This window comes from Ranitomeya imitator, chromosome 2, assembly GCF_032444005.1.
Source record: "Ranitomeya imitator isolate aRanImi1 chromosome 2, aRanImi1.pri, whole genome shotgun sequence".
Classification (NCBI taxonomy): Eukaryota; Metazoa; Chordata; class Amphibia; order Anura; family Dendrobatidae; genus Ranitomeya; species Ranitomeya imitator.
The window spans coordinates 378,709,010-378,781,098 of NC_091283.1; the positions used below are offsets into that span (position 1 = coordinate 378,709,010).

The 72,089-nt window shown below is 45.5% G+C and overlaps 1 protein-coding gene across 1 annotated transcript; it reads left to right on the forward strand.

Moving 5' to 3' along the window:
- The first annotated feature begins 9,903 nt into the window (after nucleotides 1–9,903).
- LOC138664038 (zinc finger protein 1 homolog) lies at nucleotides 9,904–54,313 on the forward strand. Its single transcript, XM_069750451.1, has 7 exons — nucleotides 9,904–9,954; nucleotides 30,675–30,818; nucleotides 30,948–31,127; nucleotides 31,210–31,333; nucleotides 31,417–31,505; nucleotides 31,679–31,769; nucleotides 52,848–54,313. The coding sequence occupies exons 1-7, from the start codon at nucleotides 9,928–9,930 to the stop codon at nucleotides 53,678–53,680; spliced, it is 1,488 nt and encodes a 495-aa protein (XP_069606552.1). The 5' UTR covers nucleotides 9,904–9,927; the 3' UTR covers nucleotides 53,681–54,313.
- The last annotated feature ends 17,776 nt before the right edge of the window (nucleotides 54,314–72,089 follow it).

The following is a 72,089-nucleotide window of genomic DNA, read 5'->3' on the forward strand; positions in this document are numbered from 1 at the left end:
CGTAGTATATAACAGCCATGTAGTATACAGTACTGTCCACGTAGCATATAGCAGCCATGTAGCCAACGCAGTATTTAGCAGTGTGGGCACATATCCCTGTTAAAAAAAAGAATTAAAATAAAAAAGTTACATACTCACCCCTGGGATCCAACGGCGCTGTGGAGATGGGCACGCGGCTGCCACCATCTTCCGATCCCAGGATGCATTGCGAAAGTACCCAGAAGACTTAGCGGTCTCGCGAGACCGCTAAGTCTTCTGGGTAATTTCGCAATGCATCGCCGGGAACGGAAGATGGCGGCAGGCGCGAGCGGCTCGGCGGACTACGGAGGGTGAGTATAGCAGGTTTTTTGTTTTTTTTATTATTTTTAACATTACATTTTTTTACTATTGATGCCGCATAGGCAGCATCAATAGTAAAAAGTTGGGGACACACAGGGTTAATAGCAGCGGTTACGGAGTGCGGTACCCGCGGCATAACGCGGTCCGTTACTGCCGGCATTAACAGTGTGTTAGCGGTGGCTGGACGGGAGTATGCGGGCGACGGGCAGTGACTGTGGGGAGTAAGGAGCGGCCATTTTCTTCCGGACTGTGCCCGTCACTGATTGGTCTTGGCTGTTTTGACGCGACCAATCAGCGACTTGGATTTCCTTGACAGACAGAGGCCGCGACCAATGAATATCCGTGACAGAAAGAAGGAAAGCCAGAAAGACGGAAGTGACCCTTAGACAATTATATAGTAGATACACAGGGCATATAGACATGTGTCCAGGAGAGAATGGAATGGTAAATGGGTGAGGCACATACGCGGCCCCTCTCCGCGCACACGCTGTACACACTCCTCTCCACGGTCACATAGCTCCGTGCCATACACACATTGTACATGTGGGACTCCGCATGAGGCTGAAGTTGGATTCTTATTCGTCTGTTTCTTATTCGGCAATTTTTTCTTTTCTGTTTTTTATAGGTTTAACAACAAAAAATAATCATCACAATGATAACATACAATGCAGTGAGGTGCCCTAATGTGAATACACTTAACAACAGCTACAAAAACAATAAAACTGGCAGAAAAATGGGCATCAAAGTGGGCACCAAAGAGCATTGAAAAAAGGGTTAAATGACTTTGGGCCACTGATCTAACACTAAGAATAGACAGATAGTGATGCCCCACATCAAAACCAGGTATCTCCAGCCTGGCTCAAATGGGTTGTGGGTATCAGAACTGGCATCAAAGTGGGCAAACAGCCGATTTTGGCCATTTGAATAAGTGATGTTTTTAAGGGGTTAAATGCCTTTGGGCCATGGATACCACAGTGCATACATACAGAACAGGGAGCCCCACATCAAAACCAGGTCACTCCAGCCTGGCCCAAATGGGTTCTGGGCACCAGAATTGGTATCAAAGTGGGCAGACATTCGATTTTGGCCATTTGAATAAGTAACTGATGTTTTTAAGAGGTTAAATGACTTTGGGCCACTGATGTCACACTAAAAATACACAGATAATGATCCCCTGCATCAAAACCAGGTCACTCCAGCCTGGCCCAAATGGGTTCTGGGCATCAGAATTGGCATCAAAGTGGGCAAACAGCCAATTTTCTCAGATTTGAATAAGTAACTGATGTTTTTAAGGGGTTAAATGACTTTGGGCCACTGATCTCACACTAAGAATACACAGATAATGATCCCCTGCATCAAGACCAGATGTGTATTCTTTGTGAGATCAGTGGCTCAAAGTCATTTAACCCCTTAAAAACATCAGTTACTTATTCAAATGGCCAAAATCAGCTGTTTGCCCACTTTGATGCCAGTTCTGATGCCCAGAACCAGGGCTGCCACTAGGAATTTCAGGGCCCCATACTGGCAAAATTTTCAGGGCCCCTTAAGACTCCGCCCAGGCTCCACCCCAGCCCCGCCTCCACCCCTCGAACTGTCAACAGCCCCACCGCTGTCTCTTGCCAAAACTCCACTTCTCACAAATCACACATTAACAGTTCCCATTACCAGATCAAACACATACAGGTCCTTCTCAAAAAATTAGCATATAGTGTTAAATTTCATTATTTACCATAATGTAATGATTACAATTAAACTTTCATATATTATAGATTCATTATCCACCAACTGAAATTTGTCAGGTCTTTTATTGTTTTAATACTGATGATTTTGGCATACAACTCCTGATAACCCAAAAAACCTGTCTCAATAAATTAGCATATCAAGAAAAGGTTCTCTAAACGACCTATTACCCTAATCTTCTGAATCAACTAATTAACTCTATACACATGCAAAAGATACCTGAGGCTTATATAAACTCCCTGCAGGGTTCATTACTCAAAACCCCCATCATGGGTAAGACTAGCGACCTGACAGATGTCAAGAAGGCCATCATTGACACCCTCAAGCAAGAGGGTAAGACCCAGAAAGAAATTTCTCAACAAATAGGCTGTTCCCAGAGTGCTGTATCAAGGCACCTCAATGGTAAGTCTGTTGGAAGGAAACAATGTGGCAGAAAACGCTGTACAACGAGAAGAGGAGACCGGACCCTGAGGAAGATTGTGGAGAAGGACCGATTCCAGACCTTGGGGAACCTGAGGAAGCAGTGGACTGAGTCTGGTGTGGAAACATCCAGAGCCACCGTGCACAGGCGTGTGCAGGAAATGGGCTACAGGTGCCGCATTCCCCAGGTAAAGCCACTTTTGAACCATAAACAGCGGCAGAAGCGCCTGACCTGGGCTACAGAGAAGCAGCACTGGACTGTTGCTAAGTGGTCCCAAGTACTTTTTTCTGATGAAAGCAAATTTTGCATGTCATTCGGAAATCAAGGTGCCAGAGTCTGGAGGAAGACTGGGGAGAAGGAAATGCCAAAATGCCTGAAGTCCAGTGTCAAGTACACACAGTCAGTGATGGTGTGGGGTGCCATGTCAGCTGCTGGTGTTGGTCCACTGTGTTTCTTCAAGGGCAGGGTCAATGCTTTATGGTGATGAAGATTTCATTTTTTCAGCACGACCTGGCACCTGCTCACAGTGCCAAAACCACTGGTAAATGGTTTACTGACCATGGTATTACTGTGCTCAATTGGCCTGCCAACTCTCCTGACCTGAACCCCATAGAAAATCTGTGGGATATTGTGAAGAGAAAGTTGAGAGACGCAAGACCCAACACTCTGGTTGAGCTTAAGGCCGCTATTGAAGCATCCTGGGCCTCCATAACATCTCAGCAGTGTCACAGGCTGATTGCCTCCATGCCACGCCGCATTGAAGCAGTCATTTCTGCCAAAGGATTCCCGACCAAGTATTGAGTGCATAACTGAACATTATTATTTGATGGTTTTTTTGTTTGTTATTAAAAAACACTTTTATTTGATTGGATGGGTGAAATATGCTAATTTATTGAGACAGGTTTTTTGGGTTATCAGGAGTTGTATGCCAAAATCATCAGTATTAAAACAATAAAAGACCTGACAAATTTCAGTTGGTGGATAATGAATCTATAATATATGAAAGTTTAATTGTAATCATTACATTATGGTAAATAATGAAATTTAACACTATATGCTAATTTTTTGAGAAGGACCTGTAGCCAGCAGCTTTTGTTTTGGCCAAAAGGTTTTTTTAAATTTGAGACGACAACAAGGTAGACTCTTTTGGCCGAGCCCTACTCTACTCTAATCTATTAAACATTTGTTAAAATATGCAATACAATTTAGGTGTATTTTTATTTATTTTTCAATTGACCAATAATACCACATACAAGGGACAAATACCACAACACCATGACCAGACACCATATTATCACCACATAGTGACCTATAATACTATCTACAAGGAACAAATACCGCCACACCATGTGCAGACCACATATTACCACCACAGTGACTGAACAATATCACATACAAGGGACAAATACCACCGCAGCATGTCCAGACCACATATTACCATCACATGGTGACCAACTACATACAAGGAACAAATACCAACACAACATGAACAGACCACATATTACCACCACACAGTGACCGAATAATAGCACATACAAGGAACAAATACCGCTACACCATGGCCGGACAACATATTACCACCACATTGTGACTGAATAGTACAATACTGATCATTAATAAAAAAAAAAATACTATCACCATAAGTGCCATTATACACAGGAGATCTGTACTTAGTATGCAGTGTGTGTACAGGTAATACAGTGGTCGCCGATGCTATTATACACAGGAGCTCTTCATATAGTGTCAGTGTACATGTAATACAGCGATCACTAGTGACATTATACACAAGAGCTCTGTATATAGTGTATAGTGTACATGTAATACAGCGATCACTAGTGACATTATACACAGGAGCTCTGTATATAGTGTATAGTGTACAGATAATATAGTGATCACTAGTGACATTATACACAGGAGCTCTGTATATAGGGTACAGTGTACATGTAATACAGCAATCACTAGTGACATTATACAAAGGAGCTCTGTATATAGTGTATAGTGTACAGATAGTATAGTGATCACCAGTGACATTATACACAGGAGCACTGTATACAGTATACAGTGTATGGTGTCAGTGTACAGGTAACATACTCACCAGTGACGTCTCTAGCTAAAGTCCTTCATCTTTGCGTTTCTTTTTAATCCAGCGCAGACCGCTATCACTTCTTTCTGCCAGGACTCGTCTCATCTGCATAAAATAACACAGTTATCTAGAGCACCGCTTCCAGAGCACATTCCCCATTTTTTCCCTTTCTTCTACACTACACATCTGACTACAGACGTTCACCCACCATTAATATATAATTGGTTATTATGCAACCCACCATTCCAAATATAAATTATAATCCGCCACTGTGCCCCCACTATCTGTATATAGCCACTTTCCTCATTTAATATATAAATTAATTAGCACCTGTATTCTTCCAATTTATTACCAGTTACTTTATCCTCAACGAACCCACTATGTACCTCCCGCTCTAACCCTTACCCCAATTCATAATAGTTACATGCCCCTTCTGCCTCAATTCATTGCCACGTCTTCTCTCTCTCCCACCCTCTATTCATTATCAATTGATCTTCCCCACCCTCAAAATTCATTATTTGCTCTCCCCACCTTCAATACATCATTTGCTCTTCCCACCCCCAAGTTCAATTCAATTGCTGTCCACGTCCCTCACACTCACTTCATGTGCAGTCCCCATCACCCCCACTTCATCATTTAGTCCCCTATCATCATTTAGTCCCCTATCCCCCCGTCACTTCATCTGCAGTCCCCCTTACTTCATCATTTGCAGCCCCCTATCATTTCATCATGTGCAGAACCCCCTCAAACACACTTCATCATCTGCAGTCCCTATCACTCCCACATCATTACCTATCCCCATCCCCCCCACATCATTTGCAATTCCCATCACCCCCACATCATTTGCAGTCCCCATCTCCCACATCATCATTTGCAGTCCCCATCACCCCCACATCATTTGCAGTCCCCATCACCCCCACATCATCATTTGCAGTCCCCCCACATCATTTGCAGTCCCCATCACCCCCCATCATCATCTGCAGTCCCCATCACCCCCACATCGTTTGCAGTCCCCCAACATCATTTGCAGTCCCCATCACCCCCACATCATCATTTGCAGTCCCCCAACATCATTTGCAGTCCCCATCACCCCCACATCATCATTTGCAGTCTCCATCACCCCCACATCATTTGCAGTCTCCATCACCCCCACATCATTTGCAGTTCCCATCACCCCCACATCATTTGCAGTCCCCATCACCCCCACATCATCATTTGCAGTCCCCCCACATCATTTGCAGTTGCCATCACCCCCACATCATCATTTGCAGTCCCCATCACCCCCACATCATCATTTGCAGTCCCCATCACCCCCACATCATCATTTGCAGTCCCCCAACATCATTTGCAGTCCCCATCACCCCCACATCATCATTTGCAGTCCCCCAACATCATTTGCAGTCCCCATCACCCCCACATCATCATTTGCAGTCTCCATCACCCCCACATCATTTGCAGTCTCCATCACCCCCACATCATTTGCAGTCCCCATCACCCCACATCATCATTTGCAGTTCCCATCACCCCCACATCATTTGCAGTCCCCATCACCCCACATCATCATTTGCAGTCCCCCAACATCATTTGCAGTCCCCATCCCCCCCACATCATCATTTGCAGTCCCCATAACCCCCACATCATTTGCAGTCCCCCCACATCATTTGCAGTCCCCATCACCCCCACATCATCATTTGCAGTCCCCATAACCCCCACATCATTTGCAGTCCCCCCACATCATTTGCAGTCCCCATCACCCCCACATCATCATTTGCAGTCCCCTATCCCCCCTTCACTTCATCTGCAGTCCCCCTTACTTCATTTGCAGCCCCAATCATTTCATGTGTAGTACCCCCTCAAATACACTTTATCATTTGCAGCCCCCTATTATTTCATCATGTACAGTACTCCCTAAAACACACTCCATCATCTGCAGTCTCACTCCCCTCACCTCACCTATTAAAAAAACAAAAATGTTTTTTATACTTACCTCAGTCGTTCCCGGGGCGTCTAGTGTTTCCAGCAGTGAAGCAGCAGCTAGAATGTATGGGCTGCTGAGAGGACCTGACAGGAGCCCCTACATTCTAGCACATTCACTACTGAGATTGCTAGAATGTATGGGCTGTAGTCAGGACCTGCAGGGAGCCCATACATTGTAGCTACAGCCGAGCAGGAGCTGTGCAGCCGACTAGGTGAGACGGCCGTGCACAGCTCCAAGAAGGCTCCCGGGCCCCAGCGCCGCAGTGCACAGTATTTTACTACGTGATGGGGCCCGATCAGTAGAAGCACAACAGTGGGGCCCCGGATCTGCGGGCCCCTCTGTGTACTGCTGCTGACCGGGCCCCATACAGCAGTAATGGCTGTAATGCCCTGATGGCGGCCCTGCCCAGAACCCATTTGGACCAGTGTGAAGATACCTGGTTTTGATGTGGGGCGCCCTGTTCTATATGTCTGCAGTGTGGTGTCAGTGGCCCAAACTTATTTAACCCTTTGATTAACGCCCTTCGGTGCCCACTTTGATGCCCATTTTTTGTGCCAGTTTTATTGTTTTTGTAGCAGTTTTTAAGTGTATTCACATCAGGGCATCTCGCTGCATTGTATGTTATTATTGTGATGATTATTTTTTGTTGTTTTACCTATAAAAAACAGAAAATAAAAAATTGCCGAATAAGAAACCAACTTCAGCCTCCTGTACTCCTCTCCATACACTGAGGCCCCAGATCATGTGACTCCTCCCCTCCTGTGACCTCATCACAGGTCCTGTGCGCACAGAACAGCCATATATGTGGTGTGCGGCTCTGCAGGTGGAGGTAGGTGCTGGAGATTCCCCATTACTGGCCGCAGTAACCCCCTCAGTGCTGGCACAAAGTAGGTGTATCTCCATTTGTACATGTGCAGCTCTGCTCCGTACTCCCACCGTACATGCGCGGCTATTCATCAAACATGTGTGAGCAGGTAGCAGGATGCAGTGATGGACAGGAGGCAGAGCAAGGGTTAACAATATTTAATGAACAGGGAATACTCCACGCAAGGAGGTAATGGGTTAAACAGGGGAATAAACAGTGTAACTGCAAAAGGACATGCAGAGTTCAAGAATGAAGGATCAGGTAACGGCAGTTCTGGTGAATACGGTTAGAAAGTCAGCAGTTCCTCAGACTCTGAAGTCAATAGCGCCGACAACGGCGGGTGCGGTGTATTTTCCAAAAGGGGTCCTGTGGGCATCAATGCCTGGTCTTCTGGCGGCAGCAGTCGGTCTCTGGTACCTTCCGCTACCCCTAGTCCATATGCTGAATGCAGCAAATAAACTGGCAGGACTCAGGCGCGAGTGTCAGTCCCGGTCCCTCTTATGTGGCACGTGTGCTGTACTCACGGACACGGAGCGTACGGCGTCCTTCCCTCTGGCAGTCACTGGCACACAGCACCTCTGTCTCTAATCCCCGCTGTCAGGACAGGGCGCTCCTCACCCTGAGCGCAGCGGTTCCTCTCTCACCCGGCTTCTCTTCGGGCAGCGATCCCCCTGCAGCCGGTGGGGCCCTGTTGCAGCGCCGGTACTCTATAGGGAGGGGACGTGGTGCTCGCCAGTCACCTGACTGCGCACTGCCCTCTGATCATGCCAAATTGTGCTGCTGTGAACGCTTTTCCCTTTTACGTCCCCGCCCCCTTGGTCAGGAGGAAGGTCCCGCTCACTAAAGCTTCCCCCACGGAACAGGGGATGCATCCTTATGAGTTCTGGACCCGGCACCCAGGTACCTGCGGTACAGTTGTCCCCCCTTACACATGCACAGCTCTCTGCACGCACGTCATACATGTGTAGCTCCTCTTCGCACATACGCCATGCACCCCCAAATGTTCTCAGTACACCCCATTCACACACGCACAGCTCCGCTCCTTACACCTCTTAGGGTATGTGTCCACGTTCAGGATTGCATCAGGATTTGGTCAGGATTTTCCATCAGTATTTGTAAGCCAAAACCAGGAGTGGAACAATTAGAGGAAAAGTATAATAGAAACATATGCACCACTTCTGCATTTATCACCCACTCCTGGTTTTGGCTTACAAATACTGATGGAAAATCCTGACCAAATCCTGATGCAATCCTGAACGTGGACACATACCCTAAGACACACAGCTCGGCTCCATATACCATGTACACAAACACACCTCCGCTCGCACACACACGGCTCCGCTCCATACACCTCGCACACACGGCTCCTCTCCGTACACCTCGTACACACACGGCTCCGCTCCGTACACCTCGTACACACACGGCTCCGCTCCGTACACCTCGTATACATACACACGGCTCTGCTCCGTACACCTCGTACACACACGGCTCTGCTCCGTACACCTCGTATACATACACACGGCTCTGCTCCGTACACCTCGTACACACACGGCTCTGCTCCGTACACCTCGTACACACACGGCTCTGCTCCGTACACCTTGTATACACACGGCTCTGCTCCGTACACCTCGTACACACACGGCTCCGCTCCGTACACCTCGTACACACACGGCTCTGCTCCGTACACCTCGTATACATACACACGGCTCTGCTCCGTACACCTCGTACACACACGGCTCTGCTCCGTACACCTCGTACACACACGGCTCTGCTCCGTACACCTTGTATACACACGGCTCTGCTCCGTACACCTCGTACACACACGGCTCTGCTCCGTACACCTCGTACACACACGGCTCCGCTCCGTACACCTCGTATACATACACACGGCTCTGCTCCGTACACCTCGTACACACACGGCTCTGCTCCGTACACCTCGTACACACGCGGCTCTGCTCCGTACACCTCGTATACACACAGCTCTGCTCCGTACACCTCGTACACACACGGCTCTGCTCCGTACACCTCGTACACACACGGCTCTGCTCCGTACACCTCGTATACATACACACGGCTCTGCTCCGTACACCTCGTACACACACGGCTCTGCTCCGTACACCTCGTACACACGCGGCTCTGCTCCGTACACCTCGTACACACACGGCTCTGCTCCGTACACCTCGTATACATACACACGGCTCTGCTCCGTACACCTCGTACACACACGGCTCTGCTCCGTACACCTCGTACACACACGGCTCTGCTCCGTACACCTCGTACACACACGGCTCTGCTCTGTACACCTCGTATACATACACACGGCTCTGCTACATTCACCCTGTAAACCCCTCCTGACCCCACACATAAACTTCCCCTCATCCCGCACCATGACAACCAGCACAGCAGAGTCCTGCATACACTGAGGCCCCTGATCATGTGACCCCTGACTCCTCCCCTCCTGTGACCTCATCACAGGTCCTGTGCGCACAGAACAGCCATATATGTGGTGTGCGGCTCTGCAGGTGGAGGTAGGTGCTGGAGATTCCCCATTACTGGCTGCAGGGGACATTAACCCCTTCAGTATTGTGTCTATACAGCAGAGATGAGCTGATTTCCTGAAATTCGCAGTTTTGCGCCAGTTAGAATATTTTCTCAGTTTGCAATAAGCAGAACTTGCCATCACTGAAGCGGTAATAAAAATTCCTTAAAACATTCTCTCTCTCTCTCTTTCTTTCTTTTTATTCTGGCATTTGGCAAATATTAATAATTATGATAATTCTAATTGACCTAAAACAGGAAAGATTTATTCTGATTGTCATGTCTGATATTGAGGAAAAACATGCATATTTGTCTTTTTATATAGTGTATGTAAAATTTTGGTTCCATGGCTTCTACTATGTATGTGTAATGTATATATACACAAACACACACAGTTGAGACCAGAAGCACACACACACACATATATATACAGAGGGTATGGAAAGTATTCAGACCCCTTCACATTTTTCGCTCTTTGTTTAAAAGCAGCAATTTGGTAAATTAAAGAAAAAGTTCATTTTTCCCCATTAATGTACACTCTGCACTCCATCTGCACCCAAATGTAGAAATTTTTGCAAATTTATTAAAAAAGAAAAACTGAAATATCATATGGTTATAAGTATTCAGACCCTTTGCTCAGACATTCATATTTAAGTCACATGCTGTCCATTTCCTTGTGATCCTCCTTGAGATTGTTCTACTCCTTCATTGGAGTCCAGCTGTGTTTAATTAAACTGACAGGACTTGATTTGGAAAGGCACACACCTGTCTATATAAGACCTCACAGCTCACAGTGCGTGTCAGACTAAATGAGATTCATGATGTCAAAGAAACTGGCCAAGGAGCTCAGAGACAGAATTGTGGCAAGGCACAGATCTGGCCAAGGTTACAACAGAATATCTGCAGTACTCAAGGTTCCTAAGAGCACAATGGCCTCCATAATCCTTAAATGGAAGAAGTTTGGGACAACCAGAAGTCTTCCTAGACCTGGCCGTCCAGCCAAACGAAGCAATCGTGGGAGAAGAACTTTGGTGAGAGAGGTAAAGAGGAACCCCAAGATCACTGTGACTGAGCTCCAGAGATGCAGTAGGGAGATGGGAGAAAGTTCCACAAAGTTGACTACCACTGCAGCCTTTATGGCAGAGTGGCCTGACGGACGCCTCTCCTCAGTGCAAGATATATGAAAGCCCGCATAGAGTTTGCTAAAAACACATGAAGGACTCCCAGACTATGAGAAATAAGATTCTCTGGTCTGATGAGACAAATATAGACCTTTTGGTGATAATTCTAAGCGGTATGTGTGGAGAAAACCAGGCACCGCTCATCACCTGCCCAATACAATCCCAACAGTGAAACATGGTAGTGGCAGTATCATGCTATGTGGGTGTTTTTCAGCTGCAGGGACCGGACGACTGGTTGTCATTGAAGGAAACATGAATGCGGCCAAGTACAGAGATATCCTGGATGAAAACCTCTTCCAGAGTGCAATGGACCTCAGACTTAGCTGAAGGTTCACCTTCCAACAAGACAATGACCCTAAGCACACAGCTAAAATAACAAAGGAGCGGCTTCAGAACAGCTCTGTGACCATTCTTGACTGGCCCAGCCTGAGCCCTGACCCCAATTGAGCATCTCTGGAGAGACCTGAAATGGCTGCCCACCAACGTTCACCATCTAACCTGACAGAACTGGAGAGGATTTGCAAGGAAGAATGGCAGAGGATCCCCAAAGCCAGGTGTGAAAATCTTCTTGCATCATTCCTAAGAAGACTCATGGCTATACTAGCTCAAAAGGTGCTTCTATTGAATACTTATGACCATGTGATATTTCAGTTTTTCTTTTTTAATAAAATTGCAAAAATTTCTATATTTCTGGGGGGGGTTAAGTCAAGATGGGGTGCAGAGTGTACATTAACCTCTTAGCCCCCTGAGCTTTTTTTGGTTTTCCGTTTTCATTTTTTGCTCTCCTTCTTCTCAGAGCCATAACTTTTTTTTATTTTTCCGTCAATATGGCCGTGTGAGAGCTTGTTTTTTGCTGGACGAGTTGCAACTTTGAACGATACCATTGGTTTTACCATGTCATGTACTAGAACACGGAAAAAACATTCCAAGTTTCGTGAAATTGCAAAAAAGTGCAATCCCACACTTTTTTGTTTGGCTTTTTTTTACCAGGTACACTAAATGCTAAAACTAATCTGCCATTATGATTCTCCAGGTCGTTGTTGGTTCATAGACACAAAACATGATTAGGTTCTTTTGTATCTTAGTGGTGAAAAAAAATTCCAAACTTTGTTTATGAAAAAAAATTGTGACATTTTCCGATACCCGTAGCATCTCCACTTTTCGTGATCTGAGGTCGGGTGAGGGCTTATTTTTTGCTTGCCGAGCTGATGTTTTTAATTATGCCATTTTGGTGTAGATACGTTCTTTTGATCGCCCGTTATTGCATTTTAATGCAATGCCACGGTGAACAATAAAAGTAATTTGGGCATTTTTACTTTTTTTCTCGTTACGCCGTTTAGCGATTAGGCTAATCCTTTTTTTATTGATAGATCGGGCGATTCTGAACCCGGCGATACCAAACATGTGTAGGTCTGATTTTATTTTTATTGCTTTATTTTGAATGTGGTGAAAGGGGGGTGATTTGAACTTTTATATTTTTTCATATTTTTAAAAACTTTTCTTTTACTTTTGGCATGCTTCAATAGTCTCCATGGGAGACTAGAAGTTGCCATAGCCCAATCGGCTCTGCTACATAGAGGCGATGGTCAGATCGCCTCTATGTAGTAGAATTGCTGACTTGCTATGAGAGCCGCTCACTGGGTGGCGCTCACAGCAATCCGATGCTGACAACCATAGAGATCTCCAGGAAACCTCAGGTTGTCATGCCGACACACTGGTGACCTGCGATAACGCAGGTCACTGGTGTGTGTATTTCCGGCGCGATTGCCGGAAGCGCCATTTAAATGCCGCTCTCAGCATTTGACAGCGGCATTTAACTCGTTTTAATAGCCGTAGGTGGATCGCGATTCCACCCGTGGCTATTGTGGGCACATGTCAGCTGTTCAAAACAGCTGACATGTACTGGGAAAGATGTGGGCGCCAACATCAAAAGGAGGGATACTGACATCGGTGTACTATTATCCCCGATGTCTGTAAGGGGTTAATGAGAAAAACAGCTGCCAGAATACACACTGCTCTCCAAGGCCAGGATTATGGGCGTGCGGAACAGTGAATATTAATTTTCTTTAATAAGGGGCACAGTGTTAGTTGCAGCCACCAGGCGATCATGTGTTCCCGCTATAAAGCAGAATGAATATTCACTGCTCTCTATGCCCGTAGGAGTGGATAGCACTGAATATTCATTCTGTTTAATAGTGGGCACATGTGATTGCTCGGTGGCTGTAGCTAACATTGTGCCCACTATTAAGGGAAATTAATCTTTACTGCTCGCTGTGTTTTCAAAACGATGATAGTCTTACTATTGAAGTTTTAGTGCATGGTGAGATATGGAGCTTGAAAATCAACAGTTCAAAACTTTGTCACTCTTTTGCTTGTCAGTGTACATTATATAGGAAACTGACTGCTATATATACTTCACATAGGAGACTGCGACTGCTGTATATACATCCCATAGGGGACTGCAACGCGTCCTTGGTCGGGCACAGAGGAGCCAATTTCATTTACCTACCGAGGAAAGGACAGTAAAGTGCAAACTTTGCCCACAGGAAAATGTTCTGACCCTGGTACTGGCCAGCATCGGACAGTAACAGGCCTGTGTGCATGCGGCAGCATACCAAGTGCATGTGCGTTTGCTTGCACACAATGTCAGTATGTAGAAGATTTAAAGGGCCAGCTGCCTGCAAACTGAGGGCTGTAACTGGCATTCTGGGTTAGCACTGCAGCCCACTGAGCATATGTCTGGTTTGGCAGATTGCCAATCCGGCCCTGCACTGTACTACTGTAGTGCAGTGCACTATCCCTGCCGATCAGTGTCCATTTTGACAGCCAGTCTATAAGACGCCACCTCTGGGCGTCACAGACTTTGAGACTATTACACATTGCAGACTTAGAGGCCATTGTCAGGAGTGCAGCAGCACCTCACAATCATCTGGTTGCAGTGGGAGAGCAGACAAAGGATCCCATCCCACTGTCAACCTTAGATGAAGTGGTCACTTTTGACAGGGACAAGTGTCGGAATTGGAGTTGGCGCTATGCCATGCTTGGGACAAACATGCCCATTGTAGTGCTCAAAGGGGTAAATGTCTGTAAAAAGGGACGCTGTGTGTCATGTTTTTTTATGTTGAGTTGTTTGTGCTAAATTTATTTTGTGGCAACTGCTATACTCACCATGTGTAGACACCATTCCATCGATGTCTCAATTCTTCCGTGTGTTAGTTTTTGCCAAAAGAAGTTAGAGAAGTGGCTGCTGATTGGTTGCAGAGCTCACATAGCATAACAACAGAACCCAGAAGGGTTTGTGGACTTGCTCGCGCTCCTGATCATTGGAGACGTCTAATTCAGAAGATAATTTAAAGATAATTAAATATATGGTTTTATTCGACATCTTGAAATACAACACACTCTTTCCTGAGGAAGAACTATATTGTACTTCAAAACGCGTCAATTAAAACCAATTATTTAAATAATTTTCTGATTTTGCCATCTTCAATAATTAGCTGCGCAAGCAAGTCCACAAAATCCCTTCTGGTTTCTATTGAAAGTGGTCTGATGGCCCTTGGATCCGCAGCAGCTGCATAACATTTTAAAACACACAATTTTGTGGATCAAGTGAGCAAAATCTGCTATTTTTAATTCTTAATTTTTAGCGGATAAGACCCTATTGCTCTATTTTTTTTCTCCAGCCTATCTATTTCTATGACGTAATAACATCACGTTTAAAGGGAACCTGTCAGCACAGAATGACTGTTCAAACCAAGTACAGGCTGTTGGTGCATCATGGCGGGGTCAAACATTTAATTGCACCTTCCCACAACTTTGTTTCCATTGATCTTGTTACAGATCCGCAACTCAGGACTAGGGTAGAAGGGGGAAAAACTGACCGTGTACTAGTACTATGCTGAAACCCTACAATGGAGTGGGCGACCTATTCCTTGTGAATAGACCCACTGACGTTTCCTAGTCTAAACTCAAATAAAGACCTACAGGTAGGGGGGAAGGGTACCCCGAAGGATCTAGGGATTGGGACCCAAAACAGGTAACCTCCAAGTAGGAAAATAGAGGAAGCTGCAGAAACGAATGGAAAACCAAAAACAAAACTGGCAGAACTAGAGATCCCAGAATTGCACAATATCATGCACAGAGAGATAACAAGGCACCAAGCCAGAACACTAGTGGATTAACACTATTGTCCAGCAAGGACTGGGAGGCAGGTGTTGGGTAATAAAGGGTGATACAATCACCTGACCTAGGACAAACCCAGCACTAGAGGAAAAAGACCAGCAGCCTAAAAACCACAACAAGATGGTGGATGGTCACAACAAAATAGATTATAACAGTACCTCCCTTTTTATGAGAATCCTGGCCGAGACTTATTCGGAAATCTCCTGTGAAAAGCCTTAATCAGCCTTGAGGCTGAGGCGTCCTCCGCTTTCACCCAGGAATTATCCTCGGGACCGAAACCCTTCCAGGACACGAGATACTGCAACCTTCCCCTGTGTCACCTGGAATCAAGAATGAGTGAAATCTCAAACTCGCCGTCCTAATCAATTGGAGGAACAATCAGTATTGTCTCTTTATCTGGCGTGTCAACTCTCTTCAGTAAAGATACATGAAAAAATGAATTAATTCTCCAGGAAGAGGGGATATCCAATCTCACCGCTGCCGAGTTGACAACCTGAACCACTTTGAAGGGTCCTACAAACTTGGGCCCCAGTATTTTAGAAGGGTTCTTCAAATGCAGATTCCTAGAGGACAACCAGACCATGTCCCCAACTGCAAACAACGTCTCCCTTCTTTTTTTGTCAAAATATTTCTTTGCCCTCCTATTCGCCTCTTTCAAATTATGGTGTACCCTGGTCCAAACCCTTTCCAAATTTCTAGAAAAACTCCCCTCCTCAGACACCGCCACCCCAATCTTAGAAAATAGTCCGAAAGATGGATGTCTCCCTGTACAGCAAAAAAAGGAGAACACCCAACCGAGGAAGACGTATTATTATTAAGAGCAAACTCAGCTAGTGGTAGATATTCTGACCACATCTCCTGATTAAGTAGTAGAAAAGACAGTGCCTCAAATGTTGGTGAAAAAAGAATCACATTTTATACTGCCTCCTGTGGCAACTTTTCGATCCAAAAGATCTTTCTCAAGATCTTTTGGATCAAAATGTTGGCACAGGAGGCGGAATAAATTTGATTCTTTTTGCACCAACTTTTGAGGCGCTGTCTTTTCTACTAGTTGGACTTTTTTCCAGGATGAACTCCATGGTTGTGACGTGCATCTTAAATAGTGTCCTGTAGGACTCTGGCTACATGAGGTGTGGTTTAATTTATAATCTTTGATTCACATCTCCTGATTGTCTGCTACAAAACATCTCAAAAACTGCTCGACGTCCTGGTTCTTCCTTTCTGTCTCTCCATTGGACTCAGGATGATAATCTGATGAAAATGACAAACTTTTAATCTGTCGCAAAAAGCATGCCAAAATCGAGCCACAAACTGTGGTCCCCTATCGGAAACAATGTCCGTTGGAACTGACACTCTTTCACAAATGCCTTAGCTAGAGTCTTGGCGCAGGGTAATTTATTGATCGGAAGCAGATGACACATCTTACTAAACCGATCCACAACAACCCAGATGACAGGAAAACCCTCAGAGGCCTGCAGATCGGTGATAAAATCCATAGCAAGATGCGTCCATGGTAAACTAGGAACCTCCAAAGGGTAAAGCAACCCTGCAGCCGGGGCATGTGAGGCCTTTGACCAAGCGCACACAGTACACTGATGCACCCACCTGATGATTTCTCTTTGCCACCCTGGCCACCAGAATCTTCGACCGATCGACTTGCTAGTTTCCGAAATCCCTGGATGACCCTCCACCGAGACTCATGACATTCAGCAAACAAAGCTCTCATCAAGGCTCTAGGCACAAATAATTTACCATACGGAGTGTTTGATGGTGCAGCATTCTGGGCTTCTAGGGTGCTATTCTCCAACTAAGAACATAATGCTGCCACCACCACCCCTTTTTGCAAAATACATTCCTCCTTCTCAGTATTAACAGCTGGAGAGAAACTACGAGACAAAGCATCCGCTTTGACATTCTTTGTTCCAGAGATATAAGTTACAGAGAAATGGAAGCAGGCAAAAACAGTGCCCACCTAGCTTGACGGGCATTCAAACGTTTAGCAGCATCCAGATATATCAGATTATTAGGATCAGTAAAAATCTGTATCGGATGTCTAGCCCCCTCCAAAAAGTGTTGCCAATGCTCAAACGCAAGTTTAGTAGCCAGCGACTCTCGGTTCCCAACATCATAGTTGAGCTCAGTCTCTAAAAAAATTTTTAGAAAAGAAAGTACAGGGATGTACCCCATCCTCTCCCTCCTGGGACAGAACTGCCCCCACCCCTACTGATGAGGCATCAACCTCTACCAGAAATGACTTAGTCTCATCTGTCTGGATCAAAACAGGAGCAGAGCTAAACCTCTCCTTCAGATGCTCAAAAGCCTTAACAGCCTCAATAGACCATTGGACAGTATTAGAACCCTTCTTGGTGAGGTCAGTTATAGGTTTAGCAATAACAGAAAAATTCTTTATGAATTTTCTATAATAGTTAGCAAACCCTAAAACTCTTTGTACATACTTTAAACATTCAGGCCTAGACCACTCCAAAACTGCCTGAACCTTCACCAGGTCCATGTCAAACCCATCATTGGAGACAAAGTACCCCAAAAAACTAATTTTCTTTACTGCAAACTCACACTTCTCCAATTTAGCAAAGAGTGAGTTTTCGCTCAAAATCTGTAGAACTTTGCGTACTCTCTGCCAATGTGACTACAGATCAGGTGAGTAAATCATAATGTCATCCAAATAAGCAATAATACTTCTACCAATCAACGGCCTCAGAATGTCTTTAATGAAATTTTGAAAAAATGCAGGCGCATTAGTAAGGCCAAAAGGCATCACAAGACGCTCAAAATGACCTTCCGGGGTATTAAAGGCTATCTTCCATTCATCGCCCTCCTTCACCCACAGCAAATTATATGTCCCACGAAGGTCGATTTGGCTAGTTGGTTAAACAAATCCGGAATTAGCAGCAACAGGTAAGGATTGCGCACAGTGATCTTATTAATCTCCCGAAAATCCAGACACGGCCTAAGACCCCCATCCTTTTTTTGACAAAAAAAGTCCTACCACAATACAATCATAGACCCTCAGAGAACCTCCTCTCCCTCTCTTGGGAACGAGAAAAACAGGTAACCTCCTAGTAGGAAAATACAGGAAGCTGTAGAAACAAATAGAAAACCAAAAACAAAACTGGCAGAACGAGAGATCCCAGAACTGCACAATATCATACACAGAAAGCTAACAAGGCACCAAGCCAGAACCCTAGCGGATGAACACTGTTGTCCAGCAAGGACTGAGAGGCAGGTGCTGGGTAATAAAGGGTGATACATTCACCTGACCTAGGACAAACCCAGCACCAGAGAAAAAAGACCTGCAGCCTGAACCACAACAAGATGGCAGATGGTCAAAAAGAAATAGATTCTAACAGATCTCATCTTTTCTTTTGCTCTATGAAGCTATAGCTGTCAATCAAAGAAGGGGGATAAGGATGGAGATAGAAAGAAAAAAGCATGTGGGAAGGTGCACTTAAATGTTTAGCCCTGCCATGATGCACCGAATGTCTGTGCTTGGTTTGAGCAGTCATTCTCTGCTGACAAGAGTCCCTTTAACCTCGCAAGGATTGAGTCATTTTTTGTTTTTGTGCTTTCGTTTCTCCCTCCCCTTTAGCGCAAATCCGTAACTTTTTTATTTTCCCGCTTACAAAGCCAAGTGAGGGCTTGTTTTTTTGTGGAAATAGTTCTACTTTTGAACTATACCATTCTTTTTATCATATGATTTACTGTAAATTTGGAAAATAAATTCCAAGTGAATTGAAGTAAAAGCTAATTCAGGCATTTTGATTTTTCTTCTCTTTAGAGTTTTTACAGATCGGGTTACCGTATATACTCGAGTATAAGCCGACATTTTCAGCCCATTTTTTTGGGCTGAAAGTCCCCCTCTCTGCTTATACTCGAGTCATACCCGGGGGTCGGTGTTGTGAATTCTGCTCCTGGGCTCCCTCCGGTGGTTATGAGTGGTAGTGCTGCGGTAGTTATCAGGTGTATTTATCAGGTGTATCTATTTTTTGCAATTTGGGCTGGGCTATTTAAGTCCTGCTTTATCCTTTAGTCAGTGCCAGTTGTCCATTGTTTTTGGAGGATTCACTTCCCTTCTGGTCTCTCCTGTCTGCTGTGCTTTTCTACAAAGATAAGTCCTGGCTTTGTTTTTGCTGTCCACCTGCTGTGGACCTTATAGTTCTGTGCATTTTCATGTTTGTCTTGTCCAGCTTTGTCTGTGAAGGATTTTTTGCAGCCAAGCTGTGTCTCTGGAGATGCAGATATACCCTCCATGTCTTTAGTCAGATGTGGTGATTTGTATTTTCTGTGGTGGATATTTTCTAGTGTTTTTTACTGACCGCATAGTACTCTGTCCTATTCTTCCTTTTTAGCTAGTATGGCCTCCTATGCTAAATTCTGATTTCATGTCTGCGTATGTTATTTCCCTTTCCTCTCACCGTCAATATTTGTGGGGGGCTATCTATCCTTTGGGGATTTTCTCTGAGGCAAGATAGGTTTCCTGTTTCTGTCTTTAGGGGAAGTTAGTTCTGAGGCTGTGTCGAGGGGTCTAGGGAGTGTTAGGTACCCCCCACGGCTACTTCTAGTTGCGCTGCTAGGTTCAGGGTTTGCGGTCAGTACAGGGACCACCTTCTCCAGAGTCCGTCTCATGCTGCTCCTAGGCCACCAGATCATAACAGTACAACTGGCCAACAATGAGTTAATTGCATCTCAGAAGAAGGGAGGTAAGGTTTTGAGCCATTTTTTTTTCCTTAGCCTGTTTGGTATTTTCCTCCCTCTTAATCTCTGGGTGGCTACGGAATCTAGTAATAACATGAATGTTCAGGAGTTAGTTTCTCGGGTGGATCAGCTTGCTGCTAGGGTACAGGGTATTTCAGATTATATTGTTCAGACTCCTGCCTTAAGGCCCCTTCACATTAAGCGACGCTGCAGCGATACCGACAACGATCCGGATCGCTGCAGCGTCGCTGTTTGGTCGCTGGAGAGCACAGACAGCTCTCCAGCGACCAACGATCCCGAAGTCCCCGGGTAACCAGGGTAAACATCGGGTTACTAAGCACAGGGCCGCGCTCAGTAACCCGATGTTTACCCTGGTTACCAGCGTAAAAGTAAAAAAAAAACAAACACTACATACTTACCTACCGCTGTCTGTCCCCGGCGCTCTGCTTCTCTGCACTCCTCCTGTACTGGCTGTGAGCACAGCGGCCGGAAAGCAGAGCGGTGACGTCACCGCTCTGCTTTCCGGCTGACCGACGCTCACAGCTAGTACAGGAGGAGTGCAGAGCACAGCGCCGAGGACAGACAGCGGTAGGTAAGTATGTAGTGTTTGTTTTTTTTTACTTTTACGCTGGTAACCAGGGTAAACATCGGGTTACTAAGCGCGGCCCTGCGCTTAGTTACCCGATGTTTACCCTGGTTACCAGTGAAGACATCGCTGGATCGGTGTCACACACGCCGATCCAGCGATGTCCACGGGAGATCCAGCGACGAAATAAAGTTCTGGACTTTGTTCAGCGACCAACGATCTCCCAGCAGGGGCCTGATCGTTGGTCGCTGTCACACATAACGATTTCCTTAACGATATCGTTGCTACGTCACAAAAAGCAACGATATCGTTAACGATATCGTTATGTGTGAAGGTACCTTTAGAACCTAAGATTCCCACTCCTGATTTATTCTTTGGTGACAGATCCAAATTTTTGAGTTTCAAAAATAACTGTAAACTGTTTTTTGCATTGAGACCCCGGTCTTCTGGTGATCCTATTCAGCAGGTTAAAATCATCATATCTCTGCTGCGTGGTGACCCACAGGATTGGGCATTTTCCCTGGAAACTGGCAATCCTGCTTTGCTTAATGTTGATTCTTTCTTTCAGGCATTGGGGTTGTTGTATGATGAGCCTAATTCTGTGGATCACGCTGAGAAAATCTTGTTGGCCCTGTGAGGTCAAGAAGCGGCAGAATTGTATTGCAAGAAATTTAGAAAATGGTCTGTACTGACTAAATGGAATGAGGATGCCTTGGCGGCAATTTTCAGAAAGGGTCTTTCTGAATCCGTTAAAGATGTTATGGTGGGGTTCCCCACGCCTGCTGGTCTGAGTGATTCTATGTCTCTGGCCATTCAGATTGATCGGCGCTTGCGCGAGCGCAGAGTTGTGCACACTGTGGCATTGTCCTCTGAGCGGAGCCCTGAGCCTATGCAGTGTGATAGGATTTTGTCTAGAGCTGAACGTCAAAGATTCAGGCGTCAGAATAGGTTGTGTTTTTACTGCGGCGATTCTGCTCATGTTATTTCTGATTGCCCTAAACGTACAAAGAGAATCGCTAGTTCTGTTACCATCAGTACTATACTACCTAAATTTCTGTTATCTGTGACCTTGATCTGCTCATTATCATCATTTTCTGTCATGGCATTTGTGGATTCAGGCGCCGTTCTGAACTTAATGGACTTAGAATTTGCCAGACGTTGTGGTTTCCCCTTGCAGCCTTTGCAGAACCCTATTCCGTTAAGGGGCATTGATGCTACACCCTTGGCTAAAAATAAACCTCAGTTTTGGACACAGCTGACCATGCGCATGGCGCCAGCCTATCAGGAAGATTGTCGTTTTCTGGTGTTGCATAATTTGCATGATGATATTGTGCTGGGTTTTCCATGGTTACAGGTACATAATCCAGTGTTAGATTGGAGATCTATGTCTGTGACTAGTTTGGATTGTCAGGGGGTTCATGGTCACGTTCCTTTGATGTCAATTTCCTCTTCCCCCTCTTCTGAAATTCCTGAGTTTTTGTCTGATTTCCAGGATGTATTCGATGAGCCCAAGTCCAGTTCCCTTCCACCGCATAGGGACTGTGATTGTGCTATTGACTTGATTCCAGGTTGTAATTTCCCTAAGGGCCGACTTTTCAACCTGTCTGTGCCAGAACATGCTGCCATGCGGAGCTATAATAAGGAGTCTTTGGAGAACGGGCATATTTGGCCATCTTCTTCACCATTGGGAGCAGGTTTTTTTTTTGTTGCCAAGAAGGATGGCTCCTTGAGACCCTGTATTGATTATCGCCTCTTGAATAAGATCACGGTCAAATTTCAATACCTTTTGCCTTTGCTTACTGATTTGTTTGCTAGGATTAAGGGGGCTAGCTGGTTTACTAAGATTGACCTTCGAGGGGCATATAATCTTGTTCGTATTAAGCAGGGTGACGAATGGAAAACTGCATTTAATACGCCCGAAGGCCATTTTGAATACCTTGTGATGCCATTCGGACTCTCTAATGCCCCATCTGTGTTCCAATCCTTCATGCACGATATCTTTCGGAGTTATCTTGATAAATTAATGGTATATTTGGATGATATTTTGATTTTTTCCAATGATTGGGAGTCTCATGTGAAACAGGTCAGGATGGTGTTTCAGATCCTCCGTAATAATGCTTTATTTGTGAAGGGGTCAAAGTGCCTCTTTGGAGTGCAGAAGGTTTCTTTTTTGAGCTTCATTTTTTCTGGTACTCTTGTGCGTTCTGCTCTTGGGCTCCCTCCGGTGGTTATGAGTGGTAGTGCTGCGGTAGTTGGATCGCAGCATTTATCAGGTGTATCTATTTTTTGCAATTTGGGCTGGGCTATTTAAGTCCTGCTTTATCCTTTAGTCAGTGCCAGTTGTCCATTGTTTTTGGAGGATTCACTTCCCTTCTGGTCTCTCCTGTTTGCTGTGCTTTTCTACAAAGATAAGTCCTGGCTTTGTTTTTGCTGTCCACCTGCTGTGGACCTTATGTCTGTGAAGGATTTTTTGCAGCCAAGCTGTGTCTCTGGAGATGCAGATATACCCTCCATGTCTTTAGTCAGATGTGGTGATTTGTATTTTCTGTGGTGGATATTTTCTAGTGTTTTTTACTGACCGCATAGTACTCTGTCCTATTCTTCCTTTTTAGCTAGTATGGCCTCCTATGCTAAATTCTGATTTCATGTCTGCGTATGTTATTTCCCTCTCCTCTCACCGTCATTATTTGTGGGGGGCTATCTATCCTTTGGGGATTTTCTCTGAGGCAAGATAGGTTTCCTGTTTCTGTCTTTAGGGGAAGTTAGTTCTGAGGCTGTGTCGAGGGGTCTAGGGAGTGTTAGGTACCTCCCACGGCTACTTCTAGTTGCGCTGCTAGGTTCAGGGTTTGCGGTCAGTACAGGGACCACCTTCTCCAGAGTCCGTCTCATGCTGCTCCTAGGCCACCAGATCATAACAGGTCGGCAGGGGAGGGGGAGCGGGGGCTGTCTAGTTATACTTACCTACTGCTGGCGCGGTCCCTGTGCGTCCCTGCTTCTTCCAGCGCTGCATTATCTTCCTGTACTGAGCGGTCACATGGTACTGCTCATTACAGTAATGAATATGCGGCTCCACCTCCCATAGAGGTGGAGCCGCATATTCATTTACTGTAATGATCTGTAACTGTGACCGCTCAATACAGGAAGAAGATGCAGCGGTGGAAGAAGCAGGGACGCGCAGGGACCGCGCCAGGAGCAGGTAAGTATACGGGGAGGGGAGTGCTGCTCGATATTTACCTGCTCCTCGTTCCGGTGCAGCTCCGTCTCCAGCGTCCTCTGGCTGTGACGCTCAGGTCAGAGGGCACGGTGACATAGTCAGTGCGCGCCCTCTGCTGATCGTCGGTGCTGGAGACGGAGCCGCACGAGGAGCAGCTAAGTATTGAAAGCGCCGGCGTCCTGAGCGAAGAGAGGTGAGTATGTGACTTTTTTTCTTATTGCAGCAGCAGCATTATATATGGCACAGCTTTATATGGAGCATCTATGGGGCCATAATGAACGGTGCAGAGCATTATATATGGGGCACAGCTTTATATGGAGCATCTATGGGGCCATAATGAACTGTGCAGAGCATTATATATGGGGCACAGCTTTATATGGAGCATCTATGGGGCCATAATGAACGGTGCAGAGCATTATATATGGCACAGCTTTATATGGAGCATCTATGGGGCAATAATGAACAGTATAGAGCATTATATGTGGCACAGCTTTATATGGGGCCATAATGAACGGTGCAAAGCATTATATGTGGCACAGCTTTATATGGAGCATATTATGGGGCAATAATGAACGGTATGGAGCATCTATTTTTATTTTTGAAATTTACGGGTAGCTGCTGCATTTCCCACCCTAGGCTTATACTCGAGTCAATAAGTTTTCCCAGTTTTTTGTGGCAAAATTAAGGGGGTCGGCTTAATCTCGGGTCGGCTTATACTTGAGTATATACGGGTAATTCATTTATATTTTCATAAAACTGATTTGTCTAAAGACATTGATACCAAATATGTTTATTTTGTTTGTTTTTTTACATATCTTTATTGCTAACTGGGGTTGTCCTAAAGAAGGAGTCAGATCGACTTTGAAACACGTTGACAAGAAAACACTTTTCTCTAATCTTGGTCTTGGATCCTGATTTTGGAATTCCAGTAGTGCGGAATAGATCCACTTCCTTTGGTATCCTATAGAAAAGTTAGTGGATAATGAAGGTGTCATCCTTGTTACATTGTACAGTAGTTTCCTGCTAATGCAGATTCCAGTATCGGCGAGTGAGACTTGAATTATCGTTATGGAAGAAGATTGAAACTGTTAAATTGTAAAGCGCTGCGGAATATGTTGACGCTATATAAGTAAAGATTATTATTATTATTATTATTAAGATTGTGATCATGGAGGAGCTGGCATTGTAAACTATTCCACTCATGTTCTAGTCCATATGAGCAAAAAGAATTCAGCTTCTAAATGTTATTTCTCATTTTCTTTTTTTTTTTTTTAAATCATGTTTTTGTTATTAAAGCATATGACATACTATTAACACAGTCCGATACAATTTTCAGACAAATGCATTAGATACATGACCTGATAATATATTTTCATTTTACTAAACATTACCCTTACCCCCTAACCAACCCCCCTCTCCCTCCCCCAATCTCTTGCCCGTTATCCAATACAACGATCTGACAACATCACCTTTTGAGAAAGGATAGCAAGCTTTACAAAAACACACCTGTACATGTAGGAGTGCCCCCAGAATCAACTAAACGACCCCCATTCTACTTTGCAGTAACTCAGCAGACGCCACACCTGGGTAATCCATCCATCCGCCCCACACATTTTCAAATTTTGTATTCTGACCTCTCTTAGGCCATGTGCACACGTACAGTATTTTTTGCGTTTTTTTCGCGTTGTTTCGCTATAAAAACGAGATTAAAAATGTGAAAAAAATGCTTACATATGCCTCCTATTATTTACAATGTATTCTGCATTTTTTGTGCAAATGTTGCATTTTTTTCCGCGAAAAAATTGCATCGCGGAAAAAAAAGCAATATGTTCATTAAATTTGTGGAATTGCGGTGACTCCGCACACCTAGGAATGCATTGATCTGCTTACTTTCCGCATGGGGCTGTGCACACCATGCGGGAAGTAAGCAGATTATGTGCGGTTGGTACCCAGGGTGGAGGAAAGGAGACTTTCCTCCACGGACTAGGCACCATATAATTGGTAAAAAAAAAAAAAAAAGAATTAAAATAAAAAACAGTGATATACTCACCCTCGATGTCTTCCCGCCTCTCAGCGGTGCACGCTGCCGGTTCCGTTCCTATAGATGCTCTGTGTGAAGGACCTGCGATGACGTCGCGGTCCTGTGATTGGTCGCGCGACCGCTCATGTGACCGCGACGTCATCGAAGGTCCTGTGCGCACCATCTATAGGAACGGACGCCGCTGAGGACATCGGCTGTCTGCAGAGGGTGAGTATAACCATTTTTTAATTATTTTTAACATGATATCCTTTACTATTGATGCTGCTTAGGCAGCATCTATAGTAAAAAGTTTGTCACACTTGTCAAACACTATGTTTGACAAGTGTGACCAACCTGTCAGTCAGTTTTCCAAGCGATGCTAAAGATCGCTTGGAAAACTTTAGCATTCTGCAAGCTAATTACGCTTGCAAAATGCTAAGAAAACCGCAAAAAAACTGGGAAAAAAACCGCCAAAAAAAATGCGGATTTCTTGCAGAAAATTTCCGGTTTTCTTCTGCAGCAAATCCTGACGTGTGCACATACCCTTACTGTATATGTTTCTTTCCATAAGGACAATAAAATTTATCTTGTTGATAAATTCCTTTTTCCCTGGTGGTTTTTCATCCAACCAATGCATTGCGATTAGCTTTCTCGCAGCATACAACAATCTTGCGATAGTCAGCCTTCCACATTCATACGTAGCAATATCATCCATACAGCCCAAAAGGCAAGTCAGCGGGTTACGCACCACATCTACTCCTGTCACCTCCTGGATCAAGTTAACCTTCGTCCGGCTGAGTAGGTACAATTGTAACTATTCCGTTTTAAAATTGCAATAACTTTCTTTTTCGAAAAGCCGTAGAGGGCTGAAATTTCGTGACATCTCTGCAGTTTTGGTCCAGAATATATTGGCCAAATTTCAATAAAATATATATGAAGGCACAATTGTATCTCTGCAGCCTGTTAACGTTGTAAAATTATGCAGTCTGACGAAGGTTAAGCACCTTCACCCAAAAGGGTTGCAGGTGAACAGACGACCACATTATATATAGCAGATCAGCGCCTTCCTCACCACACCTGGGACATTTTGAGTCACCGCTTAGTCCTGCTGTCATCATCCATACCGGGGTCCTATACACCAGGTATAGCTATGACACCCTCTTAGCCTCACTCAGGAAAGACCTGGGGTTATATTGAATGGACTCCCACTGGGACTCCGACAAGGGGCCCACGTCCACCACCCATTTCTCCTTAATCCTTAACGGATGCTTCAACAAAAAGGTATCCATCAGACCCCTGAACATCAAGGTAATGAACGAGGGTACTCCTCTGAGGCCCAATAAGGTTCAACATGCTATCTGACTGCAGAATCAATCGCGACCCGTCATTTTGACAGTTTAGGGCGTGTCTCAACTGCAGGTACTGAAAAAACGTCTTGTGGGGCCAAAAGAACCTCAGTCCTAAGTGTCTCGAATGTTTTGATAACATCCCCATCAAGCAACTGAGACACGAACCAAATGCCAATGCGCCTCCACTGACCGAACCCTCGCAATCTCGTAAGCTCTGCCAACCTAGGCTCAAACCAAATTGGCATATATCTCGTAAATTCCGTTACTCCCCTCCATTGCTTAATTTTCTGCCAGACTTTCGCCAGCATAGCTATTGTTTGGAATTTTGGGGGGTTAATTCTGAATCTACCTGCTTCAAGACTGGCTAACAATGGGCCCTTCCCTACCGCGTGTTCAATGATTATCCCCACTGAAGAGCTTTGTTCTGGTTCTCCCCAACCAATCATATGTTGGCATTGGGATGCTATATAGTAGATCCATGGATTAGGGACTGCCAGACCACCCTCATCCTTTGCCCTTTGCAGATGTTCCAATTTGATGCGCGTCCGTCCACCCTTCCAAATAAAATCCCTAAATAGAGTATTGATCCTATAAAATTTACTCTGAGGCAGCCACACTGGAGCATTATGCAATATGTAGAGGAACTGAGGCATAAGTATCATTTTGATCAAATTGGCTCTGCCTGCGACCAGCAGAAATAGCTTCTTCCAGGCCCCAATCTTCTGCTGGAACCTCCCAAGCAAAGGAGTCAGGTTGAGCCGCACATAGTCCTCTATTTTGTCCGAAACCACGATGCCAAGATATTTAAACTCATGTACTACTCTTAAGGGAACCCCAGGGTCTAGTGTCAGAGGAGCCGCCACGTCCATGGGCAACAACACAGACTTATCCCAGTTAATAGATAATCCGGAAAGAGACCCAAATTTAGAAATACTATTCATAAAGGCCCCCAAAGACTCCTGTGCATCAACCAAGAACAATAACACGTCGTCTGCGTACAGGGCTATTTTTTCTTCATAGTTTCCATACCGAAACCCCTTTACGTCCCTGTCCCTCTGTATTGCCGCCAACAAGGGCTCAACAGCAATTGCAAACAGCAGAGGAGACAAGGGGCACCCCTGCCGCGTTCCCCTATATAAAGGGAAATCCCTCGACAAGACTCCATTTACCCGTACCCTGGCTCTTGGAGACGCATACATCAGCTGCACCCAACGTAAAAACCTTTCACCAAAACCCATACCCTTCATGACCACCCACAAATACCGCCACTCCACACTATCAAACGCCTTAGCGGCGTCTAAAGGCACCACAACCCTCCGACCCATATTATCCGCCTTTACCTGCATATTGAGAAACAATCATTGAAGATTACATGCTGTAGAACTATTGGGCATAAATCCAGATTGGTCCTGATGTATTAGTGTCGTTATCACCTTGTTAAGACGGTTAGCCAACATATTGGCCAAGATTTTGATATGTCGTTAATAACGAGATAGAGCGATAAGAAGCTGGATCCCTGGGATCCTTACCCTGTTTTGGCAGCACAACAATTATTGCCTCCCGCATGGACCTCGGCAGCTCCTCCTCCACCAGACCAGCAGCATACACCTCCAATAAGGCAGGAAGCCGTATCTCTTTATATTTTTTTATACACCTCCCCCGGGGTCCCATCTACCCCCGGGGCTTTATCATTAGGCATAGAGACCAATGCGGTGTCAAGCTCCTCCAAATTAAACGGCTCCTCGAGAAGTCCACGATCGGTCACTGAGAGTCTGGGAAGCTGAACCTCTGTCAAGAAACCATCCACCTCCTCCATCGTTGGTTGTACACGTGATTTATAAAGATCCGAATAATACTCCGTCATCACCTCCAAAATTGCTCTGCAACCAGTGTGCTCCTTCCCATCCCTTCCCTTCAAAGCGATTATATGTGTGGAGTCTCTCTGCGCCGTCACTATTCTGGAAAGGAGATGGCCTGCCCTGTCCCCCTCTTCAAAGTATTTAGCAGTTTGAAACATTCTCCTACAATCCGCTTTTTTCATTGCCATCTGACATACTCTATTCTGCGCAACCTTCAACCTCCCCTGTGCCTCTGGGGATTGATCGTTGATTAATGCCTCCTCAGCCTCCTCCAACTCTATTATCAACATCTGATCCTTCCTGCCTGTTTCTGCCTTGACTCGGGATATCCCCCTAATACAGAGCCCTCTGAAATAGGCCTTCATAGCCTCCCATACCGTCAATACCGAAGCCGACCCGTCATTAATTTTAAAATATTCCTTAATTCCCCCCCCCTATGTGTCCATCTAAATCAATAAGGTGTAGTCAGAACGGATTCAGCCTCCCCATGCACCCCCTAGCAGGTAGAGATCCCACACCCTCAAGTATCACACTCATGGGGGAATGATCAGATATTGTTCTAGCCATATATGTTACCTCCCCTACAAGGCCCAACATCTGTGAATTGCCCAAGGCCAGATCTATTCTTGGCAAAGAAGCGAAAGAGGACGAAAAACAGGAATACTTGTACACCCCAGGATGAAGCATACTCCATAAATCATACAGAGCAGTTTCCCTCAGGATGGCACCAAATGGTGTGCAATTACCACACGACTTTAATGATTCTCGTCTCCCCTATCCCAGTGTGCGTCCGGAATGTTGTTAAACTCCCCTATTAGCAAAAACGGTATCCCCGGTGTCTCCTCTATTCTCTCCAGAAGTCTGTGAAGCACCTTTCCACAATATGGTGGTGGAATATAAATTGAAACCAGCCACATCAGACTTCCATACAGTTTACAAAGTAAACATACAAATCTACCCAACTGATCTATAACCACTTTGTGATATACAAAAGGTACCCCAGCACAGATGAGGATGCTGACCCCCCTAGAGTATGCTGAATATGTGGCATGGTATCCCACCTGAACCCATCTCTTAGCCAGAAAATGCGTTCTCTCCTTCACCATATGAGTCTCCTGCAGACAGATCACTGACGGCCTGGCATAATTCAAAAATTTAAACACAGCTTGCCGTTTCACACCAGACACCAAACCCCTGACATTCCAACTCACAATTCTCATTCTTCCCGATATTTTCCCTCCCCAGTACATATTATCCCACATTCTTTCATCCATTTGCGGCCGAAGCCACAACCACAGTAACCATGGTGATGTACATTATACAAATATTTCCCCAACCCCACCCCCCCACACAACAGAGAAACATCCCCAACAAATCCCCATCCCATCCTAACATGGAGGGGAGAGCGCACTTTATCCGCAACAGTCTGTTAACCCCATCCAACAGTCCCGCCGCTTTGTCCCAAACTATTGGGACTAACCCATGACTTGTGGATTGCAGCCTATTTAAATTTCAAAAACTCAAATTCTCCCCCCCCCCCAAAAAAAAAAGTTATTTCTCATTTTCAATCAGGATCTCTATGTTTTTACATTTTTGTTTCATTCAGGTCCCTACAATATCGAATCATCTCAGTGGAGATCTTCAAGAGAATTTTTTGATTGACCCATCTAGGATGGATAGGGACAGGAACAAGATGGCGGAGAGGATATTACACGTCACCCTAGAGATCCTCTTCCGGCTTACTGGAGAGGTGAGAGATTCTGATGGCGTCACATTACATCATTCTTATCTATGGGAATAACAGATGGACAGAACTGGAGAGGTGAGGACTCTGGAAATGTCTGTAGTGAGATTTATTCATGTGTCTCTCCATAACCAGGATTACACAGTAGTGAAGAAGACCTCTAGTGAGCTCTGTCATGACCCTGTGTCTGAGGGATGGGGAAGACCCCTGAGTCTGATCACCGACCCTCCACCTCACCCCCTGATACATGAAGACATCAGTGACCAGAAGATCCTAGAACTCACCTGCAAGATGATGGAGCTGCTGACTGGAGAGGTGACACTGCTGGGAATGCTGGGACATTATACAGTAACTCTATGGAGGGATCGGGGGATGACGGTATCATTGTATGTGTCAGGTTCCTATAAGGTGTCAGGATGTCACCGTCTATTTCTCCATGGAGGAGTGGGAGTATTTAGAGGGACACAAAGATCTGTACAAGGACGTCATGATGGAGGTTTCACAGCCCTTCACATCACCGGGTAATGGACAGGATGAAAAATACACAAACTGTAATTATTTGTATGTAAAGAATGAATTCAGTCCCTGTATGTGTTTCCTCCAGTTCTATTTAGTAAGAGGACAACACCAGAGAGATGTTCAGAAGAACAGGACTGTTCAGAAGAAAATCCCAATGTTCCTCAAGATCATCAGGTATATGGAGAGAAGGTGGCATGAGATCTCCCCTATGATGTGTAGACGGCTGTTAAGATCTTGTGTTCTGTCTTGATTGATCCACCAGTATTATATAGTTTATACTTGTGTAATTAGAATGGTGGAGATGGCAGCATTACAGCTGAACATAGATGTGACTTCTCCATCTTCAGGGTAAAGATCTGACCTATAGTGATACTGCAGAGACAAATGTGAGGGGTGATGAGCGGTATAAAGAGAAGATTCCTATAGATGACAGCACAGGTGAGTAGTGACTACTAAATTCAGAGAATTCTGATTCTGCAGTGATTCTGAGTCACTGGATTCTTCAATTAAGTTTTGACCTACACATATTTTTGAAACTATATTTCTTTTTATTATTGCATTTTTATTGGGAAACATTGAAAGTGTAAAATTGAAATTATATTGTTTTTGCAAAATGAAAACTTAGAATCCAGTGCTGATCACCACAAATGTGGTTTCTGCACCCAACCACAGGAGACACTTTAATTTCATTTAGCTTTTCAGCAAATACGTTACTAATGCTTCCCTCCACCTTTTTAAAATTTGGCATGTCTTTCCATATATTAAATTAAAAAGCATTAGATTGTCACATGCCCCAAACCAGAACAATTGAAAGTAATGGCATTGTGCAAAGATAATATCTGGTCGCAGCAGAGACACATTGGTCCAGTCACTCAAATAACTAATTGTCACGGTTCCAACCCTCAGGGTGTCAGGGATGCAGTTACTGACAGCTCGACCATCCAATCTGATACAGGGGCATGCTGAAGCTGTTAGTACTTTGATTGACATCATTACCATCCAGTCTGGTTCAGGGCGGGGCTGAGCTGTCGGTGTGTTTATTGACAGCTCGACTATGCAATCTGTGACTGGGAGGCGTCGGCTGTCTCAGGTGTTCACTATCCTGGGTAATGGCCATGCCGACTTAACTGAGCAGCTTCTCCAAGACCACTGCCAGACGCACATCCATCTTGTGAGGTATGTGCATTGTGCTCACTGTGCCTTGAGATCTGTTGCCTGACTTTGGACTTGGTTCTGACCATCCGCTTGTTTAACGCCTTCAGTTCTGATCCGTTAATCTCCTTGCTTCTGACCTTGGAACGTTACCTGACTACGCTTTTGTCTCTTCCTTCTGTTTATGACGTACCCTCCTGACTTCTGACCTTGGACTCCCTGAGCACTCTGACTCGCAGCTTAGCCGTGAGAAGTGACTAGCGTCACATTACATCTGGCCCCTGACAGCACCCTGGAGGAGGTCCTCCTCCTCCTTGCTGGTACATGAAACACACGAGAGTTCAAATGTCTGGTCCCACTCACCAATCCTCAGTGTTTTTCCTGTCCCTGCATGGAGGGACACACGAGAAAGAGCTGTGCAGCTTACTGAGCTCAGGGGGATCGTGCGGTCTTCCAAATCCTTCCCCCTGTCAAGAGGCTCGGGGTCAAAACTTCCCAGTGGGGAGTCCCTCTACCCCAAAGGCCCGGAGCGGGATGAGGCTCCGGGATTGAGCTGCTCCCCCCGGTGGGAGGCTCTCGGCTCAAGACATGGCAGCGATCCTGGCGGGGCGTTCCTCCAGTCGGCATAGGCGCGCTGTCCTGGCGATGCTACACCCGGCGCGCGGCTTCCGGAAACAGAAGAGCTGCTTCACTTCCGGTTTTGTCGGGGCCGGCGAAACGTCACTTCTGGTGGTGTTCTAAGAGCGGGGAGAGCAGGCGCTCCATCAAGAGAAGGCACAGCACCACGGTCGCTACAGACATTAGCGTCCAGCATTCAGGGAGAGTTGTAAGGCTACGTTCACATTAGCGTTGCGCGCCGGTGCGTCGGCGACGCAACGCACGACGCACAAAAACGCGCGCAAAACGCGCGCAAAAACGCTGCGTTTTGCGACGCGTGCGTAGTTTTTTTACGAAAATCGGACGCACAAAAAATGCAACTTGTTGCATCTTCTTGCGTCCGACGCTAGCGTCGGAAACGACGCACGTGTCGAAAAACGCCACCAAAAAAACGCACGCGTCCCCTATGTTAAACATAGGGGCGCGTCGCCGACGCAACAGCGACGCACATTGGCGGAACGCCAATGTGAACGTAGCCTAAGTTATTTTTACCCTGCGCCCCCGGTCGTCAGGGGAGGAGTTCCAGCGGGTGGGAATAATCATATCCTGTTAAAGAAATTATAGCAGTTACATTTGTTAAAGAAATGGTTAATCTTCATCTTTTTAATATCTGAAAAATAGCTGAAAAACAAGTCTTGTACAATGTTATCATCTGAGTCTGATTTAGTACGATTTCCTGGATATCTTACATAACAGTGGTCAATAATTCCCAGAAAATGTCAAGGACATCTGGTTGTTGATTGTCTAGATACTGTTTTAGTCCAAAAACACCCAAAAATGCTGAATGCTCTGCCAGCATCTCATAAAACCACAGATATGTGCAAAGCTTCCCCGCATTCTTTCACCTAATTTATCTTGCATCCCAGGATGTGTATGTGCCAATTTATTATGTAACTCTACATTTCCTTTTGATCTTGGGCCTTTATACTGACCATTATACTGCGAATGGGTCCTCAGACCTGGGTATTTTCTTTGTCGCCACAAGCCCCAGAACGGTTTTCCGTTGATGCCTTTTTTGACAGTTTAGGTCTGATCTATGACGAACCTGACAGAATCCAGGTCACTGAGGCTAAGATCATGAACATGGCACAGAGGGGTCGCACAGCTGAAGACTACTGTACTGAGTTCCGGCAGTGGTCCACTGAAGTCCTATGGAACGATGCTGCTCTCATGTGCCAGTTCCAAAGAGGTCTTTCCGAGACACTCAAAGATGCTCTGGTCCTCCATGACGCCACTTGTTCTCTGATGGAGGCCATGAGTCATGCCAAACGAATCAACTACAGCAGGCCGCATGTTATTCTTCCCAGGAGCAGGTCCATTTACCCGAGGTTAGAGTTGCCAGTCTTCATGTTGCGGAGAGAAGACGGAGACAAGAACTCAGACTCTCTCTATACTGTGGTCTCTCTGGACATTTTTTTTAAAGGGAAGGTGCCATCAAAAAAAAATTTTTTTCAGAAATTGTAAAAATGTAAAGAATTAATGATTACATTTTCTTAAAAAATATTATCATTTGTTTATAATTTAGTAAAATATGAAAAATAATTTGAAAAGTTTTGGAATTTCCACTTTTCAACACTAGGGGGAGCAGCTGCTGAAATTTCAGAAAAACCTAGTGTAGAAATAGCTCACATTACAGCACTGCAGTAATTATGGGCGGAGTCTGCTGACGTGTGATGTCTCCTCTCCTCCCCTTCTGGGTGTTTGCTAAGGGATTAGAGAGGATGATATTCAGGAACCCAGTGAGCAGCCATTTTGTTGGTGACTGCAGAGTATGGCTGCCGTCACACTATCAGTATTTGGTCAGTATTTTACCTCAGTATTTGTAAGCCAAAACCAGGAGTGGAACAATTAGAGGAAAAGTATAATAGAAACATGTGCACCACTTCTGCATTTATCACCCACTCCTGGTTTTGGCTTACAAATACTGAGGTAAAATACTGACCAAATACTGATAGTGGACGGCAGCCTTAGGCTACTTTCACACTAGCGTTGTTGGCTGTACGTTGCAATGCGTCATTCAGGAGAAAAAACGCATCCTGCAAAGTTGTCTGCAGGATGCGTTTTTTCCCCATAGACTAACATTACCGACGCATTGCGACGTATTGCCACACGTCACAACTGTTGTGCGACGGTTGCGTCATGTTTTGGTGGACCGCCGCCACAAAAAAAGTTACATGTAACGTTTGTGCGTCGAGTCCACCATTTTCGACCGCGTATGCACGGCCGAAACTCCGCCCCCTCATGCCCAGACCTAACAATGGGGCAGCGGAAGCGTCGTAAGACTGCTTCTGCTTCCCACATCGGACATTTCTTTCACAGCATACGTCGGTACATCGGCCCGACGCACTGCGACAGGCTCGTACCGACGCTAGTGTGAAAGCAGCCTTATACTGACAAGTAGACAGTCACCAAGGATGGCAGGCAGCAAGGATTCTGGGAGATATGTGGTGGAGGGAGCAGGGTGACAGCAGCACAGAGTATTTCAGGAGAGCAGTGTGCTGGTCTATGTGGGCCCCCTGTTCGGTGTGCGGAGCTGCCAGGGATTGTACATAGAGCGCTGTCTTTTATACACATGGATGGACCGTCTGCTCCACAGAAATCCAGGAAACATTTCTGCGGATTGAGGGCCTGGTCTGATCCAGACTTTGCATGCAGACCCCATTCCCCTCCTCAGATCCTGTCTTCTCCATCCTGTCCTGGCAATATGTGAAAGCGAGGTGACAGGCGAAGTCCGGGGTGACGCTGGGAAGGAAATGTAGCCATATAGTAACAATAAAAATGAGACCCCTCTCTTCAGCTGCCTCACCAGCCTTCCCCTGACTGCACCTAACTGGAGGTCATGCTGCCCCCTCTATTACCCCAGACCCGCGTGCAGGTGCTCAGCCAGAACCACCATAGAATGGGTCCGCTTTCTGAAGATAATACTGCCATAGTGTTCTCACATAATACCGCCATATAGATCACACACAATACTATCAAATACAGTGGGGCAAAAAAGTATTTAGTCAGTCAGCAATAGTGCAAGTTCCACCACTTAAAAAGATGAGAGGCGTCTGTAATTTACATCATAGGTAGACCTCAACTATGGGAGACAAACTGAGAAAAAAAAATCCAGAAAATCACATTGTCTGTTTTTTTAACATTTTATTTGCATATTATGGTGGAAAATAAGTATTTGGTCAGAAACAAACAATCAAGATTTCTGGCTCTCACAGACCTGTAACTTCTTCTTTAAGAGTCTCCTCTTTCCTCCACTCATTACCTGTAGTAATGGCACCTGTTTAAACTTGTTATCAGTATAAAAAGACACCTGTGCACACCCTCAAGCAGTCTGACTCCAAACTCCATTATGGTGAAGACCAAAGAGCTGTCAAAGGACACCAGAAACAAAATTGTAGCCCTGCACCAGGCTGGGAAGACTGAATCTGCAATAGCCAACCAGCTTGGAGTGAAGAAATCAACAGTGGGAGCAATAATTAGAAAATGGAAGACATACAAGACCACTGATAATCTCCCTCGATCTGGGGCTCCACGCAAAATCCCACCCCGTGGGGTCAGAATGATCACAAGAATGGTGAGCAAAAATCCCAGAACCACGCGGGGGGACCTAGTGAATGAACTGCAGAGAGCTGGGACCAATGTAACAAGGCCTACCATAAGTAACACACTACGCCACCATGGACTCAGATCCTGCAGTGCCAGACATGTCCCACTGCTTAAGCCAGTACATGTCCGGGCCCGTCTGAAGTTTTCCAGAGAGCATTTGGATGATCCAGAGGAGTTTTGGGAGAATGTCCTATGGTCTGATGAAACCAAACTGGAACTGTTTGGTAGAAACAAAACTTGTCGTGTTTGGAGGAAAAAGAATACTGAGTTGCATCCATCAAACACCATACCTACTGTAAAGCATGGTGGTGGAAACATCATGCTTTGGGGCTGTTTCTCTGCAAAGGGGCCAGGATGACTGATCCGGGTACATGAAAGAATGAATGGGGCCATGTATCGTGAGATTTTGAGTGCAAACCTCCTTCCATCAGCAAGGGCATTGAAGATGAAACGTGGCTGGGTCTTTCAACATGACAATGATCCAAAGCACACCGCCAGGGCAACGAAGGAGTGGCTTCGTAAGTAGCATTTCAAGGTCCTGGAGTGGCCTAGCCAGTCTCCAGATCTCAACCCTATAGAAAACCTTTGGAGGGAGTTGAAAGTCCGTGTTGCCAAGCGAAAAGCCAAAAACATCACTGCTCTAGAGGAGATCTGCATGGAGGAATGGGCCAACATATCAACAACAGTGTGTGGCAACCTTGTGAAGACTTACAGAAAACGTTTGACCTCTGTCATTGCCAACAAAGGATATATTACAAAGTATTGAGATGAAATTTTGTTTCTGACCAAATACTTATTTTCCATCATAATATGCAAATAAAATGTTAAAAAAACAGACAATGTGATTTTCTGGATTTTTTTTTCTCAGTTTGTCTCCCATAGTTGAGGTCTACCTATGATGTAAATTACAGACGCCTCTCATCTTTTTAAGTGGTGGAACTTGCACTATTGCTGACTGACTAAATACTTTTTTTCCCCACTGTAGATCACACAATACTGTCATACAGTTCTCACATAATACCACCATATAGGTCACACATAATACCGCCAGTGTTCTCACATACCGCCATATAGATAATAATAATAATAATAATTTTTATTTATATAGCGCCAACATATTCCGCAGCGCTTTACACATTATAGAGGGGACTTGTACATACAATAGACATTACAGCATAACAGAAATACAGTTCAAAACAGATACCAAGAGGAGTGAGGGCCCTGCTCGTAAGCTTACAAACTATGAGGAAAAGGGGAGACACGAGAGGTGGATGGTAACAATTGCTATAGTTATTCGGACCAGCCATAGTGTAAGGCTTGGGTGTTCATGTAAAGCTGCATGAACCAGTTAATTAATTTTTTTTTTTTTTTTTTAATATAGGCCACACAGGGATCGTTAGGTTAATGCATTGAGGCGGTAGGCCAGTCTGAACAAATGAGTTTTTAGGGCACGCTTAAAAGATCACACATAATACCGCCAGTGTTCTCACATACCGCCATATAGATCACACATAATACTGCCATAGTGTTCTCACATAATACCGCCATATAGATCACACATACCGCCAGTGTTCTCACATACCACCATATAGATCACACATAATACTGCCAGTGTTCTCACATACCACCATATAGATCACACATAATACTGCCATAGTGTTCTCACATAATACCGCCATATAGATCACACATAATGCTGCCAGTGTTCTCACATAATACCGCCATATAGATCACACACAATACCACCATATAATTCTCACAATACTGATCAAGCATAATACCACCATACAGATCACATAATACCGTCATATAGATCTCACATAATGCCATAATACAGCATGACGCTCGCAGCTCCTGTTATCGTACACATTGAGTTGCGTGTGCAATGGGGAAAGATATGCAGGGGGGAGAGGAGTGCATAGAAGAGGATTAGATACACGGTTCACCAGACAGTATCACACAGGAGAGGATTAGATACACGGCTCACCAGACAGTATCACACAGGAGAGGATTAGATACACGGCTCAGCAGTCAGTATCACACAGGAGAGGATTAGATACACGGCTCACCAGACAGTATCACACAGGAGAGGATTAGATACACGGCTCAGCAGTCAGTATTTCACAGGATTAGGCTATGTGCACACGTCAGGATTTTTTCCTGACATAATCCTGAGAATTCTGCCAGAAATCCGCGTGCTTTTTTTGCGCGGATTTCTTGCGGAATTTGCGCGTTTTTTGCGCGGATTTTTTGCGTTTTTTTTTTGCTTTTTTTTTTTATTTTCCGGAATGTCCTTTTTGATAGGAAATCCGCAAAAAGATAGAGCATGTCCGGATTTTTTGCGGTATGCGTTTTTTTTGCGGAAAAAAACGCTAACATCTGCACAAAAAATGCGGAATGCATTCTAAATGATAGGATGCATAATGTTAGCTTTTTTTTGTGGATTTATAGCGTTTTTATGGCGAAATTCCGCAAAAAAAAAAACCCTAAAAATCCGGACGTGTGCACATAGCCTTAGATACACAGGTCAGCACAGGATAGGATTAGATACACGGTTCACCAGACAGTATCACACAGGAGAGGATTAGATACACGGCTCAGCAGACAGTATGACACAGGAGAGGATTAGATACATGGCTCACCAGACAGTATCACACAGGAGAGGATTAGATACACGGCTCACCAGACAGTATCACACAGGAGAGGATTAGATACATGGCTCACCAGACAGTATCACACAGGAGAGGATTAGATACACGGTTCACCAGATAGTATCACACAGGAGAGGATTAGATACACGGCTCAGCAGACACTATCACACAGGAGAGGATTAGATACACGGCTCAGCAGACAGTATAGGATTAGATACACGGCTCAGCAGACAGTATCACACAGGAGAGGATTAGATACACGGCTCAGCACACAGTATAGGATTAGATACACGGCTCAGCAGTCACTATCACACAGGAGAGGATTAGATACACGGCTCAGCAGACAGTATGACACAGGAGAGGATTAGATACATGGCTCACCAGACAGTATCACACAGGAGAGGATTAGATACACGGCTCACCAGACAGTATCACACAGGAGAGGATTAGATACATGGCTCACCAGACAGTATCACACAGGAGAGGATTAGATACATGGCTCACCAGACAGTATCACACAGGAGAGGATTAGATACATGGCTCACCAGACAGTATCACACAGGAGAGGATTAGATACATGTCTCACCAGACAGTATCACACTGGAGAGGATTAGATACACGGCTCAGCAGTCAGTATTCCACAGGAGGATTAGATACACGGCTCAGCACAGGATAGGATTAGATACACGGTTCACCAGACAGTATCACACAGGAGAGGATTAGATACACGGCTCAGCAGACACTATCACACAGGAGAGGATTAGATACACGGCTCAGCAGACAGTATAGGATTAGATACACGGCTCAGCAGACAGTATCACACAGAAGAGGATTAGATACACGGCTCAGCACACAGTATAGGATTAGATACACGGCTCAGCAGTCACTATCACACAGGAGAGGATTAGATACACGGCTCAGCACACAGTATTACACAGGAGAGGATTAGATACACGGCTCAGCAGACAGTATCACACAGGAGAGGATTAGAAACACGGCTCAGCAGACAGTATCACACAGGAGAGGATTAGATACACGGCTCAGCAGACAGTATCACACAGGAGAGGATTAGATACACAGGTCAGCACAGGAGAGGATTAGATACTTGGCTCAGCACAGTATAGTGATAGATGCAGGGTCTGATGTCCTGTGAGGAGCTGCAGTGAGACAGGGTCGGAGCAGCACAGAGATTCTCCCCCATCCCCCTCTGTTACCTCTCTGCAGCTCCTGATAAGAGGACATCAGACCCCAGCACTTCACCCTCTCTAGCGATTCTAGAGATTATAGGCAGCAGAGGACAGGGAACGGCCGCTGAGTGTGAGGGGAGACAGATGGAGCTGCTCCTCCAACAGCACGGCTCTACAGTGGAGCTCACAGTCAGGTACACTCCACTGTAGGCTAAAGCAAGATGGCGCCGATCTCCTGCCTCTGCTGTGGTGTGGAGACCGCCCAGGGGGCGTGGCCACATCAGAGCAGAGAAGCTTATAATGCTAGCTATGGGGTCGGACGCCGACTACTGATCTCTATGTCCAGGGCAGCCGTATGTGAAGACTGTAAGTGTCGTGCAGCTACACTTACAGTCCTGCAAATGAAAATGGCGGCGCCCAGTGGCAGAAAAAAAAATGAATAAAAAAAAAACAATAAATACTATGCACTTGAAAATAACTTATGAAAATAAGGAATTAAAGAGGTTTTTTTTTTTTTTTTACAATATTAAAACGCGGCACCTTCCCTTTAAGAGTTGCCCAATTCTTCCTCAAGCTACCAAACCATCAGGAGAACGGCTGAGTCTGAATGACGACTAAGGAAGTCACCCAGACTCCCAGGTACCTTTTTCGTCTGACAAAGTACTGATTAATATGATGATTTCCTTTGAGAACCAGGTGTTATCAACATTGGCATTCATTGACTGTTGATCTGCTGTTAACTTTATTGATTCAGGACTGGTTCTGAAATTAGGGTTAGGGACAGTTAGTTTAGAAAGACACATTCAAATCATCACCCTTGAGAAGACAACATTGGCTCACAATTTGGTCAATAGAGCAACGGTGGATTTCACCAAGTGGGTGCACTCCACTCTGAATCCATCTCCTGTTTTGTCTTGGATAATTTACCTGTTAGTTTTGTACTGGGGTTTCCATGGTTGCAGACTCGCAATCCAGTTATTGATTGGTGTCTGAAAGAGATTGTGAAATGGAACCCCAACTGTTCCAAAAAATGTCTAAAAAAGGTACAAACATACTCCCATAGTCTAGAGGGTTTTCCGGAGTACCTGAAGGACTTTGGAGATGTGTTCTCAGAAAAAGATGCGGAGATACTTCCTCCCCATCGTTCCTATGATTGTGCAATTGACCTTATTACTGGCACCAAACTGACAAAAGCTCGCCTTTACAATTTGTCGGGGCCTGAATGGACCGACTTGAAAGAATGTTAGTGAAAGTTTACGGAAGGGTCATATCTGTCCTTCCTCCTCCCCTGTTGGATTTTTCTTTGTTAGGCCCCATTCACACATCAGTTTTTTGCCAGCAGTCACAATCCGTGGGCTCGACGGATCCATTGCAGATTGTGAAAAACTGATGTGACTGATCCGTTTTTTGGACTGATCCGACTAGCGGATCTGGCTAATTGGATTGGAGCATGCTCAGGTAAAAAAACGGAATCCGTCACTGGATTCCATCATTTAACAGATCCGGCGCCATAGGCTTCTATTCTAGCAAGCGATGGACGGTGTCGGATCCGTCCCTGTCTGTTTTTTCGATGTACACAAAAAATGTTACTTTGTCCGTTTTCTTCGGCCGCGGGACAAACAATTTTCAATGGATCCAGCGAACGACGGATGAAATGTGAGGCTATCCATCGCAATCCATCACTAATACAAGTCTATGAGGAAAAAACTGATCCGGCGACATCATTTTTTTTCAATTTGACGGATTGCGACTGATTGCAAAAACTGATGTGTGAAAGGGGCCTTAAAAAGAATGATGGGGGTCTCCGTTCTTGACTTGATTTCCGAGAACTAAACAAAATCACTGTTAAAAATACGTACCCGCTTCCACTCATCCCCGACTTATATAATCAGCTTCTGGGGGCCAGGGTGTTCTCTAAACTTGATCTTAGAGGGGCTTACAATTTGATAATGATCCGGAAGTGTGATGAGTGGAAATTGGCGTTTTTAACGTTTGAGGGTCTGATTGAAAGCCTTGTCATGCCTTTCGGATTATCTAATACACCTGCGGTGTTTCAGAATTTTATGAATTATATTTTCTCTAATTGCATTGGAAGATTTGTTGTAATATACCTCGATGACATTGTAAATTTCTCCCCAGACTTGGACACTTACCAGGAACATGTCCATGTGGTGTTACAGAGACAGAGGGAGAACTCTCTGTTTGCTAATATCATACCTGTTTTTGTTCTGACCCAAAGTTAGATATGCCAGATCACCAGTGAGGCTGAATTAGGAGGTTGCTTGGAGAAAAAACTGTTTTAATGGAACAAGAGGCAGTTTTTTTTACAGCAAATGTAACTCATGTGCCCCCCCCCCCCCTGTTTCCCACGGGTCATGCTGACCTCTATTTACCATGTACCCAGAACATGCTGTTTGCTGACTATTGAAAACAAGATAGGAAGTATAAAATCCTTGAATCGGAGACTACAAGACTACAGCATCATAAGAGCAAATTCTAGCAATTAAAGGCAAAACATTAACCCTTCTATGTCAATTTCCCCCTTTTGTAAATGGTATAACCTTTTGCCATGGGATCAGCTGATGTCCACAAATGAGCTGCTTTTCAAAAACCTGACCGGCACATCCAAACATAGACTAAGTGTGAACAGGTGCTGAACCTAGAGTCGCCAACTCGTATATAGCCGTAAAGAGGCTACCAGGTACACATAAAATTGGCCATTTTTATGCGCTAAACGCTCTCATTTTTCATATTTCTAGTGCAGTAATGCAGTTCAAATTTCGTGTTTCAAGTTTGCATGTTCTAGCGCTGCAGTGTGCTGCCTTATTTACTTAACTATATACGAGTTGGCGACTCTAGGTTCAGCACCTGTTCACACTTAGTCTTTGTTTGGATGTGCCGGTCAGGTTTTTGAAATGTATTCTTTAGCCTTCTGATCGTGCACTCCGCCTCCTAGCCACAGGTGTTTTAATTACGGCAGGTCCAATACCCCTCCATAGAGAGAGAGAATTTTAGTCTAGGAAGAGGTTTCGCATGTACCCATTCAGATGGAGACGTTTATTCTCAGCGAGGTAGGGCAAGTGTAGGACCTGGTATAAGAGAGATGCCGTAAAGGGGCTACCAGGTACCCATAAAATTGGCCATTTTTATGCGCTAAACGCTCTCATTTTTCATATTTCTAGTGCAGTAATGCAGTTCAAATTTCGTGTTTCAAGTTTGCATGTTCTAGCGCTGCAGTGTGCTGCCTTATTTACTTTACTTCACAAATGAGCTACTGTCTCATGGGTCTAGTACCCATAAGGAGCTTTCTACCTGCTTCGCCCACCCACCCTCAGTGAGGACACTCACTTCCCCCTTCAGAAATGCATCACAGAGCACGCAAAACTCTATGGATGAGTAAGTGAAAACAGAAAAATATTTCATCACTTTTTTTGGAGTATAAAATATCAAACAATTTGTACCACAAAGTATATAATACTCTAAGGTTGACAATATAGTAAATTTTTTCACACACAAAAAAACCCGAATGTGGTCAACTGCTGCAGCCGTATATTTAGCAACAGACTGCAAAGCACTAATCCCCGCCTAGAGACTGTATTCAGCCACTCTCTCTGCTTCTGCAACTCTCTCTCACTGTCTCTGTATCTGATACAAGCAGTAAAGCTAACGGGCTGTTAGTATAATGGATCAGCTTCAGCACCGGTATCAACACTACTGGACTCTGATTTGTTATGCCGTGCGCACACTTGCCTGGACAAGCACTCTCTCCCTCTAATAAGAACTGTCACAGAGCTGTGCAATGCGTCATCAAGATGGATATGGCAATACAGTGACTGGCAGGAAATCTCCGCTTGCTTGTTGGCTGTGTAACAGGAGTCAAACATGCTGGGTGGGAATTAGTTTGAAATCGAGCTCTGCCTAATGCTTGCTGAGTTGGGACGAGCGAGTAGTGAAATATTTGGACTCCCTATACTTGTACCGAGTATACCGTACTACTCGGGTATTTGGTATGAGTGGCGAGTCCAATGTTAGTCAATGGAAAATGCGAGTAATTGTCTGCTGGACCCTACAAAGCGGTCTGGGGGCTGAGGAATAGGCTAAAAAGGTGTAAATGTTAAAAAAATGTATGCTGTAAACAAATGAATATAACATGGGGGCACCTGGTCAGGGGCTGCACGAGTGGTTTTACACCACTGCTTCACTAGAATGTACAAACACTATTTGAAGTCCTGTCTTTTTTTTTGCTGTCAGAGCGGGACTCGTACGCCACTTACGCAGTGCCAATGATATGACTCGTGTATGATGCTGGGCGGATAGCCAATCGTACTAATGCCGCCCACAACCAAGAAGGTTGCGGCATTAGTGTGATTGGCAAATGCTGGGCGGGAGAACCAAATAGTGCGAGGCGCAGAGTGAAATACTCGCTATGTTCCGAGTACCGCGAGTACTTCATTACTCGCCGAGTACCGAATAGCCACGATTGTATTCGCTCATCCCTATTGATGAGTAATGAGCACATCCGAGCACCCAAATAATCTAGTGATATTCAAGTATCACTGAGCACGTTCACTCATCCCTAACAGAGACATGTCCATTTTTGATCAGAGTCACAAATCAAAAATACCCATACTGGTCTATGGGTCTATAAAAATAATGGACAGCACATGGATGGCAGTGGTGTTTAGTTCATGGTATGTCCATGATTTGCAGTCAGTAGAAGAAGCTTTGCAATTTCTTTTACCAAATTTAAAAATATCTTATGAAAATCTGACAGTAAAAATTTAAACTTTCACCCAACACTAAGGAAATTCGTATGAAAAACCATGATGACACCTGGAATATTAATCAATATGTGAAAAATCACTAATGTCTGAATGAAGCCTTATTGGTAGAGTACATTGATTATGTTATGAATGTACTTACCAGCAAGGTGGAACAAGCTGCCATGTGTTTGGTATTGACAAAACCAGACAGTGAGTCCAGAGCGCCCCTGCTATTCACTTTTTTAACCCCAATACAAGGATTTTTATTTTGATACAGGAAGTTTCTAGGACATAAATTGCAGTATATTCAATGATTATTACATTGATGATCATAGATGGTCAGGTGATACACAGAAGTCGGGCAGGCAGATATTTAAGCAGAGGGATGCAGGTGAGATGCACATTAAGGTCAATAGATAGCAGCAGTTCGAGTTCAGGCAGGCAAAAGAGAAAAATCACATTATTGAGATTAGATGCAGCTAGAGAGACAGATGATGGGAGAATCCAGTATCCGGTCAAAACCAAGCCACAAATGCTTATCTTCCACTCTTTACTTTTCAAAAATATAAAAAATCAATACAAATATGTACCTGGCACCAGAGCACTGCACTTACTCCAAAGCCCTGGCTCATGTGGTCTGATATCTATTGTATGTGATGGACATCTAATATTACTGACCTATATGAGCCGTCATGAGTCTTTACTAAATGTTTTACTGCGAAAGGTAGCCGAAGGGCACAAAGAAACCTAAAACTATGGCAAAGCTACAGGGAAGTGAACTGTCATGATCCGTTCCAGGGTTTATTAGTGTCTGCCCTTTTTTGGACGGATCATATCAAGGGTTAACTTTGCTCTGCTTCATTCTGGGTTCGGGTTTGCTATTTAGCTCCTATGAATCTTGCTGGCAGTGTCAGTTATAGTTTTGTCTTCGGCCTGTGAACCTGACTCTGGAAACCCTTGGTCTGTCCTGCTGTTAACCCTGACTTGTCCTGTGTCTGTAATCCCCCTCTGTCTGCCCTTTCCCTGCGTTTGTCTGTTCTGATAGCATCAGAGAATCAATCTCCTGGCTTGGTTATTGACTCTGTCTTGATTTGTCCCTATTGTACCGTATTTTGCTCGCTCTGGTTTACTGATCTCCTGCTATGTCCTGACTATCCTTTCTGTTTAATCCTTTTTGTACCGACGTGTTATCTTGTGTCCTGACTCTGCTTTTTCTGACTACTCACTTGCCACTAGGTGGCATCTGTTCAGCTGCTCAGTGTATGCAGTCTCGCATCCCTATTAAACTCCCCCTGGTGTTAGTTGCACTGCAGCTGCACGACATTATAACTGACCACACATTTAAAGGGAACCTGTCACCCCGTTTTTTCAGATTGAGATAAAAATACTGTTAAATAGGGCCTGCGCTGTGCGTTACAATAGTGTATGTAGTGTACCCTGATTCCCCACCTATGCTGCGAAATACATTACCAAAGTTGCCATTTTCGCCTGTCAATCAGGCTGGTCAGGTCAGGTGGGCGTGGTGACATCGCTCTTTTCTTCCCCAGCTTTCCGTTGGTGGCGTAGTGGTGTGCGCATGTCCAAGTTCCGAATCCACTGCGCGCACGTGAAGAAACAGCGCGCGATCTGCGCTATTACCCCTGTCATCTCGGCTTCAGGAAAATGGCCGCCGCGATCTCCATCTGCGCACGCGCGGCATCCCGCGGCCATTTTCCTGAAGCCCCGTGCAGCAGAGAACTCCATCTGCGCACGCGTGGCCCCAGGAAGATGGCTGCCCCCACCGATGACAGGGGTAATAGCGCAGATCGCGCGCTGTTTCTTCACGTGCGCGCAGTGGATTCGGAACTTGGACATGCGCACACCACTACGCCACCAACGGAAAGCTGGGGAAGAAAGGAGCGATGTCACCACGCCCACCTGACCTGACCAGCCTGATTGACAGGCGAAAACGGCGACTTTGGTAATGTATTTCGCAGCATAGGTGGGGAATCGGGGTACACTACATACACTATTGTAACGCACAGCGCAGGCCCTATTTAACAGTATTTTTATCTGAATCTGAAAAAACGGGGTGACAGGTTCCCTTTAAAGGGGATTTTGTCTTTTTTTTTTCTCTGGTCATGGATCCGCTTTGCAACCTGGCGGATCAAGTGTCCAGTCTGACACAGATGGTGCTGGATTTTTCTAGGAAACATCAGTCCCTTGACACGTCTCATGTTGTTAGCCTGCCTGGTGACTCAGTGGATGTCTCTTTGCACTCTCCTGAACCTACTGTCAAGCTCCCAGATACCTTCTCTGGGGAGAGGGAGAGATTTAATACTTTTAACGAGAGTTGCGAGCTTTTTTTTCTCTTCGACCTCGATCTTCTGGAGATGAGTCAATGGGTGGGGTTAATTATTTCCTTACTGCGGGAGGGACCTCAGTCATGGGCCTTCTCTTTACCTGCTTCTGCCCCTGAACGTGTGTCTGTTGACAAATTCTTTGAGGCTTTGGGACTTATTTATGATGAACCGGACCGCGTCAGGGTTGCAGAGGACATGATCATGAGTCTCTCCCAGAATTAACTCACTGCTGAACAGTATTGTTCTGAGTTTAGGCGGTGGTCCGTTGAGGTGTCCTAGGATGACTCTGCTCTGAGATGCCTGTTTGAGAGAGGACTTTCTGATCATCTCAAGGACACTCTGGCCCTTCATACGCCACCCAGTTCCCTGGTGGAGGCCATGACTCAGGCCATTCGTATGGACCGGAGATTACGGGAGAGAAGAATTATCCAGCGTGAGATTCCTATTTTGCCTGTCAAGTCTGAGGAGACTATGGAAGTTGGTGTCATCAATTTCAAGGAAGAAGGAGAGGAAACGGCGATGTGATGGGAAATTATGTTTTTATTGTGGAAATCCAGGACATTGGAAGAAAGACTGCCCCTCTTGTCCATCGAGTAACAAGCTGCCGAGTCTGGGTGATGGTCTTGGAGGTCATCCAGACTCTCAGGTACCATTTTTCTCATGTCAAAAAGTTTTGCTACAGGTGGAACTGTGTTATGGAGGTGTTTTTGCATCCACCTCCGCATTTGTGGACTGTGGATCTTCCATGAACTTCATTGACTATAGTCTGGTGTCCAAGTTAAAGTTAAGGTACCGTCACACTCAGCGACGCTGCAGGGATATAGACAACGAGCCAATCGCTGCAGCGTCGCTGTTTAGGTCGCTGTAGAGACGTCAAACACAGCAGCTTCAGAACGATGCAGGAGCGATCCAGTGACGTAACGGCGACTCACTTATCGTTGTAGCTGGTTGTTAGCTCCATGTTAAAACATTGCTGGCATCGTTGCTTTTGATGTCAAACACGACGATACACGCCGACCTGGCAACCAAATAAAGTTCTGGACTTCTAGCTCCAACCAGCGATATCACAGTGGGATGCAGATCGCTGCTGCATGTCAAACACAACGAGATCGCTATCCAGGACGCTGCAACGTCACGGATCGTTGTCGTTCTCGTTGTAAAGTTGCTGAGTGTGACTGTACCTTTAGGGACACTTAGACTAGAGACTCCCATCCATATCGTTGCAATTGATAAGACACCGTTGGCTCAAAGTGTTCTTAGATTTGTCTCTGAGGAGTTCCTCCTCAAGGTGGGTTCCTTACACCAGGAACGAATTTCATATTTTGTTATGAATAATCTTCCTGCGGGACTGGTGTTGGGGATTCCCTGGTTGCAGAGGCATAATCCTGTTATAGACTGGGGATCTCGTGATATTGTTAAATGGGGTCCTAATTGTTCCAATGGTTGTCTTTCTGCTGTGTGTGTGTCCGCCATTTGTCCAGAAGGTATTCCGGAGTACCTAAAGGACTTTGGTGATGTGTTCTCTGAAAAAGAGGCTGAGGTCTTACCACCACATCGTCCATATGATTGTACCATCAATCTTATTCCGGGTTCTAAATTGCCCAAAGCCCGTTTGTACAATCTTTCTGGCCCGGAACGTACTGCTATGAAAAACTATATCTCTGATAGTCTACGCAAAGGTCACATCCGTCCCTCTGTCTCACCTGTGGCCGCGGGATTTTTTTTGTCAAGAAAAAAGATGGTGGTTTACGCCCATGCCTCGATTTCCAGGAACTAAATAGAATTACGGTGAGAAATACCTACCCTCTCCCACTCATTCCTGATCTCTATAACCAATTGTCTGGGGCTAACTGGTTTTCCAAACTCGATCTTAGGGGAGCATATAACCTTATCCGCATTCAGGAAGGGGATGAGTGGAAAACGGCATTTCTCACCTCCGAGGTCCTATTTGAAAATTTGGTCATGCCCTTTGGTCTCACGAACGCGCCCGCGGTGTTTCAGAACTTCATAAATGATGTCTTTTCTAATTTTATCGGGCGCTTTATGGTTGTATACCTGGATGATTTCCTTGTGTTCTCGCCTGACAAAGAATCTCACATTGGTCATTTACGTGCTGTTCTTCACAGGTTACGGGGAAATTCTTTGTTCGCTAAACCAGAGAAATGTTTGTTTTGTGTCCAGGAGCTTTCTTTTCTGGGGATCATCCTTTCTGCGAATGGGTTTCGGATGGATCCCGGAAAGGTACAGGCCATTGTTGATTGGGTGCAACCCAGAGACCTCAAGGGGTTGCAGCGTTTTTTGGGTTTTGCCAATTATTACCGGAAATTCATCAAGGGGTTTTCTCAGGTAGTCAAGCCACTCACCGATCTCACTCGCAAGGGGGCTGATCTCAAAGTTTGGTCATCCTTGGCAGTTGATGCATTTATTACATTAAAAAAGTGTTTTATGTCTGCTCCTGTATTAGTTCAGCCCGATCCATCTAAACCATTTATTGTAGAGGTGGACGTATCAGAGGTGGGAGTAGGGGCGGTGTTATCTCAGGGACCCGTTACTTTGACCAACTTAAGACCATGTGCTTTTTTTCCCCAGAAGTTTTCTTCTGCTGAGAGGAACTATGATGTTGGGAACCAGGAGTTATTGGCTATAAAATTGGCTTTTGAAGAATGGAGGCATTTTTTGGAGGGGGCGGTTCATTGGATCACGGTGATTACTGATCACAAGAACTTGTCTTATATTGAAACTGCCAAACGGTTAACTCCTAGACAGGCTAGGTGGTCGCTTTTTTTCTCTCGTTTTCATTTCTCAATCACTTTTCGGCCTGGTTCCAAGAATGTCAAGGCTGATGCCTTATCTCGCAGTTTTGATCCAATATCACCCCCCAAACCTCCTTCCTCCATTCTTCAGCATGGGGTGGTTGTTGCAGGGGTATCCTCTGAATTGGAGCAGGAGATTCAAGAGGCTCAGTTTCTTGCTCTTCCCTCTTTGCCTGACAATAAGCTTTTTGTCCCAGTTCAGTTCAGATTGAGGATTCTCCATGAGTTCCATGATTCTGCTCTTAGTGGTCACCTGGGGATCTCTGCCACCCGGAAAGCTATTGCTAAGCTGTTTTGGTGGCCCTCCATGAACTCTGATATCATTGTGTTTGTGTCTGCTTGTGATACTTGTGCCCGTGCTAAAGGTACTGTCACACTAGACGATATCGCTAGCGATCCGTGACGTTGCAGCGTCCTCGCTAGCGATATCGTCCAGCGTGACAGGCAGCAGCGATCAGGCCCCTGCTGGGAGATCGCTGGTCGGGGAAGAAAGTCCAGAACTTTATTTCGTCGCTGGACTCCCCGTAGACATCGCTGAATCGGCGTGTGTGACACCGATTCAGCGATGTCTTTGCTGGTAACCAGGGTAAACATCGGGTAACTAAGCGCAGGGCCGCGCTTAGTAACCCGATGTTTACCCTGGTTACCATCCTAAAAGTAAAAAAACAAACACTACATACTTACCTACAGCCGTCTGTCCTCCAGCGCTGTGCTCTGCTCTCCTCCTGCTCTGGCTGTGAGCGTCGGTCAGCCGGAAAGCAGAGCGGTGACGTCACCGCTCTGCTTTCTGGCTGCCCGGCGCTCACAGCCAGACCAGAGAAGCAGAGCGCCGAGGACAGACAGCGGTAGGTAAGTATGTAGCGTTTGTTTTTTTACTTTTTAGGATGGTAACCAGGGTAAACATCGGGTTACTAAGCGCGGCCCTGCGCTTAGTTACCCGATGTTTACCCTGGTTACCGGGGACCTCGGGATCGTTGGTCGCTGGAGAGCTGTCTGTGTGACAGCTCTCCAGCGACCAAACAGCGACGCTGCAGTGATCCGGATCGTTGTCGGTATCGCTGCAGCGTCGCTATGTGTGACGGTACCTTAAGAGCTCCCATAACCGGCCGGCCGGGGAATTGGTGCCATTGCCAATTCCGGATAGACCTTGGACTCATTTGTCCATGGATTTTATCACTGATCTTCCTCCCTCCAATCGCAAAACTGTAATCTGGGTAGTGGTTGACAGATTCAGTAAGCAAGCGCATTTTATACCTCTGGCAGGATTGCCTAATGATAAGACACTATCTAGATTGTTTGTTGAGCACGTTGTACGGCTGCATGGTGTGCCTTTGAGTGTGGTTTCTGATAGAGGAGTACAATTTGTGTCCAAATTTTGGAAGGCATTTTGTAAAAAATTGGGTATTTGTTTGAACTTTTCCTTTGCTTACCATCCTGTGACCAATGGGCAGACGGAGAGGACCAATCAGTCACTTGAACAGATTTTGAGGTGTCTTGCTACGTCTCAGCAGGATGATTGGTGTTCTTCATTACCCATGGCTGAATTTGCATTTAATAATCGGATTAACCAGTCCACCGGCACCTTTCCATTCTTCTGTAACTACGGTTTTCACCCCCATTTTGGTGAATTTTCTAGGCTGGATTCAGGATGTCCAGGGGCTGATACGGCAGTGCAGCAGTTGGGGGAGGTGTGGAGGGAGGTCCAGAAGAACATTGGGAAGGCTCAGGGCAAACATAAACTTTTTGCTGATAAGCGACGGTCTGTAGGACCTATATTTCTGGTAGGAGATAAAGTGTGGTTGTCTACCAAGAACATTCGTCTTAAGATTCTTTCTGCTAAGCTTGGTCCTAGGTATATCGGTCCTTACGAGATCACTGAGGTGGTCAATCCAGTTGCCTTTCGTTTACGCCTTCCTCAGTCACTTTATATCCCCAATGTGTTCCATAAATCCCTTCTTAAGTCCTTTGTACCATCTTCCGCTGGACCTCCATCCCCTCCGCCTCCTGTCTCTGTGGATGGTCAGACCGAGTTTGAAGTAGAACGGATTGTGGATTCTCGTATGGTTCGTAGTTCACTTCAGTATTTGGTCCATTGGAGGGGTTATGGTCCTGAGGATCGATCTTGGGTTCCGGCACGATCTGTCCATGCTGATCGACTGATCCGGGCATTTCATGCACATTATCCTGGGAAACCTGGGGGTCCGGTAGATCTGGGGATTTATTCTGATAGAATATAGGCTGAACTGGATGGACTAATGTGTTTTTTTTCGCCTTGCTAACAGTTACTATGTTAAATATTATTCCCTGTTATTGAAAAAAATTAAAATCTCTTTTATTTTTGTTAGATACCTGTAGCAGAAGCTCAGAGAAACATCTGTTATTTGCACATTTTAAAGAAGAAAATCATGGTGTCAAATCAGATTCGTATGAAGAGCAGATCCTTATCCCGGATCGACTTCCAAGTCTTCACATCAAAAAGCTTTCAACTGATCCTTTTCAACAAGTCCTATCTTCTGATTTATCACAGACTGTTGAGCATAGTAAAAATAACAGTACGGATATGCAACATCAAACAAATCATACACAAGAGAAATCCTTTTCATGTTCAGAATGTCGGAAATGTTTTTTTAACGAATCAAACCTAGTTGCACATCAGAGAATTCACACAAAGGAGAAATCATATTCATGTTCCGAATGTGGGAAATGTTTTTTACGCAATTCAAACCTGGTTGCACATCAGCGAATTCACACAATGGAGAAACCATTTTCATGTCCAGAATGTGGGAAGTGTTTTTCACAGAGCGGAACACTTGTTTATCATCAGAGCATTCACACAGGGGAGAAACCATTTTCATGTCCAGAATGTGGGAAGTGTTTTTCACAGAAAAGGACACTTGTTTATCATCAGAGAATTCACAAAGGGGAGAAACCATTTTCATGTCCAGAATGTGGGAAATGTTTTATATACAAATCAAATCTGATTGTACATCAAAAAATTCACACAAAAGAGAAGCCATATTCATGTTCCGAATGTGTGAAATGTTTTAGAAACAAATGGGACCTGGTTAGACATCTGAGAATTCACACAGGGGACAAACCATTTTCATGTCCAGAATGTGGGAAATGTTTTAATGATGGCTCCACTCTTAGCAAACATAAGAGAACTCATAGAGAGTAAAAAAAAACATTTTTCACATTCGGAATGTAGTAAACATTTTACAAAGCAAGTTTTGTTGCCTATCAGAGAGCTCATATAGGGAGCGTGTAGCGCGAAACAGCTGTCATCCTTCAGACAACATGTTCTCCCTGTCCATGTCCTAATAAAGACTTGTTTGCAGCAGTGGGCTTGGTGAGTGCTAACTACTTTTGTTCTCATGTATTTTCGGACACAATGCACTTTTTTGGTTAAGCACCCCTAGTGCCCATGCAATGAGTAGGAAATAAAGGCACTGGTACAGCATTTTACAGCACGCACACAGGTGATCGCATTTTGTCAGCAGTGCGGGTATATATATTTTCTTTTTTTGGACTTTATAAATATATGTTATATTATATTGGGTTATTCAAATATGTCATGATTCTTTCACTCTATCTCTTTGTCATTAATAATGTATATGTGTTACTTACCTTATATTTCCTGAACTATTATTATCTCTCACTTATCTGCTTCTTCTGCCCAGGCATCAATGTTGTATCATGTGCACATATGTTCTAGGTCTACTGAATGTTCCACATATATATTTTGTATGGACATACTCCATTTTCCATTGTTCTCTGATGTGTTCCTCTTTAAACACGTATCTTTCATGACATCAATGTTTGATTTGTAATCTGGGCTATGGCTTATTTGAGTGTTCTACATATTATGTATGGATTTATCTTATCACTAGTGTTGAGCGATACCTTCCGATATTTGAAAGTATCGGTATCGGATTGGATCGGCCGATATCAGCAAAATATCGGATCTCACCGATACCGATACCCGATGCCAATGCAAGTCAATGGGACCAAAATATCGGAATTAAAATAAACCCTTTCTTTCCTTGTAGATTAATTCCACATGAAGGAAAACAACTAAGAATAACGTAGAATGTATCGGAGGAGGTGGAGGCAGGGGTGGATTAAGGGTAGCCAGGGCCCCAGGCTGTTCAGACACTGTGGGCCCCCCCGGTCATGTGACGGGGGTCATGATATACCCGAACCAGATTATTCCAGAAAAATGTCCGGGCCCTACTCTACTGTAACCTATTAAATATTTGTTAAAATCTGCAATACAATTTAGGTATATTTTGACCAATAATATCACATACAAGGAACAAATACCACCGCCCCATGACCAGACCACAAATTACAACCACAGTGATCGAATAATATCACATAAAGGAACAAATACCACCGTACCATGACCAGACCACAAATTACAACCACAGTGATCGAATAATATCACATACAAGGAACAAATACCACCGCACCATGTCAAGACCACATATTACCACCACTTGGTGACCAAATAGTACATACAAGGGACAAATACCACAACACCATTTCCAGTCCACATATTACCACCACAATAGTGACTGAATACTACAATACTGATCAGTAATAAAAATAAAAAAACACAATACTATTACCATAAGTGCCAGTATTCACAGGAGATCTGTACTTAGTATGCAGTGTCTGTGTAGAGGTAATACAGAGATCACTGGTGGTATTATACACAGGAGCTCTGTATATAATATATAGGTAATACTGTGATCACTGGTGACATTGTACACAGGACCGCTGTATATAGTATAAAGTGTATAGTGTCAGTGTATAGGTAACACTGACTCACCAGTGACGTCTCTAGGTGAAGTCCTTCATCTTTCATCCAGCAGAGACCGCCATCATTTCTTCCAGCCAGGACTCGTTTCTGCAGGAAATAATACAGTTATCTCGAGCTCCGCTTGCAGAACACATTACTTAATTTTTCACAAATTCTACATTACACCACATGAAGAAAAAAAGGCAACATAGTGTCACTCTACACAGTAACAGGACCGCCCCCCCATTTAAAACTGTATACTCAAAAAATAAAATAAATACATCACTGCAGTAATAATATCCCTTAATTAGCCCCTATGGTAATAATATTCCCCACCCTGGCCCCGTGTGTCTCATTCCTGGCTCCAGCCATATGTTCTCGCATCCTGCCCTCATGAGTATCCATTCTACCCCATATGATCTCCACATCCTGCCCCATATGTCTCCATCGTATCCATCCTGCCCCAGGATCCAATCCTGCCCCATGTCTTTCATTCTGCCCGGTGTCTACATTCTGCCCATGCCTCCAGTCCTGCCCCCAGTGTGTCCAGCAATCTGCTCCAGTATGTCCAGCATATTGCCCCAGTGTCCAGCAATCTGCCCCAGTGTGTCCAGCAATCTGCCCCAGCGTCCTCCAGCATTGCCCCAGTGTCCTCCAGCATTGCCCCAGTGTTCTCCAGCATTGCTCCAGTGTCCTCCAGCAATCTGCCCCAGCGTCCTCCAGCAATCTGCCCCAGTGGCCTCCAGCAATCTGCCCCAGTGGCCTCCAGCAATCTGCCCCAGCGTCCTCCAGCAATCTGCCCCAGTGTCCTCCAGCAATCTGCTCCAGTGTCCTCCAGCAATCTGCCCCAGCGTCCTCCAGCAATCTGCCCCAGTGTCCTCCAGCATTGCCCCAGTGTCTTCCAGCAATCTGCCCCAGTGTCCTCCAGCAATCTGCCCCAGTGTCCTCCAGCAATCTGCCCCAGTGTCCTCCAGCATTGCCCCAGTGTCCTCCAGCAATCTGCCCCAGTGTCCTCCAGCAATCTGCCCCAGTGTCCTCCAGCAATCTGCTCCAGTGTCCTCCAGCAATCTGCCAGTGTCCTCCAGCCATCTGCCCCAGTGTCCTCCAGCAATCTGCTCCAGTGTCCTCCAGCATTGCCCCAGTGTCCTCCAGCAATCTGCCCGTGTCTTCCAGCAATCTGCCCCAGCGTCCTCCAGCAATCTGCCCCAGTGTCCTCCAGCAATCTGCCCCAGCGTCCTCCAGCAATCTGCCCCAGCGTCCTCCAGCAATCTGCCCCAGCGTCCTCCAGCAATCTGCCCCAGCGTCCTCCAGCAATCTGCCCCAGCGTCCTCCAGCCATCTGCCCCAGTGTCCTCCAGCCATCTGCCCCAGTGTCCTCCAGCATTGCCCCAGTGTCCTCCAGCATTGCCCCAGTGTCCTCCAGCAATCTGCCCCAGCGTCCTCCAGCAATCTGCCCCAGCGTCCTCCAGCAATCTGCCCCAGCGTCCTCCAGCAATCTGCCCGTGTCCTCCAGCAATCTGCCCCAGCGTCCTCCAGCAATCTGCCCCAGTGTCCTCCAGCATTGCCCCAGTGTCCTCCAGCAATCTGCCCCAGTGTCCTCCAGCAATCTGCCCCAGTGTCCTCCAGCAATCTGCCCCAGTGTCCTCCAGCATTGCCCCAGTGTCCTCCAGCATTGCCCCAGTGTCCTCCAGCAATCTGCCCCAGTGTCCTCCAGCAATCTGCCCCAGTGTCCTCCAGCAATCTGCCCCAGTGTCCTCCATCAATCTGCCCCAGTGTCCTCCAGCAATCTGCCCGTGTCCTCCAGCAATCTGCCCCAGTGTCCTCCAGCAATCTGCTCCAGTGTCCTCCAGCAATCTGCCTGTGTCCTCCAGCCATCTGCCCCAGTGTCCTCCAGCAATCTTCTCCAGTGTCCTCCAGCATTGCCCCAGTGTCCTCCAGCAATCTGCCCGTGTCTTCCAGCAATCTGCCCCAGCGTCCTCCAGCAATCTGCCCCAGTGTCCTCCAGCAATCTGCCCCAGCGTCCTCCAGCAATCTGCCCCAGCGTCCTCCAGCAATCTGCCCCAGTGTCCTCCAGCCATCTGCCCCAGTGTGCTCCAGCATTGCCCCAGTGTCCTCCAGCATTGCCCCAGTGTCCTCCAGCAATCTGCCCCAGGGTCCTCCAGCAATCTGCCCCAGCGTCCTCCAGCAATCTGCCCCAGCGTCCTCCAGCAATCTGCCCGTGTCCTCCAGCAATCTGCCCCAGCGTCCTCCAGCAATCTGCCCCAGTGTCCTCCAGCAATCTGCCCCAGTGTCCTCCAGCAATCTGCCCCAGCGTCCAGCAATCTGCCCGTGTCCTCCAGCCATCTGCCCCAGTGACCTCCAGCAATCTGCCCCAGCGTCCTCCAGCAATCTGCCCCGGCGTCCTCCAGCAATCTGCCCCAGCGTCCTCCAGCAATCTGCCCCAGCGTCCTCCAGCAATCTGCCCCAGTGGTCTCCAGCAAACTGCCCCAGTGTGTCCACCGTTATCCAAAAAAAACAAAAAAAAACAAACAATCTCCTCACCTGTCCGCACTCCAGCGGCGAGCTCCCTCCAACAGAGCACACTCGCCGGCGACTGACAATGACGTCAGACGCCGGCGACGTGTGCGCTGCGGCCGACATCAGCCGCCAGCCTCCAATTGGCTGGTGGCTGTTGTTAACTATTGACGTGCGGGCTCGCACGCTGCAAGGGGGCCGGTGAGCAGATGAGAAGGGGCCCGATGCGGGCCCCCTCTCTGCCCACCGGGTACGGGGGCACATAAATGCCGGCGGCGGCGGGCATTCACAGATGATTAGCAGAGGGTCAATCTCTGCAGTAGCCCAGGGCCCCCCCAGACCACTGGGCCCTGGGCTACCGCCCATATTGACCCTCTGATAATCCGCCCCTGGGTGGAGGGGACATTAAAGGCATAGAGGTTTAGCCCATTCAAATGGAATAGCAGGAATTATACATTTTTTAACACGTTCGGAGTTAGAAAGATTTTGACTATGTTTAGATTTTTTAGATCTTGTCAGATATGTATGTTTCTCTACTTCCATGCTCTGCACCTTTTTTTTTTTTTACTTCTACCACACTTTCTTCTTCATCATCCTCACCAGCAGCATCTTTTTCATCAACTTCTTCACCTTATTCATCTTCTTCACCTTCTTCATATTATCCTTTTTTTTTTAAATTCCTCATATTCTTCTCATTCAACTCTTCTTCTTCATATTGAAATTCATCATCTCCTTCATATTCCTCTTCATCAAAATCTCAAATCCGGTTACTAAGCAGGAGGTACCCGTGCCACAAAGCACTACCAAGGACCGCCTGACGTTGGTGGAACTCGGATACCCAGAAGGAGGCACCTAAGCCAAAGGCTCTGCCCGGAACCTGCTGACGGTGCTGGAACCAGGATGGGGAGCAGAAGGTAAAAGAGCAAAAGACACTGCCGAGAACCAGCTGACGGTACTGGAACCCAGATGGCTACCCGAAGGTAGAAGAGCCAATGGCACGACCGAGGACCAGCCGATGGTGCTTGAACCCGGTTACTAAGCAGTAGGTACCTGTGCCACAAAGCACTACCAAGGACCGCCTGACGTTGGTGGAACTCGGATACCCAGAAGGAGTGACCTAAGCCAAAGGCTCTGCCCGGAACCAGCTGACGGTGCTGGAACCAGGGGGACCTAATCAAGATTGTGTTGCCAAGAACCAGCTAATGGTGCTGGAACTCAGGCGGCAGAAGGTCCACAGTAAAAGAAAAAATAGGCCGCGATCCAGCCGCAGTTACCGAAAACCAACAGTCCTACAGGGCGAGCTTGTCCTATTGGCACTACAGAACTAGCCTTGATTGCCACTTCCCGCAGCCCACATAGGAAGCACCTAAACTGCAGGCACCATGGAGTCGGCTAACCCGACCGCAACACGACAGGACAAAGTTTTGGAGTCTAAGTGACCTTGACACTACCCGGAAACAGCTGACGGTGCTGGAACCAGGCTGGGCAGGAGGGAGTACCCGTGACAAAGACACTTCTGAGCAGCAACTGGCGGTGTTGGAGCCCAGGCATTACATGACAGAATGTAGGCTGAGGTCTAATTGGAGCAAGTTGAAAGGGAACCTTTAACCCCCCCCCAGACATTAGCAACTTTGAATCCCACCTTGTACAGCCCTAACAATGCACAAGGAAAAGGTGGCTCTTTTAGTTATGCTCCCTGCACACGCAGAACTAAACACTTATAAAATGTGTCCCCTGATACCAAGAAACCATCCCGGAGGTGGGACTTTCCTTCGTAATGAGATGCAGCACAGCCGGCATTCAGACCCCCTTGGTGCCGGGCACAGCCTCAGCAGCGTTGTTTCAATCTGTCATGGAGCCCGCACTATTATGTTAAACCTTGGCCATGCGCTGTTACCGCTGCCAGTCTTCTGACATCATTTGGTGTCAGGCTGACTGTGCCTGTGCGGGCGCGTTTCAAGAGATCACGGCCCGCAGTGTCTTCTGATTTTGTCACACTGAGGGCCTGGGATTCATGGCCATGCGCAGTGCATATCTTTGCCTCTCACTCCTCTCCATCTGCCCTCTTCTGAGTGTGCGGTATCAGCTGATCCATAATCACATGCCAGGCCTGTGACGCCGCACAGTATGAGGAAGGCGGAAGCAGATGAGTAGGAGTTGAAGATATGCACTGGGCATGCCCATGAATCCCAGGCCCGCAGTGTGACAAAATCAGAAGACACTGCGGGGCGGGATCTCGTGCAGCGCGTACGCACAGGTGCAGTCAGCCTGACATCAAATGATGTCAGAAGAAGGGCTGTGCTAACAGCGCCTGACCAAGGTTAAACATAACAGCGCAGGCTTCGGGACAGATTCAAACAACGCTGAGGAGGCGGCGCCATGGAGGCATGAATGCTGGCCGTGCTGCGTCTCATTCCAAAGAAAAGTCCCACCTCCGGGATGGTTTCAAGGTATGAGGGGACACATATTTTATAAGCGTTAAGTGCAGCATCTGCAACGGGCATAACTAAGGCTACGTTCACATTTGCGTCTTGCGACGCAGCGTCGTCGACGCATGCGTCATGCGCCCCTATCTTTAACATTTTGGGCGCATGGACATGCGTTGTCATGCGTTTTGGTGCGTTGCACGACGCATGCGTCGTTTGGCCGCACCTTGCGGGGCGCGGGCGATGCTACATGTTGCAGTTTTGTAGCGTCGTAAAAACGCGTGTGTCGCACTTGCGTCGCCCGCACGTCGTAATTGCGTTACAATCCTTATTGAAACCAATTGACAACGCACAGGACGCAAGTGCGTGCATCGTGTATGCGTTGTGCGACGCATGCGTCGTTAAATAAAATTACACAAAAAGTGTCTAGACTGTGGCTAGACAGTGAAAAAACATCCCCCATATATAAACAAAATGTTTGCATTGTTTTTGTCACTTGTCCTGCAGCATACCAAAGTGACCAGACCTCATCATCTGCTTTCAAGAGATGTAAGTATAGAATGATTCTGCGCATTTTCTACATGTTTTATTTTTAAATTGTTTTATTGCAAGTTGTGTATGTTCTGCACTGTGGTTGTGTAAATACATTGGTGTATTTTTATTCTGGTTGTGATGTATGGCGTTGTATAGGATGGCGTTTCATTGTCTCCGGCCTTGTTGATTATTGTAAAGTATGGTGGTCTTTCCAGGATTGACTTTTCTTTTCCATTTTTTTTTTGGGGGGGTGTTTTTTGTATTCTGGTTGTGATGTATATTTCTGGCGTTATATGATGGCGTTTCATTGTCTCCGGCCATGTTGGTTTTATTGTAAAGTATGGTGGTGTATCCAGGATTAACTTTTCTTTCCTTTATTTTTTTTTCTGAAATCTATTGTGCTGTTTTGGTTGTTCCGTGCATGCGGTTGTTCCACTGTGTTTTTTTTTAAATAGAAATGTTTTCTGATGAATTTCAGGGTTTCCTATGTAGCCGTACTCTTTTTATATATTTTTTTTTCTATTGTAACGTATGACGTTATGGTTTGCCTTTTCTTGTGCCTTTTGGAAATCAATGTCAAAATTTTGTTAAAAAAAAATCTGTGTCTTTTTGGATTAGTACATAGGGTCTGTTGTTTGTTTGTTTTCTTATCTTTCCTGGGACTGGTATTATGCTTTTGTTATACTCTGGCATTGTGTCGTCTCTGCCATTGTTTTTATTTCAATGTATGGCGGTGTTGTTTGCTCAGCGCTAGTTTAGTTGGCATTGTACTATGAGTGCACTGTTCGTTGTGGTCGTAATGTTAATGTATGGATTTTTTGATATTTTCCTATATGTTCCTCTGTATTGTGCATAGTAAAATAATTAAATTTTTTTTAATTTCAGAATTTCATCTAGTTATTACAATGGCCAGCGACTCGAGCCACACCACACCGCTGGGGAGTCAGGTGAGTACATGATCTACTGTTGCTTACTATTCGGTGTCATTTGTAGACTTGTCACTCAATTTTTTCAAACTATTTTCCAGGCTTCTTCAAGTGAGGAGGAACAGAGCCAGCAGGAGCAGCGACCACGGGGCCAAGCTGTGGTGGCAGGACAGCGAGTAAGTTTTTTTTCAAACAACCTATTAAATTATTTTTTTTTACTTACTTTTTTTAAAGTTTTTTTTTTTGGGAGGGGTGAGGGGAGGAGGGAGGGAGACCAATTTTTATTTATATTGCAAACATTAATGTTTTCCAGTTATTCTAGGTTTCACAACGGGACCAAGATGACATAGACATAGACATAATGGTCGCGTCTATCCAGGAGCGAGGCCTGTTGTGGGACAGCCGTGACCCCCGGCACGCGGACCAGGTGGTTTTGAGACGTATGTGGGCTGAGGTGGCCAAATCGCTGTGGGATGGCTTTGACAGCGCTTCACCCACGGACAAAGATAAATTTGGTAAGTATTGCCGAAATGCCGCTCTGATCCATCAGGCCAGGATACACAACCGTCTGTGATGTGTTCTACTTTTGTGGCATCGCACACGGTTGCGTTATCAATTAAAAAAGTTTCTCTCAACCTTTATTTTTTTGTTTGACTTTTTCACAGTCAAAAAATTGAAGACCAGATGGCGCTCCATGAAGGACCGTTTCAATCGGGGCCTGAAAAAGGAGGGACAGACTCGTAGTGTTGCTGCTGCGGCAAGGACATCAACATACAAGTACAGCAGAATTCTTCAGTTCCTGAGACCGGTCCTTGCCCGCCGACAGTAAGTATTTAGTACCTATTCCCCCACATATCGGGTATTGAACAACATGCATATTCACGTAGTATATTCCCCAGCCACGTAGTTTATTGCCCAGCCATTTATTATATTGCCCAGTTACGTAGTATACAGCACACAGACACATAGTAGATTGGCCAGCCACGTGCAATATTTCATTGTGGCGTAGTATATTGCCCATCCAGGTTTATCACAGTTTCCAATAAAACGTTAAAATAATAGACACGGGAGACCTTCTAGTCCACAGCAGGTTCTGTTCCCAGGGTTGGTCTGATCGCAGGACCTGTGATGACTTCTCGGTCACATGACCGTTACGTCATGGCAGTTCCAACGATAAGCGTAAACCATGGCGGCCGTTAAAAGCGCCAACCATGGGTGAGTATAGCATGGTAATTTTTAAAAACAAAATGTTATCAATTTTTAATATTGATGCGGCATAGGCAGTGTCAATAGTAAAAATTTGGTTACATCTTAACGGCGGCAACGGTTACCGCCGGTAAGTGTTTATCGCTGACAGAGGGGAGTATGCGGGCGACAGCCATTCACTGCGGGGAGTAAGGAGCGGCCATTTTATTCAGGACTGTGCCCGACACTGATTGGTCGCGTCAGCCATGACAGGCAGCTGGCCGTAACAATCAGCGAATTAATACCGTTAGGACTGACAGACGGAACTGACCCTTTACAGTTATGTCAAATTATAATTTTATAGTGTGTGATGCAATGTTAACTTTATATTATACATAGGAGGTGGCGAATGTGAAATGTTATATTTTGTATACTAATGTTTTCCTTATGTTTTCACAGAACACACAGCAGCACCCTCGAGCCTGTTCGGCCCTCTGGAGCGGTCCTTCGTGAATCGCCATCTGACCCGTCACAGCCATCCCACAGCGAGAGTAGGCTTGCACCACCATCTGGAGAACCGGCAGCCGGTCCATCAGATGTTCCCCTGGCCAAGGCCACTGGCGCTCCTTCCTTCGGGTATTCCCGACAGCGTCAGCGGGCCTCGGACAGGCCGCTAATGTCCGAATTTTTGCATTTGAGCACGGTCTTCCAGAATTGTTTCAAGGTGCTGGGCGATAGAATGGACACAGCTCTGTCCAATATCGACCGGCGCCTTCAAACAATGGAATCCGAGCTCTCGAGGCCGGCAAAACATTTCTTTAGTGCCATTGCGAAGGGCATGTTGGAACATCTTGCGCCGGAACTCCAGATTTCGGTGATGCAGGCCTGCAACAATGCCTACGTGACTGCTCTGCAGCAGGCTCGGGTCATGCAGTCAGCGACTACAATGCCCGTAGTACCATCGCTGGCTAGCATGACTCCGACTCCTGCTGCAGAGCACCCACACAGAGCTCCGCGTGCCGAGGGCCACCGACACCATAGAACCGAGCCGCAAAGTCCTGCTCCTGCCAGGCCTTCAAGGACACAAAGACGCCAAGCAGAACAACACCCAGAGGGAGAGAGGAGAAAACGGCCAAAAACAAGAACATCTACGGCGCCTCTGGCTGCTCCAATAACAACACCAAGCTCTCGGCCGGGGTCTAGCCGGAGCAGGAGTAGCCAGAGCCAGGCCACAGTGCCAAGGACACTGGTCGTGCCTCCTCCCTCACCTCCTGCGTTGGCATTCTCGCCACCATCGACCACAGGGTGGTCAGACGTCGGCATACCTTCCAGTGTTTTGCAGAATGGTGGTTCCTGCTCCTCCTCCTCTTTCTCCTCCACCCACTCCCAAACTGGTGGATATCAATCCCCCTTAATCGCCGAAGTTCCTACTCCTTAGAACCTTTTACCCATTTTTCTTTTTGTGCCACCCTTAATAAAATTGTTATTTTGATAACAAAATCGGAGTTTCTTGGTCTAAAATAAAGTTTGCACCAACTCACACCGTGCGCCGTATACACAAATCTTGTGTTTTTAACACCTCATATCTGCAATGTCTGACACAATGTTATCCAGTTTGTTGTAAAAAAATTTGGGCTGTCTCTCATTGTACTATGAGATGTTACAAACACAAAGAGGATTAAAAAATATATCAATTTACAAACCTACTGTAAAGGTACCGTCACACATAACGATTTCGTTAACGATATCGTTGCTTTTTGTGACGTAGCAACGATATCGTTAACAGAATCGTTATGCGTGACAGCGACCAACGATCAGGCCCCTGCTGAGAGATCGTAGGTCACTGCGAATGATCAGGACCTTATTTTGGTCGCTGATCACCTGCTGTCATTGCTGGATCGGCGTGTGTGACACCGATCCAGCGATGTATTCACTGGTAACCAGGGTAAACATCGGGTTACTAAAGCGCAGGGCCGCTTAGTAACCCGATGTTTACCCTGGTTACCATTGTAAAAGTAGAAAAAAAAAACAGTACATACTTACATTCTGGGGTCTGCCACGTCCCTCGCCGTCATCTTCCCGCACTGACACTGTGAGTCCCGACCGTAAAGTAAAAGCAGAGCACACCGTTGACGTCAACGCTGTGCTGTGCTTTAGGGCTGGCACAGTGCGGGAAGCTGACGGCGATGGACGTGGCAGACACTGGAATGTAAGTATGTACTTTATTTTTTTTTTTTCATTTACAATGGTAAACAGGGTAAACATCGGGTTACTAAGTGCGGCCTGCGGCCCTGCGCTTAGTAACCCGATGTTTACCCTGGTTACACGGGGACTTCGTCATTGTTGGTCGCTGGAGAGCTGTCTGTGTGACAGCTCTCCAGCAACCACACAACGACAACGATCACGGTGAGGTCGTATCGCTGGTCGTGATCGTTGGTTAATCGTTTAGTGTAACGGTACCTTAACCCCTTCATGACCATGGGATTTTTCATTTTTCCGTGTTCGTTTTTCACTCCCCTCCTTCCCAGAGCCATAACTTTTTTATTTTTCCATCAATTTGGCCATGTGAGGGCTTATTTTTTGCGGGACGAGTTGTACTTTTGAACGACATCATTGGTTTTAGCATGTCGTGTACTAGAAAACGGGAAAAAAATTCCAAGTGTGGTGAAATTGCAAAAAAAGTGCAGTCCCACACTTGTTTTTTGTTTGGCTTTTTTGCTAGGTTCACTAAATGCTAAAACTGACCTGACATTATGATTCTCCAGGTCAGTACGAGTTTGTAGACACCTAACATGACTAGGTTATTTTTTATCTAAGTGGTGAAAAAAAATTCCAAACTTTGCTAAAAAAAGATAAAAATTCGCCATTTTCCGATACTCGTAGCGTCTCAATTTTTCGTGATCTGGGGTCGGTTGAGGGCTTATTTTTTGCGTGCCGAGATGACGTTTTTATTGATAGCATTTCGGTGCAGATACGTTCTTTTGATCGCCCGTTATTGCATTTTAATGCAATGTCGCGGCGACCAAAAAAACGTAATTCTGGTGTTTTGAATTTTTTTCCCGCTACGCTGTTTAGCGATCAGGTTAATGCTCTTTTTTAATTGATAGATCGGGCGATTCTGAGCGCGGCGATACCAAATATGTGTAGATTTGATTTTTTTATTGATTTATTTTGATTGGGGCGAAAGGGGGGTGATTTAAACTTTTATATTTTTTTTATTTTTTTTACATTTTTTTCAACTTTTTTTTTTTTACTTTTGCCATGCTTCAATAGCCTCCATGGGAGGCTAGAAGCAGGCACAGCACGATCGCCTCTGCTACATAGCAGCGATCTGCTGATCGCTGCTATGTAGCAGAAATGGAGGTGTGCTGTGAGCGCCGACCACAGGGTGGCGCTCACAGTCACCGGCGATCAGTAACCATAGAGGTCTCAAGGACCTCTATGGTTACAATGGAGACGCATCGCCAACCCCCGATCATGTGACGGGGGTCAGCGATGACGTCATTTCCGGCCGCCCGGCCGGAAGCGGTAGTTAAATGCCGCTGTCTGCGTTTGACAGCGGCATTTAACTAGTTAATAGGTGCGGGCAGATCGCGATTCTGCCCGCGCCTATTACGGGCACATGTCAGCTGTTCAAAACAGATGACATGTCCCGGCTTTGGTGCGGGCTCACCGCAGAGCCCTGCATCAAAGCAGGGGATCTGACCTTGGACGTACTATCCCGTCCAAGGTCAGATAGGGGTTAAGGTTATTGGTCAGGTGAGGTGGTAGCAATGTTCACGTGGCCAAGTGTCGCCAATATTTGACTCTGGACGTATTCCAGCATCCTGAGTTCAATAGTGTTAACTCACTAGAGTTGAGCGAACATGATCGTCTCCCGCCTTGTCAAGCAAAACACTTGCAGACTAGTAGCATATGGGCCCCGGCTTCATGGAGTGCGGATTATGATCTGCAGCCACATGTTCAGAGGCTGTGTGACAGGCAGAACACATGCACATCCAAGGCCTATTTGTTGGCCTCGCCATGCATGTGTAGTGCCTGTCACACAGCCGTGGCACATGCAGCGGCAGAAAACCTGCTTCAGCCATCACTCTCCATGATGCCAGGTTCCATATGCAAATAGTCTGCAAGATTAATTGCTTGACAAGGTGGGAGCCGATCATGTTCGCTTTTAAAACTATGGAACACATGGCTATGTGAACAATTTGGTTGTTTTGTCAGAGTCAATTTGGGAACTGGTGCTCACATTACTACATTTTGTGGTCCACACAGATTTGGTTCTAGAACATTGGATTTGTTTAAACTTTTTTTTTTACTGGCAACAACATTGTAATATAGGGGAGCATTTTTTTTTTTAAACGGAAAGGCACAATAAAGAACTTTATTTCAAAACACAACACAGTAGAAAATCACGGTACATTACAACATTTAAAGAACATTACATAAGGCTGGTAAAATGTCATGGACTCAATAGTGTTTAATTCTTTAAATGACAGTGTTTAGATTTTTATTAATCACAATAAATTTAGTTACAGGATGAAATACTGTTTCTACATTAAACCATTTGATCTTGCCATGACACACGGCCAACATCTGAAACAAAATATGAAGCAAATCGATCCCTCATCTGAGCAATTTCCAAAGTTGTCCTCAGAGGATGATCTTGGTAATCGGGCAATGGGTTTCGTATGGGTTCATGTAGTTCCACGTTGACTCTCTCTTTAGCAATAATATAATTGTGGAGAACCACACAAGCCTTCACCACCTGATCAACTGTCTCAATTTTCAGATTTATAGCGGATCCTAAAATCCGCCATTTGGAGACAAGGATTCCAAAGGCGCACTCCACAGTTCTTCTGGCCCTGGACAGTCTATAATTAAAAATACTTTTTGTGTGGTCCAAGCCCCGACTGGAGTATGGTTTCAGTAGGTTGGCACACATTTGAAAAGCCTCGTCCCCAACCACAACAAATGGCATGGCCGGGCCTTCGGTGTTGGGAAGAGGTCGTGGCTGGGGGAAATTAAAATTGTTCTCATATAATCTTCGGCCCATATCAGACTCCTTAAATGTCCGTGAATCATTTGCACGGCCAAACGCTCCAATGTCCACGGCGAGAAACCTGCAGTCCGCACTTGCAATTGCCATGAGCACGGTGGAAAAGTATTTTTTGTAATTGAAAAAAAGAGATCCACTTCTTGCAGGCTTTGTAATCCTAATGTGCTTCCAATCCACTGCTCCAATACAGTTAGGGAAAGAACACAGTTGGTCAAATTTTGGGGCGTTGGCCTCCCATAACGCTGTTGTTGGGATTTGTAAAAATTCCTCCCGGAGATTGTCCCACAATGCGCGGCATGTGTCGGCAATAATACCCGAAAGTGTGGAGACTCCAATCCGAAACTGGAAATGCAGGGATCTCAAGGTCTCTCCGGTAGCCAGGAAACTGACAAGAAGAAAAATAAATAAATTTAATTAAAGTACATTGTTATAATATAAAATTACATTTTCCATCCCTCCCCCCCAAAAAACAAAAAAAAGGTTATTTAAGAAAAGGGCAGAACATATAAAGTCCTTCAAATAGCTACATTACGTACCGTAGAGTCACGAGCAGACGTTCCTTGGCGGAACCAGGGATTCAAGCTTGAGGAGGCTAATTTGCATATTCCAGGTGCCTTCTGGGAAAAGTGAAGAGTCTCCCTAAGCTAGAAGATCGTTGGGTACAGCCGGGACCAGCTGCTTGGAAAGCATCACCAAACCAGGGATTCAAGCTTGAGGAGGCTAATTTGCATATTCCAGGTGCCTTCTGGGAAAAGCGAAGAGTCTCCCTAAGCTAGAAGATCGTTGGGTACAGCCGGGACCAGCTGCTTGGAAAGCATCACCAAACCAGGGATTCAAGCTTGAGGAGGCTAATTTGCATATTCCAGGTGCCTTCTGGGAAATGCGAAGAGTCTCCCTAAGCTAGAAGATCGTTGGGTACAGCCGGGACCAGCTGCTTGAAAAGCATCACCAAACCGCGCGCCGTAATTTTGCCTGTAGGACATTATTGCAAGAGAGCTTGGCTGAGTAGATTACACAAGAAGGAAAACACACAGCAAGTCAGCAGGATCTAGGAGCAACATGGCAGATGTGACAACCTACATGGTGAGCTGCAGCACGTGCTACATGTTCATAGATCGACCAGAAGAAGAATCAAATTTCACCTGTCAGAAGTGTAGACTAGTGGCCCTTTTAGAAGAAAAGGTGCGGGGTCTGGAAGAAAGAATAGCAACTTTGAAACTCATCAAAGAGAATGAAGACTTTCTAGACAGAACAGAAGCATCTCTACTGGTCATAGAAGGTGAAAAAAGTGTCAGAGAACCTCCAAAAGCAGATGAGTGGAAGCATGTGACCAAAAGAAGCAAGAAGACCATGGAGAAATCACCAACCACACAACTGAAGAACCGATATCAAATCTTTGTAAAGGATGAAGATGGCACACCTAAGGATGAAGCAATACCAGCAAGCAAAAAAGAAAAGGGCACACAGCAACAAGTGACAGCAAAAAGTACAGCAAAGAAGCAACGAAGAGTGGTGGTGGTGGGAGACTCACTACTGAGAGGCACAGAAGCAGCTATCTGCAGACCGGACATAACTGCAAGAGAAGTATGCTGCCTTCCAGGTGCGATGATCAAGGATGTGACCGATAGGATACCAAAGCTCTTCAGCTCCAAGGACGTCCATCCATTTCTTCTGATACATGTTGGCACCAATGACACGGCAAGGAAGGACCTACCGACAATCTGCAAAGACTTTGAAGAGTTGGGGAAGAAAGTAAAGGAACTGGATGCACAGGTAGTTTTTTCTTCTATCCTTCCAGTAGACGGGCATGGCACCAGGAGATGGAACAGGATCCTTGATGCGAACAACTGGCTAAGACGATGGTGCAGACAACAAGGATTCGGATTTCTGGACCACGGTGTGAATTACTTGTACGATGGACTCCTCGCCAGAGACGGACTACACCTCAACAAACCTGGGAAACACACATTAGCCAGAAGACTCGCTACACTCATCAGGAGAGCGTTAAACTAGAAGAAGAGGGGACGGGAAGAAAAACATTAGACTTGAACAAAGAAGATCCAGGAAAACATACTCAGAAGGGAGGTAAGAACATTTCTAAAACAATCCACAGCGAGGAGATTGGAACAAAACAAAATCCTCTAAACTGCATGCTCGCAAACGCCAGAAGCCTGACAAACAAGATGGAAGAACTAGAAGCAGAAATATCTACAGGTAACTTTGACATAGTGGGAATAACCGAGACATGGTTAGATGAAAGCTATGACTGGGCAGTTAACTTACAGGGTTACAGTCTGTTTAGAAAGGATCGTAAAAATCGGAGAGGAGGAGGGGTTTGTCTCTATGTAAAGTCTTGTCTAAAGTCCACTTTAAGGGAGGATATTAGCGAAGGAAATGAGGATGTCGAGTCCATATGGGTCGAAATTCATGGAGGGAAAAATGGTAACAAAATTCTCATTGGGGTCTGTTACAAACCCCCAAATATAACAGAAACCATGGAAAGTCTACTTCTAAAGCAGATAGATGAAGCTGCAACCCATAATGAGGTCCTGGTTATGGGGGACTTTAACTACCCGGATATTAACTGGGAAACAGAAACCTGTGAAACCCATAAAGGCAACAGGTTTCTGCTAATAACCAAGAAAAATTATCTTTCACAATTGGTGCAGAATCCAACCAGAGGAGCAGCACTTTTAGACCTAATACTATCTAATAGACCTGACAGAATAACAAATCTGCAGGTGGTCGGGCATCTAGGAAATAGCGACCACAATATTGTACAGTTTCACCTGTCTTTCACTAGGGGGACTTGTCAGGGAGTCACAAAAACACTGAACTTTAGGAAGGCAAAGTTTGACCAGCTTAGAGATGCCCTTAATCTGGTAGACTGGGACAATATCCTCAGAAATAAGAATACAGATAATAAATGGAAAATGTTTAAGAACATCCTAAATAGGCAGTGTAAGCGGTTTATACCTTGTGGGAATAAAAGGATTAGAAATAGGAAAAACCCAACGTGGCTAAACAAAGAAGTAAGACAGGCAATTAACAGTAAAAAGAAAGCATTTGCACTACTAAAGCAGGATGGCACCATTGAAGCTCTAAAAAACTATAGGGAGAAAAATACTTTATCTAAAAAACTAATTAAAGCTGCCAAAAAGAAAACAGAGAAGCACATTGCTAAGGAGAGTAAAACTAATCCCAAACTGTTCTTCAACTATATCAATAGTAAAAGAATAAAAACTGAAAATGTAGGCCCCTTAAAAAATAGTGAGGAAAGTATGGTTGTAGATGACGAGGAAAAAGCTAACATATTAAACACCTTCTTCTCCACGGTATTCACGGTGGAAAATGAAATGCTAGGTGAAATCCCAAGAAACAATGAAAACCCTATATTAAGGGTCACCAATCTAACCCAAGAAGAGGTGCGAAACCGGCTAAATAAGATTAAAATAGATAAATCTCCGGGTCCGGATGGCATACACCCACGAGTACTAAGAGAACTAAGTAATGTAATAGATAAACCATTATTTCTTATTTTTAGGGACTCTATAGCGACAGGGTCTGTTCCGCAGGATTGGCGCATAGCAAATGTGGTGCCAATATTCAAAAAGGGCTCTAAAAGTGAACCTGGAAATTATAGGCCAGTAAGTCTAACCTCTATTGTTGGTAAAATATTTGAAGGGTTTCTGAGGGATGTTATTCTGGATTATCTCAATGAGAATAACTGTTTAACTCCATATCAGCATGGGTTTATGAGAAATCGCTCCTGTCAAACCAATCTAATCAGTTTTTATGAAGAGGTAAGCTATAGGCTGGACAACGGTGAGTCATTGGACGTGGTATATCTCGATTTTTCCAAAGCGTTTGATACCGTGCCGCACAAGAGGTTGGTACACAAAATGAGAATGCTTGGTCTGGGGGAAAATGTGTGTAAATGGGTTAGTAACTGGCTTAGTGATAGAAAGCAGAGGGTGGTTATAAATGGTATAGTCTCTAACTGGGTCGCTGTGACCAGTGGGGTACCGCAGGGGTCAGTATTGGGACCTGTTCTCTTCAACATATTCATTAATGATCTGGTAGAAGGTTTACACAGTAAAATATCGATATTTGCAGATGATACAAAACTATGTAAAGCAGTTA

What these genes read in the sequence shown, in the direction of transcription:
- LOC138664038 (XM_069750451.1), top strand. Translation starts at nt 9,928, where the DNA reads ATGTGGTGTGCGGCTCTGCAGGTGGAG. An exon ending in TCTTCCGGCTTACTGGAGAG is followed by an intron (nt 30,819 to 30,947) that starts GTGAGAGATTCT and finishes CTCCATAACCAG; the next exon opens with GATTACACAGTAGTGAAGAA. An exon ending in TGGAGCTGCTGACTGGAGAG is followed by an intron (nt 31,128 to 31,209) that starts GTGACACTGCTG and finishes TGTATGTGTCAG; the next exon opens with GTTCCTATAAGGTGTCAGGA.